Source organism: Galleria mellonella, unplaced genomic scaffold (genome assembly GCF_026898425.1).
Source record: "Galleria mellonella isolate WM207_F2 unplaced genomic scaffold, CSIRO_AGI_GalMel_v1 utg74, whole genome shotgun sequence".
Taxonomy (NCBI): domain Eukaryota; kingdom Metazoa; phylum Arthropoda; class Insecta; order Lepidoptera; family Pyralidae; genus Galleria; species Galleria mellonella.
The window spans coordinates 2,029,033-2,093,530 of record NW_026442147.1 but is presented as its reverse complement, the minus strand read 5'-3'; the positions used below and the strand labels follow the sequence as shown (position 1 = coordinate 2,093,530).

The 64,498-nt window shown below is 30.4% G+C and overlaps 3 protein-coding genes across 6 annotated transcripts; 1 reads left to right on the top strand and 2 right to left on the bottom strand.

Annotated features, from left to right (window-relative positions):
* Positions 1–6,897: 6,897 nt before the first annotated feature.
* On the bottom strand, positions 6,898–20,832 carry LOC113516305 (cytochrome P450 4c3-like). 2 transcript variants are annotated; one of them, XM_052901041.1, is made up of 12 exons: positions 20,635–20,830; positions 18,829–19,115; positions 17,913–18,078; positions 16,350–16,439; positions 15,681–15,791; positions 14,640–14,825; positions 14,182–14,378; positions 13,521–13,587; positions 11,342–11,522; positions 10,024–10,175; positions 8,298–8,486; positions 6,898–7,110 (listed from the first exon to the last, which is right to left on the bottom strand). In XM_052901041.1, the coding sequence occupies exons 3-12, from the start codon at positions 18,067–18,069 to the stop codon at positions 6,962–6,964; spliced, it is 1,479 nt and encodes a 492-aa protein (XP_052757001.1). In that variant the 5' UTR covers positions 18,070–18,078; positions 18,829–19,115; positions 20,635–20,830; the 3' UTR covers positions 6,898–6,961. The 2 variants fall into 2 exon arrangements, with proteins under 2 accessions (XP_052757001.1, XP_026756521.2); XM_026900720.3 differs by lacking the exon at positions 18,829–19,115 and having other exon boundaries at positions 20,635–20,832.
* Positions 20,833–21,823: 991 nt separating this feature from the next.
* LOC113516304 (cytochrome P450 4C1-like) lies at positions 21,824–30,921 on the top strand. Of its 3 annotated transcripts, none has more exons than XM_026900714.2 (10): positions 21,827–22,336; positions 23,822–23,911; positions 25,064–25,174; positions 25,918–26,103; positions 26,851–27,047; positions 27,818–27,866; positions 28,063–28,243; positions 29,227–29,378; positions 29,961–30,085; positions 30,676–30,814. In XM_026900714.2, exons 1-9 carry the CDS (start codon positions 22,180–22,182, stop codon positions 30,083–30,085), a joined length of 1,248 nt encoding a protein of 415 aa, XP_026756515.2. In that variant the 5' UTR covers positions 21,827–22,179; the 3' UTR covers positions 30,676–30,814. The 3 variants fall into 3 exon arrangements, with proteins under 3 accessions (XP_026756517.2, XP_026756515.2, XP_026756518.2); XM_026900717.3 differs by having other exon boundaries at positions 21,832–22,336; positions 29,903–30,085; positions 30,676–30,921; XM_026900716.2 differs by lacking the exon at positions 30,676–30,814 and having other exon boundaries at positions 21,824–22,336; positions 29,961–30,089.
* A 22,023-nt stretch (positions 30,922–52,944) lies between these two features.
* On the bottom strand, positions 52,945–55,293 carry LOC113515969 (clavesin-2-like). Its single transcript, XM_026900279.3, has one exon. The coding sequence runs from the start codon at positions 55,181–55,183 to the stop codon at positions 54,194–54,196; it is 990 nt and encodes a 329-aa protein (XP_026756080.1). The 5' UTR covers positions 55,184–55,293; the 3' UTR covers positions 52,945–54,193.
* Positions 55,294–64,498: the final 9,205 nt, after the last annotated feature.

Here is a 64,498-nt window from a genome sequence, read left to right as displayed (position 1 = left end):
TTATTACGAATTTCTTGAATTAAGTAGTTTGATGATGAAATGAATGTGTTATTTTTTAATGCCATAAGAACACTCATACTATCTGTAATTATAATCCATTTCGAATATAGTACCTGTTTTTCTATGTATTCTAATGCTAAAAATATAGCTTTTGCTTCTGCTGTGTAAATACTAGCCAAAGTTGAAATTTTATAACCGTGACCAAATCTATTTGACAAATCGTAAAAAGCCACTGAAGTGCTAAGTGCATTTTTGGAACCATCTGTATATATCTGCCTGTAGTCAATAAATTCTGATAAAGTCTCATACATATCGTGCTTTTCTTTTATGTCTTTACGTATAACAATTTTGATCTTACAGAACTTACTCTCATAAAGGCCATTATAACAAGGAAGTATCTTACTACTATAGATGTTATATTCATCTCGTAAATTCAAATCATTGACAATAGTTTTATTCAAAAACATAGAAATGGGGCAATTTAATAATTTGAGTATGAGTGGGTTATTGGAAACTGAAAAAACTTTGAAGAGAAATTTGAGTTTTAGGTATTCGAAACGAAGAAGGATAGGAGGCAAATTACATTCTACTTGCATTGAGATAATTGGAGAAGTATACATAGCACCTAAAATAAGTCTTAAATTCATATTTTGAATTTTTTCGAGTTTTTCTACTAATTTATGTTCTGAGGCATAACAAAAGAAAGCGTAATCAAAATTACTTCTAACAAGAGATTTGTAAAGTAAAAGGATAATTTTAGGATCAGCTCCCCAGTTACGACCAATTACAGATCTTATTATATTAGTGGCTCTTAAAGCACGATCTACTAAGCAATCAACGTATAGATCCCATTTTAAATTTTGATGAAAAATTACCCCCAGAAATTTAACGCTACAGTCTGTTGGAAGAGTTTGATTATTATATATAATATTCATTAATGGAACATATTTATGAACTTGATGAAAAACAACTACTTTACTTTTGGTTAAACTAATATCGAGGGAAAGAAGAGAAAAATATTTCTCAAGTCTTTTTAATGACTCATTTAACACTAATTGCATATCAATAATATTCTTTCCTTTTATATAAATTAATAAATCATCGGCAAATTGCAAGTTGTTCACACTGTTTCCTAAAACTAAATTAAGTTTATAGATATATAAAATATATAGTAGCGGGCTTAAAATACCACCTTGACATACTCCTTTAGAGCTTAACCTAGGTCCTATTAATTTACTATTTACTTTAACATACACTTCTCTATTACTAAGAAAATTATAAATCCATTCGATAAGTTTCATTGGAAGAAATGAGGATAGAATCGAAGATAGAACTGTTAAATTTACATTGTTAAAAGCTCCTACGACATCTAAAAAAACAGATAGAACATATTCATCGTTATTCAAAGCAGTACTAAGGTCGACATAGAAGTTCGCTAAACTTTCGCGCGCTGAATATCCACGGCGAAAACCAAATTGATTCGATGGTAATATACTATTACTTTCAATAAAGAACTCTAAACGCTGTTTAATTAATTGTTCGAATAATTTGCCTGCACAGGACGTCAATGTTATAGGTCTATAGGAGTCGAAATTTGTAGGATCTTTACCGGGTTTAATTACTGGAATCAAACAATCCATTTTCCATTCTGGTGGGATAATACAGTCCTTCCATAAATCGTTAAAAATTTGTAAGAGTTTAGTAAGGTTTATTTTATTCAGCAATCGAAACATATTGTATGTTAAGCGATCAAGGCCACTAGCTGTATCTTTTCTAGATTTTACTGCACTGGATATTTCATCAATTGAGAATGGGTCAGTGAGAAATTTTGGGCATGAATTAACAGAATTAAACTGTTTGTCATCAAAAGGTGAGTGTACAAAATCAGGAGTATATTTGCGTAAAAAATCATTGACCCATGATATATCTTTAAAATGATTTTGACGATGTTTTGAATTTAGTTTTCTCATATTTTGCCAAACAGTGGAAATTGGTGTTAATCTATTAAATTTGGAACAAAATTCCTGCCACCCCTGTTGTCTTACTTGCTTAATTACTAACTTTTTAACAGCTTGAACTCTTTTAAAATTTATGTAATTATCGAGAGTTGGATTTTGTTTAAACCTAAGGTAAGCCGCTTTACTATCATTGACAGCTGTCGCACACCTGTTATTCCACCAAGGTACTGCAATATGTTTGTGCCTCTTTGAAGTATTTGCACCGCTATTTGATAAGTTCCTACGTGGAACGGAACGTTCCACAGCTGTCAAAATAATTTTACAGAACCTATTGTAATTGTTTAAGGGTTCATTGACATCATACTCGAAATCCAAAAGTAATTGATTTACAGTTTCAGAATAAAGATCCCAATTAACGAGACGTAGGTTTATACGATTTAACAAAAGTTTATTAACTTCATCTATAGGAGCATGTTGTTCACCTGACGGAGTTGATGAAGAGTTCTTTGTGTTTATTTTAGTAAAAGTCGGCAGGTGATAACTTCCTAACGGATCATCATGAACCGACCACTCGCATTTTAATGATATGGATGGGGATACCATAGTTAAATCAAGGCCATTGGGTCTCCAAATATGAGAGCCAACAGTAGTAACTTGCTTATCATTTAATAGTACCAAATTACATTCATCTAAACAATCAAGAATGTCTTTACCTCTTGTATTAGTGGAGGTACAACCCCACATAGTATGATGTGCATTTAAATCTCCAGATATGATAGTGGGTTTAGGAAGAGACTCCAAAAAGAACTTAAATTTGGCTTTAGTAAAACTAGGTGTACTATTGGTAGGACAGTAAATACTGGCAACTGAATACCAAGAATTATTAACTTCAATACTAATAGCTATAGTTTGCAAAGAATTGTCGAAAAAAGAGTGAAGTTTTTTATATCTAATACTATTATGTATAATAATCGCTACTCCATTGTGGTTATTACCACAATCATTTCGTTCTATACAATAATCTTTAATTTTTAATTTGTAATGTGGTTTTAGCCAAGTTTCTGAGATGAGAGCAATGTGAATATGATGTTCATTTAAAAATTGTGTAAAAATATGTCGATTGCTCAGTAGGCTCTGAGCGTTCCACTGTATGATAGTTAATTGGTCTCGATTGAATTTTGTGAAATAGGTCTATTACCAAAAGTATCATATAACACATTCAAAACACTTTTAGTGTTAATAGATGTGTTCTTTGTGTTATGTAGTGAAATAAGTTTGATTATGCTTTCTATTAAAAGTGATAAACTCTTGTTATCAGAATTTAGAATTGAAATTAGGTCTACATTTTTTTTAGGTTTGTTACCCAGTTTAGGAAATATTTCAGTGCTAAGTATATCTCCAAAAGAAGCAGGTCTGAATTTAGATCTATTTTCAGCAATTTTCTTTTGTTTAACAGGGCATTGCGGTGATACACTTGTGTGATTTCCATTGCAGTGTACACAAATAGCGTTTTCCATTCCAGTTGTACAAGTTTTATAATTATGCTCACCTTTGCAGATGCTGCAACGCTCAGAATTCTTACAGAATTTAGCTAAATGTCCATACCTCAAGCACCGGTAGCATTGTTTAACTGGTGGTATATATGGAGTGACATTGTGGCGCCAACCTCCAATATCCAGATATTCAGGTAATACAGATGCAGCAAAAGTAATTGTCACGGTTAGAGTTGGCTGTAACACATATCCATGAGTCAAGGTATTTTTTCTTAAAATTCTTTTAATAGCAATAATTTTCTTAGAACTCGATATCATAGTATATATTTTTTTTTTAGATATATTTGTAGGTACATTTCTAATAACGCCTGTAACTTCTGTTGAAGAAGCAGGAATACTGGCCTTAAAATGGTAGTCATTTAAAAAAGTTTTATTATTTAAAAAAGCATTGGCTAAGTCTGGCTTTTGAAAGTATACTCCGATTTTGAATTTATTTATAGATCTAAGATAAGTTACCCCTTTATTAAATCGTTTTAAACAGGAGGAGAGTGAGAGCAAGTCTCTGGATCCAATGGTTTTCTGACTATCTGAGGATTCTACAAAGACAACAAATTCTGTCCCAGGGGATTCCTCGGGATATCTTCTAATATAATCTGTGACGTAGTAAGGTTTATACTTATCGGCCTTATCAATTTCAGATTCTGAGTCAGTAGAAGTATCTTCCGAATATATATCCTTGTCATTACAAGGTTCATGGTCTACATCACCTGAATCGTCATCTTTTTTTTTCCTTTTTCTACAACTGCGCTTCCCCATGAATGCTAATTATATTACTGTCGCTGAATTTAGTGAAAATATAATATTTTATTCAATAATAAGAATTGATAGAGATAGTTTTAATAAATTAATAAAAAAAAATTTAAAAAACCCGCTTGTTCTTATTCGAGTTTCCCGCCTTTTCGTCTGTCAATAACAGTTGTCAAGTCTCGAAAATGTCACTTGCTGAGTTTTTTTTTATTAATAATAATTTTACAGATTTGAATACTGAGAATTAAACCAATTTAAATTTGTTTTCACTTGTAAACATAAATGTTTAATTCCTAAAATCTATATTAGCATGCGATACTTTTTAATAATAAGCTGTTGTGATAATATTGTGATAGTGTTTAACTCCCATTCAATGGTCAAACAGACCCTGATCAACATATCAGGTTGTTAAGTAGAAGACGAATAATTTATACATGTGTATTTTAGTCCCACCTTTGTTTCTACCGTAAAATATGGCAGTGGACAAAGTGTGAAGGCTTAATACCAGAGTCCCTCGAGGTGGAAGGGATGGATTATTGCTTTGCCGTATTGCTTGCAACGTACCCTATCAAGTCGACCTCGATCATATGGTCCTCACGCGATCACGATGGGCCAACTGACCTGCTCTCATCTTCACCAATATCATTCCTTATTAATGCGCTATCAGTGTATACCGATAGAGCAGGCGGGATTACCATTATCATCCATTAAAAAGGATTGGCAAAGACTAAGGTATACCATGGGCACCACGGAATATTCTGTGATGTCCACTATAATACATTACCACTTTCCAATCGAATAAGCCATCAGCTTATTTTTATTTGGTAATTTCAAATTCGATCCTTAGAATTAAGGAGGCACATACTTATCAAACATAAACATATAAATCCAAACAGATGATACTGCTTTATTTATAACTAGTTGTTATGCCACAAAGTGTAGCCTATGTCCTTCTCCATCTCATATAGTAGGTGTATACCGAATTTCATGATTTGTTAAGCCGTTAAGGCGCCAAGAGATAATAAATTCATATTAATATTTACGAGTATAATATTAGTGAGGATAAATTTCTTATTTTTGACAGATTCAAGTTGCTTTTTCAAACCAACTCATTGTTATCATAATATTGTATTGATATCTGCCTTAAATAAATATGTCAGCTTCAATATATATTATAAACTAACTGTTTTCGCGGCTTTGCCTGTGTGAATCAGTATATAAAGTATATATCATAAACTAGCCTATACGTTAAGTTAGGATCATAGTAGTATAACGTTTTATGTATCTATTCATTCTTGATTGACGTCAGGTTAAAAAACACAATTTAAACAACACATTTTACTGCCCACCCAAGCAAATAAGTAAACAAATAAAGCAAATGAACACAGTATTGACAGTGGGTCTATAAGTTGTTCAATAAAGTTCCTACATAATTTTAATATTTGCCCAAGTAGGTAACCAGGTATACATTTTTTATCTAATTTTACTTACGCAACAGAATAGGTGATAAAGATAATAAAAAATTCGCCCGCATTCGATTGATAGTACATAGTGTACCTACGTGTATTAAAATAATTAGTTTTTTTTTATAGATAAAAATGGTATGGTAACCCCGCCTGCGCAAACGGGATACACTAGCGGAGCACCAGTGAAGGGTGATAGATGAGAATGAAAACAGGCCAGTTAGCCTATCATGATGAATTCATCAGGAATTAACCATGATAGTTTCCAGGGAAAACCGCGAGGAGGTCGACCTGGTTGGGTATATTGCTAGCAATGGGATTCTCAGTCTCCATTACTAACAATCCCTTTCCCCCCAAAATAATTAGTTACTCTAATTTTTAATTTGAATAAAAATTTATTTCTTAAGAATCGATGAGAATATTCAATAAATGAAAACACCAAATCTAATATTTTTTTCTATGAGTTTATTATAATAGGCGTATCAAAAGGTGTAATTCTATTACTCTATATATTTCAATATTCAATCATTATATCAACTAGTTATCTGCCCGCTCCGTCTTCGCACGAACGTATCAATAAATGAGACTAAATCTTCCCTTTTTTTAATCCTAATTTTTTCACTTTTCTGTAAGATTGTTCAAATATTTTTTCTATTTTTCTGTGTGCGTGTTGCAACCCTAAAGAAAACTCTTTACTCCTTTTCTTGTACTTCCATACTGTAGTCTTTTGAAAAAATCTCGACAGAATGAACTCATCTGTAGCCTGAACGTTTGTGGGAGAAAACATCTCTGAAATCGCACTGTACGCGACCATCTAGGCTCTAAAGTACGGGGCTGAACTCCCTGTCACTGTCGAGCTATACGATGGTAGAAAGTGACATCATATCGAACAATTCCTCTGAGTACAGTCCATTGTACAAGCAGTAGAACACGCAAAGTGAGGCAAAATCTTTCCTACAACTTAAATGTTCGATATCGCTAGTAAGTTATTTTTCTGCTACCAACAGCAGTGCTATTAATGGGGAGGAATACGTGTTGCGTTAGTGTGTCTATGCAATTAATGGAGATAACCTCCTAGAATTCAGGTTCGACAACATAGGAAGAGTTACTCGTACATAAGCTTTCATGATGTCAACATTATACTGGAAGTAGAAATTAAAAATAATAACATAAATTTAATTACATATTTTATTCATAACATGAAATAAGTTTTTATTATAAACAATATTTAAAACAAGATTTATCTTTTTGAAATTTTAATTTGATGACCTTCTGTGGGAAACAATAGCATTTCCATTTTAAGTTTATTGATTGGTTGCGCTTCGATTTGATATGATCTCAGCACAGTCGATAATATGCTCTTTATTATCATCATACCGAAATTACGACCTGGAAAGAATTTCAGAGTAACTTTGTTGTAAACTAAGTATGTTAGGTAAATACATATGTAATAACTCAGTACTTTTATTTATATTATTTTTTTCTGTCAACTTAAGGAGTCGTTTTAACTGAGAAGAACTGGTAATGACCTCGGTTGTACTCTTTTCAAACAAATGAGTATTATAAAAAGTAGTTGAAATTTTTTATGTCTATATACACAAGATCATTATCACAGTGACAAGATCGCACCATAGTAAAATAAGTACCTATTTATAAAGCAAATAAGTCACATAAACATAAGCACATTCCATACCATACAAATAATACAATGTTCCTCTACTATGGAAAAATCTCGGTATTCACACTTACATTATCGTTATTATTTATAGAATCACTAGTTTTTACCCGGATTTCGTTCACATGACTAGGAAATATGAATTGATTAGAATAAATGTACTTCTTCATTCAAAATTTGTTTCAAAATCATTCAAAATGACGATTGTTTGAAACGTCAAGAGGCATAATAAACAAACAAACAAACAAACTCACTTTGACATTTATTATATTAGTAAGTATTATAACCATCATTTCTTCGTTATTCATAGAATAAAAGGGCCCAATGTTATTTAAATCAATATTTTTCTATTGTTTATGGAACTTAAACAAATTCACTTGAGGGAAAGTTGTGAACATCGCCAATAGAGCATCATTATGAACTACGAAATGCACTTTTATTGTTAAAAGTTTAGTAAGTATACATTACATTTTAATGTAATAACTACTGGTTTATCTAACGTGTAATTTGGTCAAACTTACGCTCGCGTCACAGCTGCTCAAGACTAGATTCCTGGATGGTTTCGAAACTAATCGAACTTTCTTAATCAAATTATACGTTCATCAAACCGGTAGTTACATTAAATACAAAATACATTGATACACAAGATAACTGCGGACTACGATGTTCAACAAAATCAAAAAAACACTGTCCTAATGATATTCTTTAAAGCGATATAGGCGCAGCTGATCAGCGACAGGTACACCAACGGTACCAAAGGAACGTAATCGCAGACAACTTTGTGATTACTCGTCTTTTTGACATACAACTTAAACTTTGCCAATTCGTGTTAAATAAAACACTCATACAGGTTAATTAAATGTTATATAAATATTATGAAATATTCGTATGTAACTCTTACCTATACAGTTTCTTGACCCATAACTGAACGGTATGAACGCCGCGGGATGTCGTCCAACTGATCGCTCTGGGAGAAAACGATCAGGGTCGAACTCGTTAGCAGTGGGCCCCCATACTGCCTCTGATCGGTGCATAGCGAACGCACCTATCACTGCTCCAGTTCCAGCTGGTAATGTTGTCTCACACACCGCTACATAAATATTAAAGCAATTATTTTAATTTGTGATATTTATACATAAAAAAAAAGAAATAAATTTGAAATACGAGTATAATAGTTATTACAATGTCACAACTTTCACGTTAAGGTATCTTTTCATTTCCAAAAGTATTCTTGATAACAATCACAGAACAGTGTGGAGCTAAGAGGGAGAATTTGCTCTCTAATTTGTGATTTCCGATTTTAATAATTTTTATTACCTTAATTATATTAAAAATGAAGCCGATTTTTAATGTAAAAAGTGGAAAATGAAGGCCACTGGTAATTTAGATTAATTATGTAAAAAAAGTCGATCTTTAGTGTAAAAAATGGAAAATTCAGCCAACTGATAATATAATTAAGATATTACTTTACGACATAAGAATGACTTCAATTATAAGAAAATCAATATGTGACTAAAAAATATTAGACTTGAAAATATCCTTCTTTTTGAAGTCGTTTAAAAGAAAAATAAAATAAACTTTGATAATACAATTAAATATTTTATATAAAGTCGCCTACGTACATACATGTAGATACATTCAGAAAATATTTGTTGTTGTATTTTGTGAGATGCTTAATATAAAATTGTCGAAGCGCAAATTTTAGGATAAGTTACCATCAAAATTTAGGCAAAATAAAATTCAATTTAAATGACTACTACTATTGTGGTATAATCCAAATATATACGCTGGCTACCTAACCAAGATGCGTCCATATAACAAAGTGCGAGACTCTTAGTGAAAATATTGTCTATTTCATATAAACATCTAATATTTTCATATGAAAAGGTTACTTTTTTTTAAAGATTAATTGGAATCAATAATAGATTCTAATAAAGTTGTTAGAAATTGCCTATCTAAAATTTTCGCATACTAGGCCGAAGGTATACAGGTACTTACAGATACTTGTAAGATTTGACCTTGGATTGACGACATCTAAGCAAATGTTTTGCTAACACACGGTAATCACTTGGTCACACATCAGATAATTATCATGTGGTCATTCTGACAACCTTTGTAAATAAAATTGCGCGATTTCAAAGTGGACTTTAGTATTTAAGAATGAATATGTTTCAGTAAATATCCTTATAATCCGTAACCTGCCGCTTTGTTTCGCCTAAATTAAGTTAAAAAGTATCATCATCCTTATCGTCATGATTGTAACTATTCAGGTCCATTGCTGAATAGGCTTCGCTATAGGCTTTCGTCAATTCATTGATTGAAATTTTTCCTGTATTGCGTATGCCTGTATGAAGTTGTCACTTGAAAATCTTTTTCGAGGTAGTAGCCATCTTATAAGTACTCGAATCAAATTGTTTGTTTATATTTTGATTAACTTCTTTTGAAATAGAATATTTAATTCGTTTTTGCTTTTTATAGGCACTTTTTGCATTACCTGTATGCTCTTAGTAATTAGCATGAATGGTGAGACATAATCAACTGACAGATAATACAACTAGGTGTAAATTTTATACATCTGACACTTACGTAAGTAAATTGTAGCATTAAAGTAAAATACAAAAACTTACGAAGGTAAATATCTTCGTGAATATTACGAGCTATAATCGGGACCACTGCATAGAGTCTCATGCTCTCCTTCACAACTCGCTCCAAGTAGCTCATTCTTTGAAGATCTTCTCTGTTGGCTCCTCGTTTCGATTTGTCGAAGATCGCCTCTTGTCTGAAGACGTTAAGGAAATATTAACATAACATTTTTTTTTTAAATAATTTGTAACCGTTCTTTATAATTAAGTTATATTTCATTACTAGCTACATCCAGTAACTACAATTGCGTGGAAAAGTATTTTGTATTATCCTAGGAGATTGTCTGTATGTTTATTAAACCATCAATTCAGTTTATTTATTAGTTACAAAACAAATATAGCTACCGTAAATGTTGGTTGTTCATTGGTTGTTTCAATGGAATTAATTAGTTTTATTCCGCTACCCTTAGTATATATGTGTGACTGCCAACACTCGAAGATTCACTAATATCATTATTACCAGAAGTTCTACAACTTGGCAAATTAGCCATCAATCTCCGATTGCCATTTCGTCCACACATGGTTTGCGGCACCCAAACTGTAAAATTTTCGCAGTTTATGGTCCCAAACAGTTAACACTAGGTTCCGAGCAGCGATCTACTAATTTCTTGAAGATGCCTCGTCAAGAAATTAAACACGTGTCGCAAAATGTGCTTGGACAAAATGGCAGTCGGAAATTGATGGCTGATATGGAAGGTTGTAGAACTTCTGGAATTAATAATAGTAGTCATTCCTCAAGTGTGTGCGCGATGGCATTCGTATACTGATAGTAGCGGAATTAAACAAATTAATTGTAAGCAAATAACCAATAATATGGACTTCAGCAAAATAGCACCTAGTTCAGTAAAATATTTACAATATCAACGTAGTATTACAATTATGTAAGTCACAATTACACCAATCACGTAATGCTCGAGCTATGATACTCAGTACTATATCATAAAATCAAACAATGAAAGAATATCCACAGATATAATTTTTAAATACTTAAATCTAAGGCATTTTAGAAAACTTAATTAGTCCTATCGGGAATTAAATTTGGAACATCGTAATAAGCACATACCGTAGTAGGTCTACGGTAATACGAATTTTTGTCATCTACAAATTTACTTATATATGAGCAAGTCATCTTTTTATGTTGATTAATTAAAACTTAAATTATAATTAATGTAATAATTAATACATGCAATGACAGCCAGTAATTACGTCAACCTAAAATATTTACATGAGATAAAAGTTGTAATCACAATTAATGTTTTAATGGCCATTCAATTAAATAAATAAAAATAGTTAAGTAACTCACTCCTGCAGTACTCTCTGCTGTGCGTCTTGATGAACACCTAACAATACCAAAGTGTACGCGATGACCAGCGCTGTAGTGTCATTGCCAGCAATGGTGATAGAGTCTATGTGCTCACGCAGTTCTTCGTTGGTAAACTCTATCTCTCGATTGAACAGTAAATCCAGGACCGCTTGAAGTTTACCTTTATTTTAGATCATTTTTGGTTAAACTCCAATATTATTGTTTTAACTTTGTTTTATAGATACTTAAAGTTACAGTTTAATCATCATCATCATCATCATCATCACAATCATCACTACATAGTATAAAACAAAGTCGCTGTCGCTGTCTGTCCGTCCCTATGTATGCTTATATCTTTAAAATTACGCAACGAATTTTCAAGAGGTTTTTTTAATAAATAGAGTGATTCAAGAGAAAGGTTTATATGTATAATACATGCATATTACGCTAGCACTCACTTTATCATGTTTGTATTGTGTAATGACAAAAAAGTTGTAAACGTTGTTTATAAGGACATTCTGTATTAAGTAGATATATTTAGTATCAGCATTGCATCTATGCGAAGCCAAGGCGGGTCGCTAGTAGTAATATAAATCATTTGAAAATATTGGCTCGACAATTTATTTCTATATAGATTAATTTAATTTTGATAGTTCAAAGATTGTAAAACGTAAATGATTATATGTAAGTGCGCAAAATTTATTATATATCTAAGTGATAATTTGCAACAATAGTCTACTTCAATAGAACTAAATAAAAATGTAAATAAACATATAATTTACTACAAGACAATGTCCAATAATATTACAAATTAAAAATCGATTACTTTATTGAATGTTTAGAGTTTTTTACTAATTTCATTTAGAGAATGTTTCTGCGACAAAACTTGATTACGTTTTCATTAAGGTTTATTGAATAAGACTGTACAGATTCAACACAGAATGTCGGGGTAACTTTGACATAATCAAATTGGGATAAAATCGTGATTACATCAAAAAAAAAAGTCCAATGGACCTTACCTTATATTTGACGTCAATTCGATCTAATTTAGATTTTATTTTTATTTGATAACATCAAAATTTGCACCGACGTTTGGATCATCTTGATATTTACCTACTTATCGGCTACTATTAACATAAAACACGCGTATTCAGAAATTGTTTATTATTAGACGTTGATATCTTATTTGTACTAAAATCACAATAGATAGTTATGTAATAAATGATAAGTGCTTCGATATTCTCTGAATGTCGAGCCATAGGATATTTATACTAACCCTGGATATTTTTTATGATCGAGGTCTAATTATAATCTCTATTCTAATAAATAAATATCCTTATTAATAACTAACAGTATCCCGCGGCTTCAACGACGTGAATAAATATATAAAGTACCCTTTGTATTAAGTTAGGATATAACTTATCAGTATACCAAATTTCATTCAAATCCGTTGAGTACTTTTTACGTGAAAGAGTAACAAACATTCATCAATCCGTCCATCCAACGTTACAAATTTTCACATTCAGAATATATTAATTAATAGGATTAATACAAACCGACCCCAAATAATTCGGATAAGGGCAGAAAGATGATAATGATGATGATAAAATACTCGTATCCTTTTTAATATTTCAAGTATAAATATGAGTTTTATTTTACAATTAATCATTTTATTCTCCTTATTGAATTTATATAAAATTTGAAAAAGGTATGTGTAATATTTAGGACAGAGAAGGACATAGGCTACTTATTTCCAGGTAAATCAAAATATCCTTGCATCGCGAACGAAGTTGTAGGGATAAAATGTATTTATCAAAATTTATTTAATTGGAAATTAGACAGTTACATAAAATGATCTAATTGTGTAGCTAATGTCTCTAACTTATTATTCATACAGACCTAAAATCCTTTTTATAGACATATTGTATGGTGTAAATTAATTTCATGAGTTGTATAAAAACTTTACATGGAACTAACGTAATAAGTATTTTTCCGTATGCCACACTATGGTGATATGTTGATTATCTACTATTAGATATATTTTATATATCTTTGTTTTTATAAAGCTACTTCGGTTTTTTTTACAACTTCTGTTTTACAATACAATATTTCATCGGCAGTAACTGACATTATAAAGTAATACAACCATAGTAAGAATGTATTAAAAGCTAATAAATACCTGACGACTGCACATGAGATTCCTTGTTAATTTTCTTTTCATATTCGAAACGTTTTTTCTGGACTACCTGATCAAAAAACAAACAAAAATGATATTATTAATACAGTTACTACCATGAAGCAGTTGTATTTGCATGGCTGTGTTTCGGTTTGAAAGGTTGGATATGGCAGTGAATTTACAAGGTACAGAGGAATAACACCTGAGTCCTCAGGAATGGAAACGCATGGGGGGTGTCTTTCACCTAACTGAAATTCTTAAACACCTACATAGATTACAGTGATTAAAATAAGTTAAATTTCATATTTTTTATAATTCATTAAATCACATATCTCTCTAAAAGCCGTTTAAGAGACTTATTTTGTTAAGATTTTGATTTTGTTCCGTTTCGAAAATCAGCTGAGATTCTGGCAATTTTTTCTTATTTAGTTGTACATGCTTGTACTATTCCAATAATTATAAACAAAAAAAGTACATAAAAAAAACATTTGCGAGGTAAAATAGAAAATACTTTAATTTGAATATAAAAATTGTTACCTTTTAAGTTAGTACAAAGATTGTGTTATAGTACCCAGTTATTTACTTAACCAATTGCGCAATGAGAAGACGGATCCAATGTTAAACAATATTAGATAAATAAACGTGTAAATGCGTAGATGAATACCTCGTCAGTGAACTTATGCGTGAGGTCAATATTGTCTTTCTGTTGCTTGGCATACGAAGTAAGGTTGAAGAGGCAGTCCGGCTGTAGCCACACTTTGAATAACCTCTTATTTATTATTGTAATCACTGTTTCCCGCGCTTGTAGATAGGGTGTATCTGGTTTGTGCTGGACGTCCATGCGCTCACCCATCGCTGTCTCTGTTAAAATCACAAGATAATTTAATTCTTTATACCTAAATATTTTTTTTTTTTATACTACGAAGGTGGCATACAAGCATACGTCCCTTTGATATCACCTTCATCCTTATTTTATATAAATGTAATTATGTTTTCAAAAAGTCAACGTAAATTCCACTTGTCCTCAATTTAGAAAGATAGAAATACATACCTATATATCTTCAAATGGTAAGAATTTTGAAAGTAGCATTTGAATCAAAATTTAATGATAATAAATATTACCAAATACAATGTCTAATGTGCACGCAGTGATATATTTGAGAACGTCGAACTTTCCTTTATCCAACTTTTCTTCAAGTCTTTCAAGTAAAATGTTGGCTTGTTCACTAATCACGTCCAAATATTCTTCTACAATTTTGTTACGGAATATTGGTAGCAAAACTTTTCGATGTGTTTTCCATAAGTCCACTGTAAAATAATAACAAGAATATGCTTAATAGATATCTGCTGTACAAGTTCATACCGAAGTGTAACAACGTATGATTTTATTCTGTTAATTTTCAAGATAATATAGATAATAGGATTTTTAATATATAAATATAATTTTCCATATATTTTTTATTTCGGTGCTACAATAGTTGTTTAATTTATTGTTCTGTCTTTTAATTTTATTCTATTTATATTATTGTAAAATACTTTTTTTATATCTTATATTCATCATATAAGCCTTTTACTGAATATAAGCCTCCCCCCAAGGGAGATTTATATCCAGTAGTTTTGCCAGTAGTTGCCACGCTTGACAGGCGGATCGGCAACCGCAATCAGACTTTAGAAATATTTTAATAGGGACGCTACTGCCCATTCCTCACCCTCCCTTAGTCCGCTCTTACGACACCCACGGGATAGGAAGGGGTGATCTATTCTATGCCGGGACCACACGTAATATATGTGTAATAATTAAATAATTGTAATTCCCAAGAATTACAATTATTTATTAATTAATTAAAATTCTAGAATAAATTACTGTTAATTATTTTAATGTACTTATTTAATTATTATTACCTTTTTCTTTATTTGCATATCAATTTGTTGAACAACAATAAAATCCATCACCCAAAAAGGTTTTCTTGAAAAATATTGTTTCTATAAATAAAGCAACCTTATTGTGATTCGGCATACGTAAGTATTGATTGTGATCTTTTAGTGCCTAGCTTCTATAATGCAAATTACACTTGTTCGTTCGTTATTTATAGGGATGATGTATGTATTTACCACTATGTCTAGTAAAAAATATGTTCATTGCATAGTATAATTAGCACTTACCTGGTGCAATAAAGAGACCGTGTCCTAACCAAGGTCTTAAAAAACGATATACTTTGTCTTTATCCAAGCAATTGTCTAAAACCACCTGTGCATCTTCTGGATTAGCGATAGCTGCAATAAAAAATTTTATTACAGTATTAGTTATCTTAACTGATCTTAAAGACTAATTAGTTACTGAAATATTTTGTAAATAATCAACTTTTCTCAGAATATTTCGGTAAAATAATTAATTGGACTTTGGCGCCTTAATATTTTTAATAAATTTAGCATAGACTGTTGTTATTGTTATTATCAAAATGTATTTAACTTTGTCCAATTTTGTATTCTCACTTATATGTATGTATGTACCACTATATATGTTATATAAATTCTGAATTCCACTAAATGTCAACAATGTCTAGTATAAATATAATTAATTGATATCTTTAAAAAAAACATCTTTTAATAATGGTAGAGAGGCAGACAAAATTTCAAAAAAATATTGTTTTGGCATATTTGGAGAAATAGAAATTTCTCCTATTAAAACCTCTTACATATTTTTTTAAATATCTTCTATTTACAGACATTGTCCAGTTACAATTTTCATATATTAGTAAAATTACTTGTTTTTTTGTGAAATTAGAACAATACGATAATAAATATAAAACATATAAAATAAAATTCACTTACCGACATACAATTTTGGACCAAGCCAAACTTTAACACAACCTTTATGTTGAAATGCTAAATTAACCAATTCTTGGATATTTTGAAACATTTCTACAAAAAATAAAAAATGCAGTTTATTTAAACAGTTTTCATATATACTTTCACAGCACATTGCGCTCTTTTATAATACATTAAAATTGACAATCTTACCTGCACTATCGATGTACAAATGAGTGATAATAAGTAAAGACAAAGCCAGGTCATGAGCCATCATCGTTTGTCATAATGAATTATTGAGGAGGAAAGAATTGTTAGTAATGTACAGCTTTATTGCTAGCAATATTTTTTTATTATATATTATACCCCCTGGAAAACATCGTGGTGAATTCTTGTGGAATTCATCACAAAGAGCATAACTTACTTGACTTCGTCCTCACCTATCATCTCTCAGTAGTGCTCTACCAGTGTATACCGAAAGTTTTTTATAAAAAAATGCCCCATAACCAACAATTTCTTTCTTTTAATAACTAAATTTAGAAAATGTCACTATAGATGAAAACATGTATTCAAAAAATATTATAAACGTTATATGTACCGCCACTATTATTAATAGTTTTTTAGTTTATTAGGTGCAAATAAAGAAAAATTACATAAGCATCTTAATTTATATTTAAACTAAGCATGTCCAAACTAAACTACTAGCCATGATGTTACCAATTACCTATTAAAATTCTCACATTTTACTTATTTATTATTAAGAAATTAATCAATACTATAAAATGTTTTCTCCAGTAAATGTTTTTTCATAGTCACATTAAATTCTATTATTTCGTCAATAATTTTTATTCACTTAGATATTTTGTTATAAAACCTAGGAGCCATACTAAAAATGTTTTTTACTGAACATAGATGTATTGTGCGACATTTGCCTCAGTTTATCGTTATTTCTGAAAGATGTAAAATTTTTAAATAAACCTAAATTGGACTGCACAAAATTTACTACCTTATAAATATACTTTAATGGAAATATCAAAATGTTTAGTTCTTTAAAATACTGCTTGCATGAATCAGTCTTTGAGAGTTTAAACATTTCTCGTATGCATTTTTTTGGGCTCTAAATACCTTAAATTTTATCTGTAGAATTTTCCCAATACATTATGCCAAACTGCAAACAGGAGTCACATATCCATGATATGCAGTTACCAGCTTGATTTTATTTGTAATATTTTAAATAATATATAATATAAAGAAAGATCTTGGGTCTAGTCAAGTCAGCCACCCCTGATCTATATAATGTCTGAACTTTTTTACACAGATTTCATGTAGAAACTCCGAATTTATATTTGGCCGGAGTAATATTGTCTGTGCCGGAGTCGCATAAACGCTATTTTTAACGTATTTTAGGGTCTAAAATTCATTCAGGTGCGATTTAAATTTAAATCTACATCTATATAATATAATATGACTAAAATCCAATGATGACCTAGATAATAATCATCAAATTTGTACGAATATATCCATATTTATGTAAATTTTAACTACGTTAATTCATATATGGATTAGATTAGCTATAACTACACTCACTCTCACTATTTCCCATGAAGTTCATAGCGCTCCCGAGAAGAGGTAATGTCAGAGGCTCCGGTAGTGATGCGGTCAATTTGTTCATGCGACGGAAGTACATCGTCCAGTATATCAAGTAGACACCAAATATTAACATAAATATGGCCAGGATAATCATGATTTGATCCTAAAGACAAACAATGCAACACTTTATAGTATTTTATAAGTGGTTTTTTTTTGTTTTATTTTTTTTTTGTATAGAAGTAGATAAGAACCGTAAGAAAAGTAGTAATAGTATTGTTTATTTTCTATGCAATAATATAGAATACATAATATTTAAGGCGAAAAACGCCAGCCTTAGAGATAGTATAGCTATTTATAACAATATGCAATTACTTTTAATCTAGTCAGGTCTTAAAGAAAATAAGAAAAAAATTAATTTTGGCATTAGAGACATAGCACCCAATAGTCGACACCTTTTTTAATAAAACGCACTAGACTATACATTTAGTCAAAGATTCGGGCATATATTTTTTAATCTTTTTTACAAAATATAATATTTTTTAAATGATATCCTTCATCGATTTTGATGATTTTTACAATTCATAAGATCCCATCACTCTTATCATATCCATTAATTTTTAGTATTCAGTAACTATATTTGTCACAGTCGAAATCAATATTTTTTTTCTAAAAAAAATAATAAGTTTTGTTTTTTAATTACTATTATACGAATGAATTCAATTTCAGGTTGTTAAATGATTAGCGTCAAGATATAAATCTTTATAAAATGAAGGACAATACATTTATATATGTATATCTGTTTGTGCCAGTTAAACCATGAAACCGATTTGATCTATATTTTATTTTGACAAATGACATATGTGACTGTATCATAATTAAATTAATAATATTACATGAAAAGTGCAATACTTACTAAATTATTTCCACTTTTGTTAGAATTGATTAACAATTAAAAGGTATATAATATCAAAGCCTGTATGCCTGAGGAAGTTTGAACCCAAACAGATAAATGGTACAAACATACTCTATTCTATATAGCTTGACAATGACTACTTGTCGACACTTGGCAGGGCAGTTTGCATCTAAGTTCATATATCTTGTACGTTGTTAGCATATTACCAGTTCCACGTAAATATACAAGACTAATCCTGTATGATTTATGCGTTTATGATATTTGAAACTTTGTCACGTACTTTAAATCTGAAATTATTTTTAATGTTTCGCATTAAAAAAATAATAAGTAAGTATCAATTATAACTATTACATTGTCTTCAACTCCAAAAATTTTACTCATTCTTTTAAAGATTACAAAATATCAACTATTACCTGTATAATGTTACAAAGCACAAAATATAAATGATTGTATCATTTTAGGTTTTGACGTATTTGCATTCTTGAAGTATTTAGACTTTGAAGTCCTTAGACTAACACCAAAATACCTGAATACCAAAAAAGGGCATCACAGCACATCACTAGTCTAAATTAGCACGTACTCAGCCTAATAATTATGCAATTGGTTTGCGTTGTATTGCACGGCATAAAAGGCAGTAGTACGATCTAACTTGAATATGAGTGACGCACTTCAACGGCGGGGCATCTCTACAAGTCCCCTAAAGAAATTATTATATAAAACTGAAAGAACTTTGCAAGTATTTTGAGTTAATCCATAATCATCTACTCGAGTAGAATACCTGACAAAAGGTACCTGGCATACCCTTTCCCACATGAATTGAGATAAAAGTACTCTACAATGTTCCACATATGTCACCATCGTCATTATATAAGTTGTTAACTGTCCACTGTTGAACATAGGCCTCCCCTTATTGGGGCTTTTTTGCCAACGGCAATTAGACTTTGGTGATGTTTTAGGAAGGTCGCTTGCTCATTCTTCGACCACTTAATGGTCTTAATCAACAAAAGACTTGAAATGGAAAATGCATCTATAAAATAAAGTAACATGACATCTAGCAGTGATATTGGAATATAATTTTAAGGACAACATACGAAAACTTCAAGATCTAAATATAAATATAATAGTAATAAATGTATAGAATGTTAATATGTATTAAATAATGTATAGAATAATTAAATATAATAGAATAAATATAATATAATAATATTGTAATAATATAAATGGAAAATATAAGAACAAGGAAAACAGATTGAATGCTAGGGACTTATTGTGAATAAGTAACCCTTTAGCATAAGGAATGTAAGCAAATAAAAATTATTATAATATAAGTAATGTAAAATACCAATAAGAGCATAGAGAGAATGTAAAAATATAAATGTAATATAGAACATATGTAATATAATAAATAATATATTAAATAAAGATACAAAACAAAACGACAACAGAATAATAAGAGGTAAAAATAGGGACTTATATACCCATATATAAATAAAACCCAGATAACCGAAAACAGTTGTGTAGACAGTAGGACAGGAGCCATAGACAATATACAGGCCGGGGATTGCGATCCTTCTGCTTATAGCAGATACAAAGCAAAGACAAAATAAAAAACTTGGTCAAAACAGAATAAAAATCAAACGAAAGAAATTAAAAATAGGAAGGCGAATGAAAGAATGGAAGGAAATGGCAGGACAGATCGAGTGGGTAAATTGGATGGAAAATAAAATTGATAAACAACCTGGAACTCAATATCCGGGAAATAGCTGCTCTCCTAGGGGGGAGCAATAAAAAAATGGTCTTAATTACCTCTTATGATATCCATGGAACTCGTCATCTTCAACGCCTTATTTAGTAATCGCAGAAATCGTCCTCTATTCATTGATTAGCTTTTATCCTCGATTTCATCCGCGTGACCCAATTTTATTCAATGACCGGGATAAAAAGTAGCCTACGTGCTTCTCCACCTCATACAATACCAAATAGTGGTTGGTTAAATACTTAAAGTGCTACAAGGTAACAAACAAACACTCACTTTCATATTTATAATATATAGTAAGGATTAGTTACGTCTACCTATTCATTAGCACAATGCTAATGAATAGGTAGACATGACTTATCCTTATAATATTTTATATAAAATGCATCTCACACTTTTTTTATATATTTAATTTATATGTGTACTAGCTGTCTACGACATTGTCTAGATGACCGAGACATTATTTTAAGATATAAAAATGTAATAGTTATCCCTAGTTGTACTCTTGGTATATACCGCCATATACAAGTGAAGAATAATAAATAAGGATGAAATCAGGCCATTGGATTCATCATAACAAATTAACTGGGAATTGATCATGATGGTTTCCAGGGACCATAGCGTGGAAGTCGACCTGACAGGGTATATTGCAAGCAATTAGGTTTCTAGCCCCCATTGCTAACAGTCCTGTTCTCCTAACCTAGGATATATTGGATGACCAGGATAAAAAGTAGCCTATGTTATTCTGCCTTATATACCAAATACTACGTGTACAACGCGTTTCACAATCACTTCTGTGTTCTGGATCGTTCGGATCAGTATTTCATCAATGATCAGTGTATTCTGACGTCTCAGTGTGCATATTACATTGTCCTTAAATAACAAAAAAATAGATACTTAATTATTGCAAATATAAACCTTTCATTTTATATACTTATATAAAAACAAACAAAAACTCTCTTATAGTTAAAAGGCGAAACGATCAGCACATAGCTTCCGAGTTGTAATCTATTAATTGTTTGATGATGCTTAGGAGTACACATTATGCAATATGGATGTAGATTTAATAACTAAGATTGATAAATAATATTGATCACTAATAAAGTCATAAAACCTCATATATTTTTTCAAATGTACCATAATTGTAAAATTTTAAACTTAATTCCTGTGACTCCAATATTACTTAAAACAATGCAATTTGTCCATATAAAACTACCCATACCCCTTTCATGACGATTAGTTGAAAATTAGTTGTTAAAAAATGCAGATTTGAAAACTATAAAAAAATTCGAAACAAAAATTCTTGTGACAACAAACTATTAACAACCTATGCATCGAGTATCACGAAGTTTGATCATCAACTGTATTCAAATACAATTCCATTATTGGAATAAGCGACAGATCAAATATGTTTCATGTAGGATGTTTGTCGTACCACTATAGTATCATTCGTAATAATACTTGCGTATAGGCGCGTAGTGTCTATATATGTACTATTCGTTCTTAAATTTATATCACAGTAAACACTTTTTTTTTTATTAGAATTTAATTGAAAACTTTCAAATAAATACAACCTAATTTAAAAATATTCAGCCATGATTGTATTCATATTAATAACTGTCTGTGTTGTTCTGTATTATATAAAATTCCGATATTTTCGAAAACATTTATATGAACTATCTGATAGTTTACCTGGTGTTGGATATTTGCCGATTCTTGGACACATACACTGGGTTATTGGAGGACCGGAAAGTAAGTAAAGACTTCTTTATATGCTGAGTTTTTTTTTTTTTTGGGTACTGTAGAAATATTATTAAAATATTAAAATCATATTTCAATAAGGATCTAGCGAAGCAGTATCTTGACTGGTAAAAACACTAGCTACAGCATGGCATAGAAAATACGGGTTCAAATCTGGTCCGTTTTAAATTTTTTACAATAATATTTATATGATATGAGTTTCATATTTTAATAATATTTATAAACATTATTTATTTACAATATTTACATCTTAGCTAAACCCCATGTCTATAAAAAATATATATTTATTCATCTAAAAATAAATAAACACGTTTCTTTTAAATTTGATTATAAACTTTATTATTGTTATTGTACACATGCTTTCCTGGGTGAGCGTATTGGAAGACTGTAAGGCTCACCCAGTGGATGTAATAAATAAATAAATAAATTATTTTGTAATCACACTTAAAAAAAATTAAACCAACTCATATTTTACTGGTTTTATTTCTTAAAATATAACTTTGTAATGGCTGTAATGCTCGCCAGGGAATATATTATTAATAATTAAGGGAATTATTGATAATAATATATTCCCTTAATGGTTATAACAAAATTAAATTTTAAAAAATAAAATATAAAGAGTACGAGTTGGGTTTACAAATCGAGGATGCTGTATATAAAATAATTTATGTTGTGTGTTTTCTTTAAATGAAAATTAATTTTAATCTGCAAATGAGATAAAGTTATAATATCTTTTGTACTCGAACAAATATTTTTTATGATCGTATAATTTTTGCAGTTTACAGTTTGTATTTGCACATATTTACGAAATCTACTATTGTTTGAAAGAAGCAATTAATAGTTTTTTTATTTATTTGTTTATACTTTGTTGTACACAAAAACTACATTGTAATAATCTATATTAAATGAAGATGTACAACAGGTAAGCTTAACTGTAAGAGTTCTTTCTCTTCCAGCAAACATTTAACTTTTTTGTTCATTTATCTTAAGTAAAACTACATTCTCAATCGATTAAAATTATAAAAAATGCTGAAATAGTAAAATGAAATAATATTTACTTTCATAAAAAGATTTTTTTTCTAAAATGTTTAATATATTTCTTATTTGAATGAAACATTTAATACTATATCTTAATTATATAATAAAATTGTAACTAGACGAGGAGTCTTGATAAAAGCAACAGAACCCGAAACAATAACTTATCGAAATTTTGTCTGTTTGTATGTTAGTTCCAGCATCACGGAGAAGCTATTCCATCAAATTAGACACGATTTCCACAGTTGTGTTCCTTCAGATCTAACTTGAAATCTGTTGTATGTTTAATCTTGATACGCTACGAAAATATACATATGTACTACAGGAGTTATTTAAATATAGTCACCGTATGATATCGCGGATAAAAACTCATTATTTTTGCATTATACATGTATAATATATACACTGAATAGGTAAATTAACACTTAGTTTTTATTTCAGAAATATACAAGAATATTCAAAGACTGGGAGAGTTAATAGAAGGAACTGGCGGTATAAGTAAAATTTGGATTGGCCCATCCCTTTATGTTGGTTAGTATTTTTATTACCTATAATCAATTATATTGTACATAGTGATTTATTAGCGAAATAAGACTAAGAACAACAATGATAATTATCATAAATATGTTAGAATGACAACTCACGACGCATCTTCACCCTTATTAATATTATAAAAGGCAGTTTGTTTGTTTATTTGTTATTCTTAGCATCTTAACCTCAACCAGCTGTTGTGAAATTTGATTTACAAGTGAAGTTTGAGATAAAGAACGGTCCCAAATATCATAATCTACTTTTTATCTTGGTTAATAAAGATATGACATATGTTATAAGCAATATGCTAATAATTATTCGGGAAATATACTTAATTTATAATAAAATATAAAATTGAAGATAACATGTTTTTTTTATATACTGATCAATAAAGAATAAATTAATTAATGATAAAAAAAATTAAAATTACGGACTTGGCACTATTTATCAACTCACAATTTTCAACAATGTAATGATTCAATGCGCAACTTGGCTATAACGCAAATAATATACGTTTATACTAACTATATCCCGTGGTTTAACCCATAATGAATGAGTATATAAAACGTCCTACATTAGTATTAATAGTGTACCAAATTTTGTTCAAATTCATTACTATTATATACTATATAATATTCTTCCGTAAAAGATTAACGAATATCCATCTATATATTCTCACAAACTTCCGAATTTATAATAGAAGTAAGATATTTTTTTATGATGATAATGGAATAGTAAACCCTGCCCGCACTATCAGTATACACCAAAGGGGCACCAGTGACGGATGATAGGTGAGGATGCAGTCAGATTAGTTGGCCCATCGTGACCAATTAACTCGAAATTAACCACGATGATTTTCAGACTGCATGGAGGTTAACCCGACGAGGTCTATTGAGCAATTAAACCCTATTACTAATTCACAACAATTCCTTCCCTCCAGTAGTTGAATATTATAATTGACGCATATTTAATGCCAAAAATATAATCCACGTTGCACACCATCATCAGAGGCAAATTGTTGACTGTTACCATTGTGAACAACGTAACTAGCCATGTCTACATTCGCCAAGAACATTTTAAATCCAACGGTGGCGAGGAGCGAACTTACCATTCTCATTCATCACGTTAATGTTTTTAAACATTTATTTTCAGTAATATCTAATCCAGAAGACGTGCAGAAGTTATTGGAAACCTCACTCGAGAAAGATTCTTCATATAGGTTTCTTCGGACATGGTTGGGGAATGGCCTTTTTGTAGCTCCTTGTAAGTATATTTACTTAGTAACAATCTTAGGTAACAATATTAATAGCATTACAGAGTATTTATATAGTTGTTAGCTTCCTTGCATTCTTTTTTCATATAACCTGATAAATAGTAGGAACCTTCGCATATAGACATGAATCGTATCATGGACATTACAAAATGCCATGTCATGTAACACCCATGCTGGCCATCACTCCTAGAAACTAATTACCCAATAATGTCACTGACATATAGTTATCAATCAAACAAAATTATTTGAGGAGTTGTCTATATCTTTTATACTTTATACAGAATCTCATACAGATATACGTATATATATATATATATATATATATATATATATATATATATATATATATATATATATATATATATATATATATATATATATATACTTTTCAATCGACTTCAAAAAGTTGTTTGTTACCTTAAAATTCCATCATTTATAAACCAATTTGGAAAGTTCTTTTCTGAAAGGATAATACATATTGATCAAAATCGTCAGTTTTTTTAAAGAATACAATCTTATATTCTTACAACATAATAGGGGAACAAAGCAACTGTAATTATATATATGGAGATATATTAAAAATTCCGGGTACGTCGAAATTAAAAAACGTCTATTTATTATTATTACGTTGTAACAGTATAATGTATCGTAACGCCATGCTTGCAAAATTAAATTTTAATTCAATTGTACTCTGAACGTTACAAATATAATTTTAAAATATTAATGATTCCAGTGAATTTATGGAAAAGACAGAGGCGAGCCCTCGTACCAATATTCGCCAATCGAGTTATAGAGGACTACATAGAAGTATTCCATAACGAAGCAGTGACCCTTGTGAAGCAATTAGATGAGAACTTGGGTAAACCAGAATTCGATGTCTTCAAACACATCACATCTTGCACGTTGGACATTTCATTTGGTGAGTAGTTATGAAAAATCATTAAAAATATATTAACAATAGTAAACAATACACGTAGAAATAATTATAATTAAAGTAAAAAAAACACTTCAAATCTTTATTTTTATATTATGATTTACCTAAAATATCGGCAAATAGAAAGCGGAGGATATGCAATTAAGTATATGGAAAAGTTTCTAATTTTTCACAATGATGCTGTTATAAAATGACTTGCAAGTTCATAACATCGTGATTAAATTATCACGACGGCAAAATCATGTCCATTATATCAGTCAGTAACTGTTCACTGCTGAACATAACCCACAAGGGAGATTGTGCCAGTTGTTGCCACACTTGGCAGACGGGTTGGCGATCGCAGTTAGGCTTTGGTGATGTTTTAAGAGGGACGCTGCTGTTCATCCCTCGACCATTAAATTCCCTTAGTTGCTTCCTACAACGCCTACGGAAATGTACGGCCCATTCTACACCGAAACTACACATATTTCTTATGAGGATGTAACCACGTCAAATCTACTTAATGTGAAAGGACATGGAGATGTTGGGATTTGAATGTTTATTACTCGATCACACTTAAATGACTGAATGGACTTGATTGAAGTTTATTACACGGGTAGAACTTAACATATAGAATACTTTATATTCCAAAAGGCAAAACCATAGGAAACATGTAATACAACTATAAAGGTTAATATAAGCAATATATACACGTATAAGTCATTTTAAAGATGCGATATTTCTCTATTCCAGAGACGGCAATGGGTGAAAAAATGGATTTACAACATACAGCAGATTCAGCTTACCTGCATGCGCGCAACTGCGTTATGTCTATTATAAATATGCGTATATTCAAACCATGGATGCAACCAGATGCAATATTTAAACTGACACCCTATTCAAAAACACAGGAAGAAAATATTTATCTAACACGTAAATTTACTGAGGAGGTACGTTATCTAAAAACAATGAAAATTATAGTGAGATGTTATCATAATAATAGTGTCATTACAAGGTATAGAGTCATGATACTTTAGCTTTCAAGAACGTAACACATGAGGAGTACTATGAACAAGACAGTTTCCATAATGTCCATAGTATTGTTTTTGTCTATAGGTGACGGCTACCACTTTCCGTCAGGTAGACCCTTGTCGCTTGATGAACTTGTTTGCTTTTCTAATCCATAAAAAGGTATAGGTATAGATAAAATTAGTCCATTTTTAAATCCATTTTATAAACAAGATACCCACCGTGATTGTACTCCTTATATTTTGATGCTGTTTCAAGCGCCATGTGTACTTAAAAGCGTCACGGTAAATAACCTTGATGTAACTTTAAACTACCTTTAGACAATTTTTCTGTACAGCTACAGAACTCAGTTACCTAAAATGTTGTTTTGCATGAATATTTTAAAACTGTAATCTTTTAGAAGTGTCAAATGGATAAAAAAAAGTGGGTATATTTATATCGAATGTTCAATTCTTGGCTTACATCTTCACTTTGTCCATAAATTTAAATTCTATCAGGTGGTGGTAAAATCCTCAAATAAACTTAATTAACCAAAGAAATTGTTATAAACTCACCCCCTGCTACAGGTTTGATTATATTAAATGAAATATGTATAAAATAAGTGTATCTTTACCAGTATAATAATAGTAAACAAATGTCTTTAATTACCTCATCTGAGATTGCTGTCGTGAATATATTTATTTTTCTCTAGGTAATAGCAAAAAGAAGGATTATGCATCAAAATGGTATTTATAAAGAAGGTATGTACAATAGCATTTTTCATTTCTTATATCAATTTGTAAAACCAAATTTGTAAACCAAAATGCTTACTTGTTCCTTCTTGTTCTTTTTCAAGCAATTTTTCCATATTTGTTTAGGTTCGGCGTAATGTATTTTCTACTCTCTTTCTACCTATATCGTCTGTGTATGTATATATAAACGTTTATATTTTTTCAGGGCGAAAGGATCTGTTGGAATTGTTATTAAGGGAAGATGAAACAAAATTCAACAATAAGGAACTTCGGGAACATTTGGATGCTATTACAATCGCCGGCAACGACACAACAGCGCTCACTATATCCTACACGCTTTTATTATTGGGGATGCATCAACGTGAACAAGAATTAGTCTATAAAGAGTAAGCCATAAAGATGTTTAAAAAACGTGTATCTACTCCTGGGTGCAGATAATCTATACCAATATAATAATAAATTATTTGTTTGATCTCGCTAGCCTATGAAATTACCAATAGAATTTGCAAAAATCTTTTTAACATTTCTTTTTTATATTCATCGTCATCATTTCAGCCATTATTCGTCCACTGCTGTACATAAGCCTTCCCCATAGTCTGCCATAAAAAACCTGCTTCCACTGACTCCCTGCAATGCATTTCAAGTCATCACTCCATCCAGTGGGGGTCGTCCTACACTACGTTTGCTCGTACGGAGTCGCCACTCAAGAAATTACTCAGATTACATGAAATATTTTTTATATTAGTATAGATTAAATATTTTAACAATGTTTTTATGGTAAACTCTTACTTTACAGTTTACCATTGGGTAAACTGTGTAAATCTATGTAAATAATTGGATTTACATAGTTTTCGTCGGCATTATCATTTTTGTGTTCAAGTCCAGAGCATGAGAAGTAATCGTGAATCTTAGGCACCTTTTTATAAGATATCAATAAAAAAGATTACATAGATAACTGATTATCAGGTAATATTGATATGTTTTATTTGACATATACAACATATAAATATTCTCTACAATTTTTTTCTTAGATAATCCGGATAACAAACAAAATGTTTTGTCCTCGTAGATAACCAGTTCTAATTTGATTGTTTTTCAAGAATATTAACTAATGACTATATGGAAAAATAGTTTTAGTTATATAATTAGACTAAATACACTAACTATATTTAATTTGTTAAATATACTAATTGTAAATTTTATTTCATCTTGTACATATGAGTAGAACCTGGTGAAATAAACTCACACCCACATAAACTAGCCCCAATACTTAACCTAAGATATATACATAACCGTTATAGGGAACGTCACGAAGGAAGGTACGATATCGTAATAAATTATACGTGCTTATTGACTTAAATTGTTCCAGATTACATGAAATATTTGGGGACTCTAAGAGAACTACTACAAAGGAGGATTTATACAAGATGGAATATTTAGAAAGAGTAATAAAGGAGACAATGCGCCTTTATACGGTGACACCCATAATTGCGAGAGAAACGAAAAGTGAAGTAAAATTATGTTAGTAATTTCCTACTTATTTTACAGTGCTATATTTTCAAATAAATATAACTATTAAGAACTAAATAGAAATATTTATATCATTATAAGTTCTTAGGAACTTGTTGCAATACAGTGACAACACTGCAGTACAGTGAAAACACTGGAACAGTATACGAGTAGATTTTACAAACCACGTTATATTTTTTTAAGTGAGAGTGTGCCTATATTTATAGCAAATATCCTGCACACAATCTACATTTATTGTAGAAAAGAAAGTGATAACTTTGTCTATAATCAGTTTACGCTGCCGGAGTATCATTAACAGATGTAAAATGAGGTTGAATTCAGACCAATCATTACGAATTTACTAGGCGTTACTCACAATGGTTTCCAGGAATATTGCGTGAATGTCGACATGACAATATATCCTATATTGTTAGTAATAAGGCTACCGATAGGCTACTAACAATATCCACTACTACTAACAAATAGCTACTAACAATTTATATTTATATCTTGAAATTGAATCATTTTTGTTGTAGCTTCCTGTACGTTGCCACCTGGTGTCGCCTGTATTGTACCACTATTTTTGATACATAGATCTAAGAAACTATGGGGACCCGACTCTGAAAGCTTTAATCCAGATCGATTCCTGCCTGAAAACAGTATTGATAGACATCCTTGTGCTTACATACCCTTTAGCCACGGACTTAGAAATTGCATAGGTAAGTATTAATTCATTGATATTGATGTAGGAGAAAAAGGCACTTTTAAATCATTGATAGAAAAAATAAAAACTAAATGTATGTACACTAAAAAAACTAATTAAAATGAATTTATCATCACAATACAATGCAAGAACTAAATGTATACAATTGTGTGGAGATGATAGTAATTTTCTCCACCTATATTATAGACATATACGGAAATTAAAAATCATCCAACATAGAACAAAAATGAGATATTTTTGTTTATTTAATTCGTAACAGTTTTAAATGTAACAAATGTGAATCTTCTTTTTCTTATATCAGTTTATATATTCATTATATTAATCAATTGTTAGTATTATTGTTGTTATTATTCCATTGTTTCTGCCTACCCTAATGGGAGACAGGCGTGACAGATATGTATGTATGTATGTATCAACCAAAAACCTGTTAAATTTAATAATACACAACATGCTAATTTTAAACATATGAAAGTTAATTATGCGTTATAAGAAAATAAGATTCAAAATATAACTTTATAATAAGAAAACTATACTTATATATAGTTATGTGTAAAGGTTATCTATATATAACATTTCTATTTGCAGGTAAAAAATACGGAATGCTTGTAATGAAATGTGTTCTTGGAAATGTGTTGCGAAATTACAAGGTGACAGCAAAAGCTTGCGACCGTCTGAAAATGGAAATACTTTTGATTCCAGTTTCCGGGCATCTTATAAAATTAGAAAAAAGAACCTAAAGCTATTTTTGGAAACAGATTATAAACTTTTTTTTAATAAAATATAAACTACAATCATTATTTTATCAGATTGTAAACTTTTTTTTTAATAAAATATAAACTACAATAATTTTTCTATTTTTATAGACAGATCTTCGTCGCCCAGTTCGATCGGTCGTAGCCCAGTGGTATTCACTGAGTTATTGACCGCAAAGGTTATGAGTTCGTATCTAAAGACAGCTGTCAATTGTTGCAAAAATTATCAAATAAATAAATCTAACTTACAAATATTATCCTTAATTCAAACCTACAACCTTATGTGATTGGTAAAAAAGATATGTCATTTAGAACGAAACTGTTATTCGCTAAAACAACGAAGCGTTGTCTCATTGTTTAATTGGAAGATTGATAATAAAAAATGTCATACAAAGTTTTGTTGTCGTTGAAATTGAAACCTCCGAGAACTAATATCATCTGTGTCCCCCCTCCAATAGACCTGTGGGTAAAATAATAAATAAGTAAATTACAACACTTTTCTATGATGTTTCTGCTATTAAGCAAGTGTGCTTACATGGTGGTACTTCGGTTCGATGGATGAAATATGACATCAAATTTAATGTAAATTTCTATTGAAGCTTTATGTGATGTTAATATAAAAACAGCGGACAATATTTTGGTATCGTTATTTTTACTTAACACTTCTTTTACATGAATCTTTATCTAAAAAAAGGCACACAGACAAAAGACAGCACATACTAATAAATAAAAATAATATAGGTATTGCCACCTTCCAAAAATAAGACTGGGTGTCTTATTAAAACATGTTACCAGCTAGAAACGATATATTAATGTTTTTGGAACTTTATTGAAATAAACTATATATTCCAACAAAAATAACACGACACAAAAGCGTAATCTCAATAATGATGACCACACCAACTGTAGTGTATTCTCTGACACTCATGGATTTGTCCATGATGCTACATCTACCGTTCATGTCTACATAACGATTATCTACCACTTTTCATCAGATGGGCATCGCGGCGCTAACTTGTTTACCATATCATGTTGCATAATAAACTCTCAACTTATAGAAAAATAATAGGTAAGTATAGACTTTACCTATTCCTATCTGTATTAGTGTTATAATAATACTGTTTAAATTCTGTATTTAACTTCGAATACGCTACAATATAACTGATTATACATACCAATCAATTTCAAAGTATGTAATTAAATTCTGATCTTATCTATTTTTACGACTACGTTTTTATTGGTTTTCACATAAGAATAACGAATTAATACAAAATAAACATTTTTTTAAACTTTGTATTCTTTATATTATTAGCTAAACTAACCTCCAGAGGGAGACTTTGTACAAAAGTCGATTGCTTGGATACCTCTGTCCCATTCGTGTTTCAACCGTGAAGCAGTTGTGTTAGCATGATTGTGTTTCGGTTTGAAGGGTGGGATATGGCGTGAATTTACTGGGTACAGCGGAATAACACCTGAGTCCTCAGAAATGGCAACGCATGGGGGATATCATGGGCGAAACAGTATACTCTGTTACGTCCATGATACTGCTCATGTCTATAGGCGACGGTTACCACTTTCCATCAGGTGGGCCGTCAGCTTGTTTGCCATTCTAAGTTTTATAAAAAAAAAAACCTCCATGGGATTCCAACTAGAAACCATTGTAGTTAATTCGTGTTAAATTCGTCACGATGGGCTGCTTTCATCCTCGCCTATCATCTCTCCCTGGTGTCTCGCCAGCGTATACTGGTAGCGCAGGTGGGGTTAAAATTCCATATTTGTCCATTTAAAAAAATGTTACGAACGTTAATACAAAACTTATTTATTAAACACCTCTGACATTATATCGATAGTAGCTCAGTATTATTACACTCAACAAATCGACAAAGGTTTTTCTAATTTTTACAAAAGCGAAGGACAACAATTTTAATTATGGGTAATTTTGATCTTTTTCTATTTTAATTTATTTTACTATTAATTATCCTTGTCTAATATACAGAAATAATGGTAATATACAATTCTTATTTAAAGAACGCCTGTTGATATTCTATTAAGAACATCTCATTAACTCGTCAGTATTGTTTATTACATTCAATGTCAACATAGGCGCTTATAGTTTTTATATAATTGAAGAAAAAAAGGAAAAGCATAATAAAAGTTTATAGGTACATAAATAATTTTATTAAAGTGGGTATATCTAATATTCAATTACATAATATCTACAAGGCTACAGATTATAAAATGTACGTGAATTACGTAATGCTATAACGAAAATATATCCAAAATCAGTTTTTTCAATGGACGCTTAAACAATATTATTGTATATTAATCAAGCTACCAAACTCCATTTGTATTCACTTCCTCATAGTATCCAATATTTTTTATAAGTAATATGAAAGATTGAGCGTGAAATGATAACCCAATTTGCACTAATAATATACTACTAGTTTGAGATTCTAAACTAGTTCTTACTCTGATACTTAGACGACCCCTCGTAAAGAATTCACCAGGTAGAGTATGATGACATACGGCACAAATTGAGGTTAGTTTTCACCCGGTGACAATATCATAATATTAATGAAACTGTGCAGTTTTTCTCAAGAGGCATGGTCGATATCTGAAAATATTTTTAAACCTTTCATACTAAATCAATCATGTGACCTTATCATCATCATCATATCAGCCTTTAACTGTCCGCTACTAAACATGCCTCCCCCTTGGGTGGTTTTGCCAGTAGTTGCCACGCTTGGCAGGCGGATTGGCAACCACATTAGGGCATTAGAGATGTTTTAAGAGGCACGCTGCTCCCTTAGTCTGTTCTATCGACACCCACATGAAAGGTAGAGGCCCCATGACCCCATAGTTTATATTAAATAAAAAGATTATATAAACACTAAATGCATATAATAAAAGAATTTAAAGTACACTTAATTACATATTACATACTTTAAATTATTTTACAGAATACATTTAATTACATAATATGACATTGTATTAAGTAATAAAGTAGATATAAACTAAGAACTTTATTAGGTTTAATAAGACCATATAAACGATTCTTTCTAATCTAAATCTAAATAAATTATACAATATACACTATTTATATTTGATTTGACGATCTCCGTGGCGCAGTGGTATGCTTTGCGCAAATGAGATCCCGGGATCAATTCCCAGTTGGGTCACTTTAAGGGTTCGGGTGTACTGGATACCTCCAGATGTCCGCTACCTGGATCCTCATTACACAGGTAATCCTAGCTTGAGAAACCGGTGAGTGGTGTGATTTAATTATTCTTTACTAGTTTTAACTGCAAGTTCGCCCGCGTAACGGAAACGTGCTTACTGACTGATACAAAAAGCAGCCTATATCCTTCTCCATTCTATATAGTACATGTTTACCAAATTTCGTAGTGATTGTTCGTCTATTAAGGCGCTATAAGGTAACAAACAGGCAAACTCACTTTCACATCTATAATATTAGTAAATACTAACCACATTCCTAAAAAAATATCTGGTACAAAATGCAGATTAATACTATATTAAGTCGGCATTGTAATTATGCAGCACTTTTATTATTATTATTTTACTAATCTTATTTTAATAATATAATAAAATTGTAATTAGACGATATCTGTACATATATTAAATAATATTAAAGAAAAAAATAAGATGAGGGGTCTAAAAAATACTAATAGATGCCAAAACAGTTATTTTTAGAAATTTTGTTTGTCTGTGTATCTGTTTGTTTTGGCATCACGCAGAAACTATAGCACAGACCCAGAAGTGGTTTTCATAGCTATGTTTTTGAAAGTCTAATTTAAAATCTGGTATGTTAAATATTTCATTTTAATACGCCATCTAGAAATGGTCTAATTCATGTATTTTATTATTAATGAAATCCACACATGCGAAATAATGGGCAAAAGCTAGTTATTATACTATAAAAATGTGCTGCACTTTCAAAATAATTCTATGAATTTATATGATATCTATACATTTATTTATAGCTAATAACTTTCGCTTGTAATTTCTATTCACCATGTGGGAGTCAGAAGATAACTAACGCCTACCTATTTTCAGTATACTTACACGTATTAGAAATCACAGTGACTCATCAAATTCACAATTATATTCATATCAATAAAAAATATCTACAAACTTAAGTGAAGACGAATCAACAAATTTGCATTTTACTGTCTACTAACTATATCACGACTTCGCTAGCGTACTATATGTCAATACATATAGTATCCTATATACTAAGTTAGGATATAACCTATCTGTGTATCAAATTTTATTCAAATCCGTTAATTCATTCATCCATCCTTATAAATGTTCGCATTTACTAATATTGTAAAGATAAGATAAGATTTATCTAGGATTAGTCAAGAGGATCAAGGAAATAAAAATTAGTAATAATTAATTACAGGTTATAGAGACATAATATCTTAGTTCTCTGGAAGAGCAACACTAAACATGATGCTCACACGACGGTGACAGTCCTACTACTTTCCATCGTGGTGGGTCATCAGGTCATATCGAGCCTTTTCAGGAAGAAGATCGTAAGCGCCAAAAATTCCAAAAACTTTTTTTAATATGAACCGCCAGATCTACTGATTTTACACCTTATAGCTTATTTTAGAGTTCAAATTAGAAATGTAATTAACTTTATTAATATTCTTTGTTTTTATCGTAAGTTACAAGCCATTCGGTTTTTTAACGTAACCTCCACCGACTGACAGATCGTAAGTATAATACCTGTCGCTTACAATATAGTACTAGGTTCTTAAGTTTATTGTAAGCTTCCTACTTGGCACTTACGATAATAAATTTATGCAACGTAAGTTAGATACTTGTCACTTGCGGTAGAAACAAAATGCGTTTTGCGTTGAGTTGTTCGTAAACTGTAACATTATTATACTCAAATAAATTAAATATGAATACCATAAACTTTGATAACTATATCAGAAAAGTTGCCAGCAGTTTTGAAAACCTTTGATATTTCGCAAATGACACTGCGTTACATTAAATTGCATAAAATTGCAAGTTTAAGTCAAAATCTGACCAACGCGGCAAAAGCACGCTTTCAAATAAATACAGTCAATCTCAAACTCAAAACGTAAATAAATTTATAAAAAAGTTGCCTGTCGGGTAATCACACTATTGTAGAAACAATAGTAGTAAATTGTACTTACCAACTGAATTTAGGGATGTGACTTATTTATATAGAAACTTTTACTTGAAAGATGATGAAACGAAAGATTTAGGTGCAGTAAGTTATCAAAAGTTTAGAAAAATATTTAAAACTGAATTTAACTTAGGATTTCACTTACCAAAGAAAGATAAATGTGGTCAATGTGAATAAAGAATTTGAATGATGAAGAAAGAAAAAAAACGATAGAATCAGTTGCTTACAAGAATCACATTAAGGACAAAGAAAGATCATTAAAGCTATTTCTAGAGGATCAAAAAATAAGCAAAGACAACAGAAACTTTTTTATGTCTTAACAACACCTCACAGTCAAAGTGTAAATTTCTACTATACTCGAAAGTTTGCTTATTATAATGAAAGCATTTATGAAAGCGGTACCAGATCTGCATTTTGTTATCTTTGGAATGAAACGAAAGCGAAAAGAAGAAATTAAATCTGTACTATTATCTTTAAATACCTCAAAATGGTTGACGAGAGAAGGACTCAAAATGAAATTGCATTATACTGTGATAATTGTGCAGGACAAAATAAAAATAAAAGCATAATTTTAATGCTGTATTATTTCATGCAATATCATGCGAGTTTTGTTGAAAAGCTGACTATAAACTTTCTTATTTCTGGACATACGATATGTCAGATGTATGATGCCAATAGATTCTGTGCATGCGACAATAGAAGAATTTGTACAGAAAAGAACCATTAAGGCACCATCTGAATGGCAAACTTTGATTGGAAATGCTCGGACTAATCCAAAAAATATGAGACAGTTCTTTTAAAAAATAGTGAAATTAAAGACTGGAATTCCTATGCAACAGCCTTCTTACCAAACAAAATTAAAATACAAACAAGCAAGCTGCGTAACGCTAGATTTGATTGAACGATTGAAGGCGACAAATTCTATCTTAAATACGAGTATAATGGACCCGAACAAGCTGTTGATGTTCAATCAACAAGCCATTCCTGAACCGAAGACTGCTATCACTGAAAAAAATCCCATTTCGAAGGCAAAATATGAAGATTTAAAGAAAATGTGCTAAAAAGGTGTCATACCAGAAGTATATGCAAAAGAATATCTGGATTTGCCCTACGATAAAAACACAAGAGAACGAGACTAATGAAAACGACGACTGAGTTATGTCTTCTTTGGTATTTCATTTTGTTAATAAAGCCAATTCACTTAGAAGTGATTAAATATTATTTTTTTTTAACTTTTTTGTACTTCTGACACTTTGTCCGTCTTTGTCTGTCACCGTATCTCGTAAATACAGTTAAAAAAAACTTCACAAAAAATTATTTCTACCATTTCATGATATTTAGGAATTATCGTAATCGACATACTCATATCAGCTCTACCTAATAACAGTCAACAGTTTTAACGTAAGCGACAAATGTATGTGATTTTAGAGTACTGAGACAAATCTTAACATTTGAATTAATAGGGAGGTGCCCACATAACACTTAGTAGAAATTTGAAATTGATGCTATAAATATTTTGAGAAATATTTAAAAAAAACCTTCTCCTGTAAAATATGCAAAATGGCGGTTACGATGTTCTTCCTGAAAAGGCTCGATATATTTACCTATCATTGCTAATTGTATAAAAAAGTCCACATTTACTTAAAATTGGGGAATTATTAGTAGAGACAAGTGCAGCTGCTGAACAAAACGATTCGAAACCCTGTTTTTTTCAAGAAGGAGCATGACTTGTACTTGACCAAAAGAATGTTCTTCATATAAGGTTGCGATCACGTGATCTATTTTTAATACATATATCAATTTATTATTTCAAACATCATTACAATGTACAAATACTTGCATAATATTAATGACTTTTTTAATTAAAACAGGTATTGTTATATTATATGTTAATAGCGAATATGATTTAGAATTAAATATAACATTTTTAATGACTGTAACAATTATAATTATTTGATATTCGCAACACAGTTTCATACTTCTGCGGATATCATCGTTTTTTAATAATATTATAACCAATGTTTTTGTTCCAAATAAAGAATTATAATGAATGTTATGGCTCTGATTACCATTTTAACTGACTTCAAACACGAATGACGTGCATCGAATTCTCCGAGATATCTGGATCGGCATGCGTTATTCTTTTTTTATTCTAAAAGTTTCCCTTGAAGATGATCTCAAATCAAACTAGTTGTTTTGTATAAAATATGTATGATAGATAAGTATCTCCATTTGGTCTCCAGTAATTTTACTGGAAAATATAATATTAGAATATATTTAGTCTAGGAAATGTGATATATGAGATAATATCCTTATTAATATTATAAATTTAAAATTGAGTTTGTTCGTCTATTTGTTTGATATTTTATAATACCTTAAAAACCAATCAATGTGAAATTTGGTAACACGTACATAGCGGAATAAGAAATGTTTTTTTTAATGGATGAAGATGGAATGGTTACCCCGCCTGCATTATCAGTTGTCAGTTGACCCACAGTCACCAATTGAACAAGATATGATTTTCAGGGGGAACCGCGTAGAGGTGAACCTGATAGGGAGTATTACTGACAATGGAGAAATTTCATTACTTACAATCCATTTCCCCCAATGGAAAAGGTTACACGCTACTTTTTATTTCGGTCAGTAAACATATCTCATTCACGTAGACATATTCGCAGGTAAAATCTAGTACAATAATAATACTAAATAAAATATATATTTAGTGACTACGACATCCACCTTCAAGATAATCAGGCACGTCGTATATTAGTCACACCTGACTAAGTGAGTGTCATTATGGGTTGAAGCCACTTTGTGCATCTAAATTTGGTTTGGTTGGGGCGATAACCAATTATAGGCAGTTACCTATACAATTCTAAATTCAAATTAACAATAAAAAATAGTAAATTTTACAAATGATTCGCCATAGATAAACAAAATAGGTTAGTTATAGTCAACTAGAACTTATCAATCTCTATATATACAAGTACCGCGCATTCACCAGTATTGTGGATGAACTAGTCATCATTGTCATCAAACCATATTTTAAGTAGCCTAATAACCTTGTCTACTGCCCTTCCAATAGATATTTTAGTCAATTATGATTATTTACTTATATTATTACTTCCATTTTCTGTTTACCCTACCAGTAATCAGTACCAGCATAAAAATAGAATTATTTAAGTCGACTGACTAGGTCACATATACCGCAACTATGAGGAACTTAATGATGTCTATTGACGACGATTACTAGTTTTTATCAAGTAAATCGTCAGTTTGTTTACCATGTTTACCATTCTGGCCTTAGTCTTAGAAGAGATTTTACCTCACTCTGCGTTCTGCGTTATACCACTTGTACAACGAAGTGTGTTCAGAGAAATTGTTCAATATGATGCCCACAGCCACTTTCTACCATCGTACTGCTCGCCATCGACAGGGAGTTCACCCTCATACCCTACAGCCTAAATGGTCGCGTACAACGTGGTTTCAGAGATATTCTCTCCCACGAACACTCAGGTTATGGAATGAACTCCCTGCCGAGGTTTTCTTAAGAGACTACAGCATTGAGTTCTTCAAAAGTGGGGTAAAGAGGTTTCTTCGGGGTGTGCAACGCGCGCGTAGATCCCCTAGTAATGCAGGTATTCGTAGGCTACGGTAACCGCTTACCATCATGTGGGTCGTATGCTTGTTAGCCACTCAGTTAGCTCAATGGTTTAATGAAAACTTTATTAATTCGTATAAAAATACAGTAATTTAATATTAATTGTATACTCACCTAACAATGGGCAATAAAACATTTAAAGAAATTATCTAACCGTTACTCACAGATGTGCTCGCACTAATTAGAACAAGTAGTATCCTAAAGTTATTCTAGGTCCATCTGCATACATCTACTTTTTAAAGTATTAAGAGTAATCAGAAATAAACATCCTAGCCTCGTTCGAAAATTTCATAATTAGGTAATATGAATACAATATCAATAAGATTAGTAAGAAGTAGGATAATATTACGCATCTAAAAGTGGGCAACTCGACCGTTACAGTGGGACACACAATTTCATGACTGCAATTTAATTAAATAAATATTATACTATTATATAGCGCAAATTATACTATTGTTAAAACAAATATTTTCTTTATTAAGTAAATTAGATATTATTAAAGTTCATACACATAATGTCGCGTATAGTGCTACTCATAATTGATCTTTAAAAATTACAAGTGAACACAAAATCAAAATTATAGAAAAACACAATTATGCATACTTGAAATGCCATCATCATTTCGACTTTGGTGAATGTACATAAGGTCAATGACATATTTATGCTTATCTTATTGTCTTTACATTTAAATTTTGTATCATAGTATACATAAATAATTTAAACCTACATAAACTTGTCTAAAATCTTATCTGCAAAAGTAACAAGAATTTATAAATGACAACGATGTTTTGATAGTAGGTGCCACTAACAATCACAATATTTGATAAAGCATTAATAATAAATTTATTATTATTTAAATAAAATGAGCTAATATGATTAACAATCCTTATTTTTGTTACTTATATAATTAGATGTTTAAGTTTAAATATTCACAAGTACCAAACGTTGCTATTTTTCAGTCTCTTAAATTGAACTCTAAATTAGGCAAGCAAAATTATATAACCATTCTAAGATAAAAGGACTATTCATCCTTAATCTTAGGTAAGTGATATAAAATAAGGCTACTGCGTATGCGCAGGAAACTTGGTGACGCAACTTAATGACGCTACAATCCTTTATAGGAACTGTTCATTATTTAAACCAAAGTGGTAAACAAGCAATCTACTGACTATTGTTAAACTATTATAACTTTTATATATGTATATGTAAGTCGTTACAGAAATATAGGTATAACAATCTAAATATAAAAACTTTCTAAGGGTTAAAAATAGAGCCTTTTATAAAAAAATTAACACGTAATTAAGTGATTTGTTTGAAGGATGTTTTTTTCTATTCTGACATTTGTAAGTATATTCATTTCCATACAAATATTACTTTTGAATAAAAACTGGATTTTAGATTGAAACCGTTATATACGGTTAATATTCTCTTTTCACATTAGAATAGAGTAGTCAGAATACAATAGGTACTAAAAATAAAAAAAATCAATGTCAGAAAAAAAATAAGTTAAACTATATATTATTCAATTCTCAGTATTTCAAAAGATTTTATGAAAACGAATTAAATAATATGTCGTTTATATATTATTTAATAAGTTTTGATAAATATGGAGTATTACATACCATACTTTTAATCTAAGGTTATGTTTATAGCTATTAATAAATGAAGTATAACAGGAACAACTTCGTATAGTGTTTCTATTTGCTGCTGTACAACTCGCCTAAAATGACAACTTTGAATATGTTTGACCACAGACTCGCCTTATGTAAAGTAATGACATTGTCTAAGATAAAGCACGCATAACTTAAACCTATTTCTGTCATCTACAACTATCATCTAATACTTACCATTTCTGTCATGAAACAATACATACATAATTAAAATATATTATATACGTAACTGTTTCAGTTTAAAATGTATGAAAAATCACTAACAAGAGGCATGACGCTTTAATACTCAAGAGTAGCAACGCGTGAATGATGTTATTGACATACGTTACCTGTAATGTGACGTCCTTGGATTTTTAAAATATACTATGTATATACTAAATTGAAAAATATTTAAATATATCTTTGTAATTGTTTAAGTCCATAGGCGTTTTCATTAATTAAAAATTTTAATTAATGAAAAATAATCTTAATTTAGTAAGTCTAACTTCGACCAAGAGGTCAACCGACAATTCCAACTAGGCAGGGCAGCGTTCGGGAAACTATGCTATATCTTTTCATCCAAAATATCTCAGAAATTGAAGACAAAGGTGAAACTGAAAGACCAGTGCGTGTTGCCAGCGATGACTTACGGAACCGAAACGTGGTCCTACACGATTGCCCGTATCCAAAAGCTACAAGTTACTCAGCGGGCTATAGAGAGAGCTATGCTCGCAGTCTCTTTGCATGATAGAATCCAAAACGAGGATAACCGCAAAAGAACCAAAATAACCGACATAGCCCGAAGGATAAGCAAGCTGAAGTGACAATGGACTGGTCACAAAGCTCGAAGCTGGCAACCGATGGGGAAGAAAGGTTCTTGAGTGATGACCGCGTACGGGTAAATGCAGTGTAGAACAACTCCTCCACTAGATGGAATGACGACCTGAAATGCATTGCAGGGAGTCAATGGATGCAAGTGGCTCAGGACCGTTCTTTATGGCAGTCTATGGGACTTATGGTTAGCAATGGACGGATAATGACAGAAAAGATGGTGATGATGAATCTTAACTGATATCCATATTTAAGTACATATTATATATTCCTGATTTTATTTTTCCTGTTCAAATTAAGGAATATAAAAGAAACGCAGACGGTATCACCAGATATTATGTCTTATTATGAGGCTACAACATTCGATCTACAATAACGAAATCTCACGAACTAAATAATACTTAAATGAGGCATCGCTAAATAATGCGTCACGAACTAAAACGGAATTTGAAATTACTGCATCATCTAACATGAAAGGGTCTAAAAGCTTAATGATTTTAATGTATATATTTTATGTAAAATGCCCATTTGCTCACTTCCGTATAAAAAAAAAACTTATTTTTAATTTTTAGTTTTATTTTCTTATTTCAAAATTAAAAAGAGTGAGGCTGATTCTGAAGCGCGATTTCTCTAAACATAATTTCTTAATTTGATTGTTTCACGACATTACTGTTTTATAGACCATCACAAACAATATTTATAATAATTTTGACTCAAATATATTAGAAATTTAATTTATATTGGTCTTTACAAGGAAGACGTCGCTGTGACATCAAATTGAAATTTTAATATTACAGATGGGTTTAGAAAAATATTATTTCAGAATCGACCCTATTTTTATATAGAATTATGTATTACTTTACTTGCATCAAAATATATAATATGATAATCATAAATTAATTCAACAATATTTATGTCTTTTGTGTAAAGCTACTAAACTAAATCATACTAATTACATATATTTCCGTAAACAAAGGTGCTAATAGCAACAATGCAATATTTCTACACAATTTTTCGAAAGATAACAGACTATCATCAAAGCATTTTGTATTTTTAGTGTTGTTATCATTAAAAATATATCATTACGTCGTGAGAGACAGACAAGCAGCCAAGAACTAAAATAAATTCTGATAACCTTAACAGTTGAGTTATATTATACCACAAAACAAAACAAACCCTCAGATAAGTAATGTACCTACCTTAAAATACGGTAAATATAATGGTAAAGTAGCAATATTCGACCGAAAGCAAGTTGCAAACATTCGCCAAGAACGGTACTATCAGGTATGAACCGTTAGCTAATTACAAGTGTTCATAACACTTAATAGTTACTCAAGTCTTCACGTTGCAACATTCACCTATCAATCCTCTTAGTTCTCAACAATTATGATCAACTCTGAGTCTGACACCCCAGTGACTTCTTTTCAGCGTTGAATAGAATACCAGACGTGATGTTACAGAAGAAGGGAATGGACATCACTTTTTAACATAGAAAGAGATGTGAAGTTACTTAATTTACTTTTGTATTCTTTATTAAACTTTTTGGCAACATGGAAAAATGGAAAAATTCACGTAAGTTATACAATTGCAATAAATATTATTGTTTTGTATTTTTTGTTCCCCTAATAATTCTTTCTATACTAAATACCATGTTGCAAGTTTATACACTTGTAGGACTTTCAGAAAAAATATTTATTACCAAATAGGTAAAACGAACTAAGAATTAGTGACTTTATTTACTAGATTTCCTAACCGCCTAGCCAAACTCCCTCATAGTTTTGCTAAAAATAGTTACAATATGTTTGTAAAATTGTATCATTTGTTGCTTAATTGTATTAAAAAATTTCCAATAATGAAATTTAAAAGGATATTAACCAAAATATTGTATAGATATTGTATATTCAACATTGACGAATATAAAAAAATTAAATTTAATAATTTAATTGAACTGACTTTTCTGTTTTACAATCGAATTAATGTTTAAAAATTGACATAAGCAATTACCTACTGCATTAACTTTTGTTTATTGTTACAATTTGTATTGTCATTGTTTAATTTATTAATAATAATAATGTAGTCAATCAACATATTGAAAATAATATTTAGGAATACATATATATGGCTATAGGATTAATTTTATTATAAAGAATTATTTTATCATAACTTTCGTAATGACTGTTGCATGATGTCAGTAATGACAAAATGTGTGACACCATCTATTGTAATATTGTATATATGTCACCTTATTGCAATTTTAGCAATAAATTTCATTCATTCATTCATTTATTCATTCATTCTTCCATTTTATATATAATGTTATTAAATATATTTATGTAACATTAAATAAATTATTAAATATGAATTGTAAGGCTCTCTGCCTGATTGCCATGCTCTTACGGGGCGTCACAAAATAACTATAATATCTTGCTTTAAACAACTCCTTCGATCATCATTTAATTTTAGTATACAAGTACGAAAAGTAAGTAAGAAAAGGAGAAGGATATAGGTTACTTTTTATCCCGGTTAATCAACACATCACAGTCATGTGGACAAAATCATGGGCTCCAATTTTTATTGGCAGTCAATAATGTTAACGTATATTTCACTATTACAATCTCTATGGTTGCTTACCTATATAGATTCTGACTAAAGAGTAACAAATATGCAAAGATAAATATGGCAACAAAGTCTTTATCTATGTCTAAGAATGAGATATGTGATAAGATAAGATTAGTACTATACTGTAAGCAGTTAGATACCTATACTTAAAACAAAAGGATCATCGCTGCATTAGAATTATCTAGGATAGTGTTAGACGCTTACATTTTATATAGGTACAATTACATAAAATTTATAAACAAACCGACGCTCCAAGTGACGCAAATTACTTCATGACGTCCATGGCACGGTATTATGGTATAAAGATACCATAATTTTACATATGTAACTATTCTTCAATTTTACAACTCTAAAGATTTACCTTTGAGGCATATGCCTCAAATGCTTATTTAAATAAATCACTCCACGAAATGACATAATGCAAACTTTTTATTCGGTAGTAAAGAGCCTTTCGTTTCGTATTAATACGTTGTTTTGGTTTTTTTTCAACTAGAAGAATAATAATACCTTTTTTTTATCTACTACAACTAAATCTCTATTATTTAAATGGTCTAAAAAATTAAGTGTTAATTTTTTTAACCAAATTAAGAATAATACAATTCTCGAAACTCTCAACATGTCACAAACTGCTCTGTAGAGTTCGTTTATTCGCTATCATCATATGATCGATGAAAAGGTTGGCCTTAATTATTTTTTATATTCCTTGGGAATTGATTTGACGTACAATAAAATTAAATTATATACAAGCATAAAATTTAATTTAAATTATAACAAATCAACTCGTCTTCGTATATCTGTCGAATTCGAGATACTTTTATAATATCACGAATAAATATTTATGATTCTTGTTAGTTAAATTCGGTGTGCACTTTGTTCACTAGAATTCTTATAAATAAGAATTTGAAGGTGACCTTTATTTACAATTTTAAAGTAAATTTACATAGGTATCAGCAGTAGTTAAATATCGGAAAATTATTGTATATGTTTCTTAATTTTTCCTTTATTTACATATTTTCTATCGATTATTTTAAGATTGAGATATAAGTTTTGTTAATAATAATTTCTTATCTATCCATTTCAGTTTATATTTTTTTATTTAATAAATATTTAATATTTTTATCCTATTTATTAAACTCTTTTTTAAGTAAATAATACTTATTAACAACTTATTATAACTTAGAGTGAAAGAAATTCCAAATGTAAGTTCATCAACTTGGAATAAAACTACATATTATTATAGTACAGTGAAATAGTTTTAAAGAAAAGGCATACAAGTTAAAATTAAACTAAAAGTACAGAAATCGTGCATAAAATTACTGGTAAAATGCCTATCATGAAACAAAATATTTTAATTGATATTTTGAACTTAAAAAAAATTTAATCACATAGAACTCAAAATAAGAGGTATTTACCATTATGATGTTAACGATAAGATAATTGACAATGTAAATTAACGCAGATCAAGGCGCTAACAAAGATAAGTGATTAAATTTTCTCATACTCATTATTTTATCATAAGCATTAATCCAGTCGTGAAAATGAAATACGTTTATTATGTTTGCTTCGATAATAAATAATAGCATAGACATAGTATAATACATTATTCATCTATCATAATACATAATGAATCTATCAAGGCGCTAATAGTAAAACCTATATCATTAAGTTAGGATTAAAACACTATCAAATATTATGAACTCTTAAATGTACATTAGTGATAGTGGCATATAAAAACTACGCCTACAATACCTTGGTCGAGATAACCTCGAACTAAATCAAGGCCCTTGTAGATTAAATAAAGGCGACTTTGGAAAAAAAATATGTTGATCGAATATACCATTTGTAGAAAACAAGAAATGCCAGTGAAATATCAAACGGGCTTCCGCGTTGCGTACTGTGGTCACTTGGTGAGGTTGTTTTGTAACACGATATCGACACCTGACGAGGAGCTAAGAACTAAGGGAGAATTAACAGGCTACAGAATGGACAGTCTTATATTGTTTTCGTGTAGTGACGGAAAAAGAATACATTGTGTTAGTACTGCTTTTCATCTACAGAACGTCGTAAGAGATAACTAAAGGAACAAAGCTCCATAAGAGAGAAGAAAAACTGGAAATAAAATTCTATACCAATCCACTTAAAAAGTTTAGTAGGTAATAGCAGACTATGTGAAGAGAGACCCATGCCAAACTGTGAAAGCATTAATGGGTTTTGGTAGTTACAGAATAATTTAGATATAATCAATTTGTTCAAGTAAACAAAATTTTAAATTCAAAAACTTTCTTACACATCTCTAACAGACAGTTTCTAATCTTGATAAATTATAATACGGTTATCTATTATGAAATTCATATTTGAATAAGTATGTATGTTTTAAAATTAACGATTCCTCTCAAAATGTTGAAAACACTATATAAACGACAATGACAAATCAAGATGAAAATGTTTTATCACTCACTCTTACTTTTTTTCAAGATATCACAACAGTTTATAGCATAATAATTATAAAGTTTTCTTAACCGAATTTACTCGTGGATTATATTAACAATCTCAAAGATAAGCTAAACAAAAGATAACACATACACAATTTGACAAATAAATTACATATGTTCCAAAAAAATCGTATAAATCTGACAAGTTCATACGATTTTTTCTATTGGAAAGTGAATTTTATGTACTTAGTCTTTTTAGGACTCCGCAACTTGGTTATAGATAAAATTATAAAAATCCTTATTATTAACTGAAATAGATAGATACATAAATTTCATCATTCGAAACAATTATCTAGTAATCATACAAAATCTGTCAGACAGGATTTCTCTTACGACAAGATACTAAATAAATACAAACAAAAACGTTATAAACAGTGAGTCATACACGTGTACAAATGTCTCTTTTCATTCTTTTGTCTCCAAGATCACGCTTTGTTTCGGCTGATGGAACGTTAAACAATAGCTTATTTATTTGTTTACGGACCGAAGCACAGGGGCTACACAATATGTGTGGGAGCGGTCTATAATATTAATAACCTACTTAAACTACATAGTATCACATGTCACATAACATTATAGATGCATATCAAATCTGATACATATTGGGCAAGTACTTTCAAAATATAAAAATTAAGTACATAATTGCTTTGTACTTACGCAATGTATTAAAAATATAAAGAAGCCGTTGTAAAAACATCTTCGCAGGCTTACTACGAATTTAGGGTCAAATCCTCACTGTACTAATGAAGTTAATGTAACTAATTAACTTACTTGCTCTACTTACAAAGAACAAAGAGGACGTTATCGATGGAAATACCAATAATGGATTTACTAGTGACTCCTAAAAGGGCAACCTTGACATTTATATTTTTTATTTTATTTATTTATTCATTAGTACATGTGTACATGGCGGACTTAATGATAAAAGCATTCTCGCCTAGTCAACCACAGGGAAGTGTCAGAATACTCGAATGCAGTACTAGTAATTATTAATATACATACATACTAAATTTACATATATAAACGAATAAATATACACAAATAACAAATATACTTACACATATATAAAATATACTATATTATACACGAAATTGAGAATAATATAAAGTACTTATTTTTTAATTAAATTTTCCGTGAAATCACGATTACTGATAAGATTTTTATATTATTTTATGTATCTGGAAATAGCAAAGAAACTGTTATCATACCTGATACGTAGTAGCCACCGTCACCAGTATATATAAACGTCTCTATAAACTTCATTTTCTGCAATATAATGTAGATACCCCTCATACGTTGTTATTCCTGAGGACAATACTTCCATATCCCACCCTTCAAATTGAAACAGTCAAGTAAATATAACTGCTTGAGAACAGATACACGAATAAGATGCAGTGGTTAATTTATACATTATATTATATGAATAGATACAACATACAGATATAGGTATTTGTAGTATACTCTAATATCTATTACATTAAGTTATTATTAATAAAATGCTAAGATACCTGCGGTTTACTCCTGTAGAGTTTTATATTTCTCATTCAACCACACAAAATCATGTTATCTTGACCACACAATATATAATACATAATAGTGTAAACGAATAGGAATATGTAGTTCATATTTCCTTCAAAATATAAGTAACATAAATAATCTTATTCAATGCAGATTATTACAAGTCGATACCATAGGAAAATAGGAGAATATTATATTTAAAATCAATTCCATTTTTTTAATACTAACAATTAATAATAAATAGTCTCGCAACGCACCACATCGAGGCAGCGTACCCAAAATACTGGCAGCATTACCTGACTTTATTTTAAAATTAAAATATATATTTGAAAGTTTATTTGAACTACACAAGATATAAGATAATATAAGCATCTACTTTTCTAATTTCAATACGCGTCATCATATTGTCCTAATATTATATTCCTTGTAAATGTCATAATAAATGACTCTTTCAATACTGTTATTGTTATTTTTTGAAGGATTTTCTTAAAATACTTAGCTGAATACAAAGTACATACTAAAAATAGTGACCAATTTTGATAATTTTCAATGTAAGTTGCAAACTGTAATCGCGAACTTATCATTCACATAACGTTAAAATAGATAATCATATCGTTGATTACATATCAAGAGGTATAAATTTATAAGTTGTATTAAAGATAACACCATAGTAAATCAATAGTTATTGCCACTTCCTCAACAATATATATATGTAGGTCATATCATCTTTGTTATAATAAATATATTGTTTTACTTTCTTATTTAGAATATAATATTTATAATATTTTATGAAAGTAACTGTTTGTTATCTGTTAGCTGGTTAGTTAATGGCTTACCTAATCACTACTAAATAAATCCTAATATGGTAGCAATAAGACTATACTATTTGGGATTTGTTTAGGAATATTTATGAATATTAGTGCCTATACATTTGTCGATTATTATATTATCATTGTGATGGACGTTAACGTATTAGATATTATCTGTGATATTATCTTCGAACGTGGCAGGTGATGAACACACCACCACCACTCGGTTAATTCGATTTCCCTCGCAAGAAAGTGACACACTATCAAGAAATTTAATTTTATTCACAGTTTTTATCTGCCTGACTTGATCTAACAATTTTTACAATACTTTTCTACAAGACCGTGACGCTCAATTATCTAAATACAATCTTTTTATTTTTCTTCTTATTATCTTTCCTGTCTTTTTAAAAAAATAATATTTATTTATTTCTATAGATATTACAATCAGTATATAAGTTTACGAATATTAGGTTCAAATATTTCTACTAAGAAAACAGCATCCCAATGAACATACCCAAATAAATGTATTGATTTTTTTTTCCAATACATTATACTTTGCAGAAGTTCATATTGACAAATACTAATGTTATTTTATTAGCAATTTAACTTTCTACCTACATTTACTAAGAAGGACCTTTAATAGAAAGTCTAACATTTCAACTCATAATATTTAAACATTCTATTACTAAAAAGTTTGCATTCCTTTTGCAATTAGTTATATAGATAAATATGTAAATAACTTATAAATTGTAATTAATGTTAATGGTCAATTACTGTAATCTTGAGACGTAAGTTCCAAATATAGACATTTCAATGATATCTAATCACATTAAACATTGACATTAACATTAACATTAAAATGACAATGGACTGATTTCTATAACGAAAACATTAAGAACTATTCGTTAAAAGTATTTTCATATTCTGATACTTAAACGACACAATCCAAATGTCATAGCAAATCGGATTGTATTTAGTTTCAATCCTAATGAGTTGCAATTCTAGGGAAACGCGTAGAGCAAATGAATATTTTGAACGATTCAAAATTATTTGTTCTATGGGAATTATATTACAAGTATTATATGGATCACCTTTTACGGGTGGACTACACGTCGTAGATATTAGATATTTAGCAAAAAAACGGGCTGTAGGTACTTTCCTTCCGTTGCGGCCATCAACGGAAACGCAGGCCACGTGACTCACATGAGCGCCGCGGCGGCGCGTACGCACTGCGCACCCGATTCACAGCCCATTGTCTGCGCCTGCCATAACCTCCGGATATTATGCTACTCGTACCATGTTTACCATACGTGGGTCGCTGAGCTCAACTAATAGCACAATAGGTATGAGTCCAAAGTACTCTCCTATGTTTTTTAAATATTAATTGTCTATTAAATTATTTTTCATTTAGTCAATTTCTTCTATAATATTTGTTTTAATTCATTAAATTAAATGAAGTCTAAATCATTAACATGCCTAAATAGGTGAATATTCTACCACTAAAAGTAATAATTTACTTTAAAAAACATAAATCAAAAAATTAAATAAAATTCTCAATTCAATTTTGAAATGTTTGAATTTAAAACTGTGAAATTTAGTTATAGAGTTTTATCCAATATTAAATATTTGGAGTAGGTTAATTGTTATTGACTTATCGTCAAACTCGTGTAGGTATCGTATCGAGTCCATTAGGAATACAAACAAAAAATAAATAAAGGATAACTAGAATTATAATATTACTGTAGAACTTATCATTATACTTTCGCCGTGTGGTCCTGGTATAGAATGGGTCACTCCTTGCCTTACTTTGAGTGTCATAAGTGGCGAATAAGGAATCTTAATGGTCGAGATATGGAGAGCAGCGTCCGACTTAAAACGTCACCAAAGCCTGACTGCAGTTGCTAACCGCGGTCAAGCGCGGTAACTACTGGCAAAGCTGCCTTATTGGGGAGGCTTACGTTTAACGATGGACAATTAACGATATGATGATGATGATGATGATTACTGGTCTTGTCCATATCGTTCATAGTATAAAATATTATACTATATATACAGCATCTAATCATCATATGTACAGCATGTAATACAATACGTTTTCTGTGATATAAAATTTGCTCTAAGAATTCTAATATATAGGTACATCGTGAAGCACAATATGAAATGGCATCAGGTATCGGGAAAGTATGTAACATGTGATCGAATGTACCTTAACCTCGAGAATAAAATATATAAATCTATTATATATTTTATCTTTGAGTTTGAGATACTGACTATATCTGTTTTTCTGAATGTTGGATAGTAAAAGCGATGAACAAAAAAACCTGCAAATGTTAAAAGGAATGTGTAGAACGACAAAGAACAGGATATTTAAAGCAGACAGAAGTTAATATCTACGAGAAAACATCTATAATATAAAAGTAACATTTTATCTTGGTGGTCATGCAGAGAATTTAAAGCCACATTTTAAAAAATATACTGAATATAACAAATGAGTAAACAGAGAGGATAACTAACAAAAAGATGGATGAAATGTTGGACAGACATCTTAAAACGTCGTACAAAGAATATATATCAAAGAAAAGTGCATCTAGGTATGATGGTTAATAAATGCTCATATGCCATTAACATTAAAAAAATATACATTGCTGTATTATTAAACTTACATATTATTAAATTTATTTATAGTAATTATACTAAAATAAAAAGGAAACTGAGATTACAATTTTCTTCATAAATTTTATCACTGAATCTAATCAATTTTACTATTATGCAGCATTATAAATTATAATTCATTGCATAAAAATGAACTAAAAACAACAGCATTTCTTCTATAACCATAGTGACAGGTACGTTTTTAATACATTATGGTAATTGTAATAAGTTTTCCTCGAGTACGTTTTCCAGTCATTCATTATATAATACGCAAGGTTGAGTAATAAGTAGGTAGGTAAGTATAATAACAATTATAGTTAATATAATAATATGAGTCCGTGACACCTGTATATTGTAGACTTGTACTTACAACGAAGAGAAACCTTTTATTAGCAGCCTCTGGTCAAGATCATTTTGGCTGAAAATTTTACTGAGAGCAGTCTCAATTCAGCTTTCATATTATTATATTTTCTTTTCTTTTTGGAAATAAACCATTAGGTACTTTTATTACTTAATGCCACGAATTTTGATTATAAATTCAATTCTTACGTAAGCACTTCTAAATCTTAGAGCGCATTACCTAATTTTTAAAATATACATTTTCAAATTTCGGATCGTCAAAAGGAGAGATAACGGTCATGCACAGGTGAATCCGCAATTAATAGCTCGTATAAAATATAGACAACTACTCAAATTCAAATCATTTATTATATAGTACTAATATCAATATTAAGAGTAATTGTTTCAGTCATATTCTGTATATTAAAAAAAATCCAAATATTTTTTGACTGTATTAATAATAGCCCCATTTAAAGGAATAATAAAAATACAAAATAAGTACAATAATATTGTCTAATGTCACAGCATTTATTTACAAATTACATTGTCAAATAAAATAAATATATCTGAAAGAGAGCTCGCTGGATAATTATTATAAGAAAGAAAGCCATCAATTAATTCAACACATGTCAGTGATTTAATCGTAGAATCGATTTAATACTGTTACCGCTATGCAGTCTATACATATTATCCTCATATGTGACCTACTAAATGAATAATGATAATCAATGTATGACGTAGAAAATAAAACTAAATCAATACAAAAAAAAAATAATGTAAGTATCTATTGAGTCTATTTTATATAAAAAATAACTATTTCAATTCTTATAAATTTACTCCCAATTCAGGATAGTCAAAATTGCACCACGTATTGTAAACATGTATAATTAGAGATAGTGACACAACGAGGATAATATCGAACAATAACTTGGTAAGTCGATCTCTTATTTTAACAAAATATTTATTATTAAAATACTTTGCATCGGAATCCAATATTTTTCAAACATAGACTTAAACATAATAGTAAATGCGCTTCAAGCCTCACATAAAGCATTTGTATATGTATAATGTCTTAACTAAATGTGATATTATAATGAGATATTGATTTATTTAAAAAAATCAAGTTAGTTCAATAAATAAGATAAATATACAAGAGTGCAAGAAGAATGCTTTGTGCAGAATGCAGAAATCCAACGCTTGCACGCATCGACGAGACGTGCCGGGCGGATGCGCCGAAACGAGAGCTCGAGACCGTTACATTACGACCACGTCTCAACCGGACATGGGGGATGCGCCTCTTCACTGCCCCCACCCACGATAAAACCTTGCCGACACACTAATTAATAACAAAGAGAAACTCAAAATTCATCCAGATCACTGCTACCTAACTTCACACACGTGCATTCAGCATTTTCCAGTCACTTTCCAACAACATTTATCATGCATTCTTACAAACAATAAATTAACAATACACTGAATATCACAAATCCCGCCGACAGCACTTACAAAAATGCAATGATCCACTGTGTTGGTGGCGGCGTGCCCAAGCACAGAACTGTCCGTTATTCACATTATGATCAATAAACGCGGTATCTAAGGTCAATCTTTATCGCGCAATAGCTCTGATTTAGCACTTTTTTCACTGCCGTTGAACGAGAAATTATCCTTTTGTTTGTACGCTTTATCTAATTTTGCTGATGGGGGATCATTCTCCACAATTGCCTCTGTCGTCATTACGGTCGCAACAGGTGCGCTGTTTATGTTTTCACCTCGACAAAATTCCTGCAACCAACGTTCTGAATTGTACGAAGGCCCCTCCCCTCCGAGTTCGGCTGGGAGTATATCTAGAGGCAATGAATCATGCAATGTTGATAAATTATTTCCATGAAGTATTATTCTTTCCCGCGTCTTCGCCTTAAGGTACGGTTTTATTACTGCAAGAGCAGTTTCCACATACCAAGGTTGCCCAATAAAATGTATACTTTTAAACCTTACAGGCATGCAGTCTTGTAAGCAATCGATCATTAGCTTCAATACTTTCGGTTGTAAACTGCATGATTGTTTAAAAGTAAACTCAGTCCAGTCTACGATAATCACATATCCGTTGGCCTGATTTTGAATGTCGTTAAGTGTCCGTTCAAGGGTCAGTAACAGAGCTCTGTAGACGGAAAGTAACGAACAGGCATGAGGTGTCCAGTTGGAGGCAAACATGATTAACACGCAGCGGCCACGGCGATCTCTCTCTGCCAGTACACCGGGTATTCCATCTCTTATCGCTCTTAAAACACCTCCATCTGGCGGCGCCCATAACTCTGGATGTTCCCGCCGATATTGGTGATAACGCACGAGTAACTCAAAGCTTTGCTGGACGTCATGTTTGCACGCGTACAAAAATCGTCGCAAGAAATTGTCATCCTGACACCGGCTTTTGTCACGAAGAGCTAGATTCAGACTGGAATCCACCGCTTCCTTTAGACCAATAAAGGCACGTTGCCTATCACCATCAGTGAGACGTTTTCTTGTCACTTCACATAATCGCTCATTCTGCATCTGATGCAGCTTCCAGTCGTACTCTGCATACTCGTTCATGACTAGTTTTTAGTATGAGTCATGCAGCCTTTCACTACTAGTCTGCGGTAAGGTTGCGCGCGCGCCGCCTGGAGCTCGGGGCCGACTGCGCACTGAGTTCGCGCCGCGCGCCGCCGCCATCGCTATCCGTTCATTAAACCGTATAATGCTACGTTCACACTTGTTGTGTTACTCGCTCAAGTTGACTTAACTAAACTAATATCAAAGGGTCTCAGTTTTGGCATTTTAAAAAATATTCCCCTGGATAGATTTAATATGATAAAATGCCGCTATAAATAAAATATTAAAAACACTTTACTTTTCGATATGTGACTTAACTTTTGTTAGATAATCTAGTGATGATACTTAAGGAAACTATTGACACCTACCAACAGTAACATCACTACACTTTAGTTTGCTCGTATCTATGGCTGGTGTAACCTTGTCGGAGACATTGATTTCATCAGTCAATGTTTAAAATAGTTTATGTTATGACCTGATACGATATTATAAAACATATATAAACAATTAAACCACGAAGCTCTAAAAATGTTTTAGTTAATGTTTATACTTGACTTCGATGTCCAACTTATAGAAATAATACCGATAGTGTGAACGCGGCTAAACTTACCCAGCCCGAACGAGTTATAAATAAAAGAAAAACTGAAGGTTGGCGGTATACCGGTCAATTGGCTGGCTGGTTTCTGCGATGACGTAGCCACTACGTGCAAGCAGGATGCATAAAAAGCAACTGAGTGAGATAGATAATATACTTTGTAACCATTATCTCTATGAAGCCTTATATGTAACGCATAAACGAACGGCCGAAAATCATGTAACGTTCGTGCTTTGTTCCCTTTATCGAATAGTTTGTAGCCGTAGCAGGTATTCCTCGTGACGATTATATTCTCTTTAGTATCCCTTAACAAATAATGAATAAATAAATTGCTGCTACTTATTAGACACTTTACATAGTCAAAAATTAGCTCTACAAGCAAAGTTTAACTATGACCGCAATTAGAGAAAATTATTAAAATCTATAGAACTAAAATCAAGGTTATCACTGCGTGTGACCTAAAGGGTGCAGGAGTCCATATTTTTCATTTTAATTGACATGTAAATACGTTCCAAGTTAAAGACATCAACGACATTACATGATTTAATTGTAAATTAGAAATTTAAATTTTATTAGATTTATCAATCTGTTAGTATACAGTTATATTATATTACAATCAAACTGTATCACTAAAACACTCATAATGAGTCTTACTCATAATTTGTATGAACCTCAAAAAATACAATTACTCATCTCGCCTTTGTTGTGGGTGTTTTAACTTCGAGCATCTAACATTCCTAGGAATGTTTGCCGATAATTGTTGTCGGTACAATTACATGAAGGTCGATGACTTTTAAAAAAAAAAAGTTAACAGAGTTGGTGCATCGCATGGTCGTTGGCCCCATGCAGTAACTAGCCTGAATGCTGACGCGCACTAATGTAAAAATAGACTTGTCTGTCCTCACAGATAGGAACTCATTCCTCTGGTTTATTATGTTCACTAAAGTGAACTATATAAGTTTATTTAAAAACCAACTACAACATTAACATGTAGACCATCGCTTTTTAATTACGTTATTTGTAATTGCTTTAGTAAACAAAAAATATAGAGTAAAAGAAAGCAGAGTTAAACTACTCTACGAATATTTGTTTTCTATTATTATGTACCTGTATGTATTAATAGCCTGAGCAATAAATTATATAAATAAATGAATAGTAAATACTGATTACATTGCTAAAATTCTAAACTATCACTAAACTCTAAAGATAGTGAACTTTTATTAACATAACACTCAATATTATTGATGTTTCGAAGTATTTATTCAAGTAAATAAGTTGTTGAATAGCAATTCTAGAAATTCTGAAACTAGTAAAACAAATACGAAATTGCGTAAATAAGACTGATATTAATAATTATAATACTTCATTGTAACTCTAACACAATATCTAAAATTTGAAAATTTTAGAACCTGCTTGAAAATTTTGCACGGACGTTTAGACCATAATTTTTCATATAGAATTGATTTTAATATTTTCACTTAACTTTATTCTTAATATATAATACTCTTGATATTTCTAATAAATATCGAAATTAATAAGGCACAATTATCGGATATATTGGTAGAAAAAATTATTAAATTAATAAGACATAAAAACTCCTAATAATTTTAATAATGTTGATTTTCTGCCATTAAGTATTTATTCAATTACAAAACGTAGTATATTAAGTAATTAGGTAGCAAATGATGTCAAATGATAATTTAATATAAAAATAATGATCTATTTTTTATTAAATACCGACTGAATTAAAATTGTTAAATGTGAATTTATTTAAAAAGAGATTGTATACTTGGCTGAATATAAATAGTTTTTATGATATAAAAGACTTCTTAAATAAAAAACAAAATGTTAATTGTTAACCTTAAATGTATTTTTGCATGCTATCACCTTGTTAGCTAAGCACGAATGTTCTTTGACTAATGTAACATCTTTAACTTTACCGTGTTTAAGCAAATAAAGATTATTATTATTATTATTAATTTTCTACAAAAATTAATAAAAATAAAGATTGTAAATTTAAACACGTGATTAATAAATTTAAATATCAAATGAGGATATTTGAAAATTTAACAGATACATAAAGTAATATATATAAAGATTTTATTATGGATAAACCAAAACTGTTAATGTAAATCAAAAGATTCTATTAATTTAAGCCAATAGCAGTTCTTTGTTTTTTTACAACAAATAATATTTTTAACAAACTTTAAATAGATTCTCATAAGAAACCCTTTAACTTCAACAAAGTAACTAATAACATATACAGAATTCAAATTTATTAAGGATAACAAATTCTTTATTTATACCTTTCTGTTACGTTTAAGTTAAGCTTTTTAAGCTAATTCATTTAAATAAGGAACTCCTGTCAAAAATTTCTTATTCAGTATGGAGAGTAGAGGTAAGGACACCCATCCTACAATGTGTATGAAAAAACATTTATTATGATTATTTTTTTAATGAGTGAAAATGGAACGGTAGCCCTACCTGCTTTATCAGCATACGCTGGCAGGGCATCAGTGAAACATGATAGTTGAGTATGGATGCAGGTCAGTTGGCCCATCATGACAAATTCAATAAAAATTAATAACGATGGTTTTTAGGGGGAACCATGTGAATGTCGACCGTATGAAATATATTGCTAGTAATGCAGCTATTAGAACCCATTACTAACAATCTCTTTTTTCCTTAAGAGTAGAGCTACAGCAACAAATGAGTAAATTTTAATGGAAGTAAACTAGGAAAACAACTCTTCCACTTTTTAATGGCGCTTTTTTTAAAAGGAAATCTTAAAATAGGAAAACAATTCTATAATCTATAATTAATTATGTTAAATTTCATTGCAAAATTTTTATTATGCAACTACTAAATTAATTTTATTCCCTCTTGCTTCTCTAGCGCCATTCTAGAAGTATTTGGAACTGTTGTTTGCAGCTTACAACTGGAGAATTTTATTATTGTACCCCCATATCAGATAGTTCTTCTTACCTTTGTTCTCCATAATATTTAGGCTATGTCACCAGTTTAGTATGTCAGTGATAGTTTTATTAATTTGATTCCTTCCTTAATTTGATCTATGATCCACAATAAAGACATTTGTATTTATTTATATATTTGTTTAATAAATATCCAAGAAGAGTAATACTATAATTACTTGTGCCGTAAAATTTATCATGAATCGGTATTTTAATAACCAAACCTAGGGCATATCATTCGAGTAGCTCTCTGAAAAATTCAAATTTATTCATACTTCCGCGTTTTGATAGGGTGTACGAACTAAATTCACACACACGTTATCCAGGTAGGTACGAGTATATAAATGATAACGCGTCTGACGAACAATCGATCGACATGATTAGATAAGTTTACGATAACGTGACGAGTGACGACATTGTCTTCTTTATAAGATTTGATGGACATTGTATACGTGATACTGTATCTATTAAGTTAATTAAGTCAAAAACATAATTCTTCATACATTTATAATTTACTTGTACTGTTTATGTTGTGACTTCATGACAAGTATAAATAGAAATAATACCATACAATCGATTTATATACTTAATTACTTTTATGTTTTTTCTTGTTACCATTACTTAATTTATGATATAACAATAGTTAATACAAACTGTATCATTTTTAGGTTTTGCTCAAAAATATTTATAAATAACTTTTAATTTTTTTCGTTCTGCGACCTACTTTTCATTAGAAAAAAATCTTTTTGACTAGTAGAATGAAACAAAGACAATCCCTGCTTCATCTTCTTTAATAATTCAATTCGAGCATACACGCTGTTTCCATAGACTCTTACTCCTCCCTCAAGTAGTTCAACATCCATTATAATAGATTTAATGTCTTTTACCTGAATTAAGTTAAAAACCTGCCTTCATAAAAAAAAATTAAAACTTATAAGCTTGTATTTAGAAATCTTAAATAATAGACAGAATTTTCCTTCTGGAACTGATATAGCCCAGACAGCAGAGAGATGAGGTTCAAATTCCACTAGATCGAGATGTCGGAAAAAAAAATTTTGTTACAATGAATAACTATTGCCAAAGAATATTAGCTATTGGCTATGACTGTTCCAAGGTTAGTGCCTTTGTAATGTTGAATTGAAAAGACAGTGTAGAGTTAAAATCTCAAGGTCTACACGTAGTCTGAACGTTAAGTTACTAAATCATTACCAGTAAACCGCCACATATTCACTGCGGTAAACTTTAATTTATATTTACCGAAAAGTGCATTGTTTTATCAAGAACAATAAAGACGTTAGAGGTTAAATATACAATGACAGGAGAGGGCACTAAAGATAATAATGGAAACTAAATATTTACAATTTTATGCGTTTGTAGTAATTACTTCATTTTAATTTGTATTTGTACACACAATTATAATTATTTACTTACATTCTAATTTTCATATGTTTAATATGAGTATCTAATAGAATCAATTAATATTTAAAGATCTAAATACTTGGAAATTGCTTTTTTACTCGCAGGCATTCTCCTTAATCTATATCTTTTCTTCTGTCCCTATTATACAGATAGTCCTCATCCGTAGTGATTACTTGCTCTGTAGTCCTCATCAGAGACATTAATTAATGCATCTAAGGTCCTCATTGAAACCACATTCCATTTTTAACTTCATTTATTTTTATTCTTTACTTTTTTTTTTAATTGACAATAGCGAGTGGAAAAGTTCAAAAGGACAGATAGACAGATTCTCTTCCAACCCTTATTACAATATAAATACACATCTGTTTTGCTCTAAATTTATCACTATTATTTAACATTACATGTCTACATGTAAATACTTCCAAATAGGTAGACACCTAACATATAGCCAAAAAAAACGGATTGAATATTTATGAATAAGCAATAGGCTAAGTTCTTTCTAAAATTATTCATCCAAATAGCTTTATTTATAATTCTCTGTATATCTTCTACTATTCGACTTTAACTATTACAAGATGATTTTATTAGTAATATAAAAAAATATACCTGTCTATGAACATGATAAGTATATTGACTAACTGAAACTCAGTAGCCTATATCCCCTATCCCAAATACTACGAGTAAACCAAATTTCATCATAATTGGTTAAGTCGTTAAGCCCTCAAAAGATAACAAACATACTCGCTTTCTCAATTAGGAATAATATTACAAGTTTTTACCCGGGACTTCGACCGTGTGACCGGATAAAAGTCAGCTTATGTCCATCAAAATACTAACTAGGTGTATACCAGATTTCATGACGAACTAATTTTAGCCGTTAAGCTACAAAGAGATAAACAAATAAACTCACTTTTACATTTATAATATTAGTAAAGATTGTTGTGATACTATAAAATTATGTCCATAAATTAAATTAACAATTATCAAATCATTGCTTCTTGTATTTCGCTTCATCTCAATGTTTAAATATGCAAGATAATTCAACATTTCAAATTATTTAGTTTCGCAGAAGAAGTATTAGAGCTAAACAATCATGCAATATTAAATTAGTATGTATGTAGAATTTTAATTACGTTGTAATTATTTACATACACTCTCTGATCTAGATATTTAAATCCCAGTCCATCAGTAAAGTACATTCACTTAGAGCAATATTACACTGTCAAATAACAAGATATATTTCTTTACAACTTTCATGATGTTGCGATGGTGTACGTCTCACTTTCATGCAGTTGCAGGTTCGATCTTCATACAATACAAACATTTGTATGCATAAATATTGGTCTGAGTGTTTACTATAAATATGCTTATCCTTTTTTTTTCGGAAAACAATTAGTATTGTTAAATCTAAAACAACTAATGAATATGTATTCGTCTAGAAACCATTTATATGTTATTGCATGTACAATATATGAGTAGGTATCTTTAACATTAAAACCACTAATGAAATATTCAAAATCATTTATTGACTGTAAAAGTCAAGTAAGGAACTTAACACTCGTCATGCCCACATTTGACTGAGCATATTTGAACTAAAGTAGCAAATTGTAAACCTACCGCCATCACTCGAATTGATTTGGCTTATTATCAATGAGTGATTCGGAAATTTAAATTGTTGCACAGTGTTTTTGATATCAGCTACATTTGAACCCACGACCTTTTCAATTCTTTGTAAGCCCAAATAACGAATACCATCGAATACATCTTGTAAGTAGGCGACACCATCATCATATCAGTCATTAACTGCACACTGCTAAACATGGCCTCCCCCTATTGAGGAGTTTTGCTAGTAGTTGCCATGCTTGATAAGCGAGTAGAAAACAGCAGTTAGGGTTTGGTGATATTTTAAGAGGGATACTGATGCCTATCATTCGACCATTAACTTCCCTTAGTTGGCTTTGCTTGGCTTGGCATCGTCCACAAGAAAGGAAGTAAAAAATACTATGCCGAGAAAACATAGCAAATAGGTACGTATTTGTAAAATAATAATGATATAAATTACATTATTATATATTATAAAAATATAAGTTTATATATCACTTGTCTAATATATAATGTAAAACAAGCTCTGTTTAGTTTGTGACTAGGCGACACTATTTAATTTATTTAATGATATATTAAATACTCGTATGTTAAAAATTTACATAAACCCTAATTAACATCACAATGTTATTATTTCATAATCATATATTTAAGATTTTGGAATTATGTTAAAAATTAGTTTGACAAAATTTATTTAGTTCATATATTTAACAATGTAATGTGCCCCTAATTTTAAATACTGATATATATGATAGTAGATAATCTTTATTCCTTCAGCAATATCTAAATTATGTGGTTAGAATTAAATATGTTATCTGATTCAATTATGAGTGTTTCTTGATTCCATATGCAGTTGCATGCAAATGTGCCCATACCTCCCGTGAAATCTGGAGAGAGTAGGCCCACTGGAGCGTGAAAAGTGGATAAGTTGACGTTGCCGTGTCGTCAATAACTATTATTCGATCGACTGCCATGAACTGAAGGTGCAATTTAAAAATAATAATATATACATATATAATATAATATTATACTAATATAGTTTTGTAAAAAAATTATTCAAAAATAAGAAATAAATTGAGGCATAACAAATTTAAGAAAACAAATACGAGTAGATAGATAGATACTCTTTATTGTTTCCCCTAAAAGATTTCAAAGTAGACTTATTACAGATACAAACAATTACAAGGAATGATCGCAGTGAGAAAACAATGGGCGGCCTTATCGCTAAAAGCAATCTTTTCCAGACAACCTTTGGATGAAGAGGAGTAATTAAAGTTCCTTATCATATTATCCTCATTAATTGTAGGCAAGTGTATAACAATAGTTCAAATTCCCTTACCAAGGATATACATCATAAATTTTTCTACGTAACTGTTGTCTGAATCTTTGGCGAGTCGTGTAGTCTCTTTACAAAATATTGTTATAATAAATTTACAATTAGTAAACATATTTAATATGTTTTTATAATAATTTGAATAATAATAACAAATACAATAATTTATAATTCATAAAAGCAAACACATTTTCACTCGTTATTTACCTGTTCGTTTTTTTACGGATTTACATATACATTTCGATAAAAATACGGGAAAGATTGTTTATTAATTGCGCCAAGTATAGGTAGAATATAAAGGCTACTAAGGGATTTTAATAGGATTATTAAAATCCCTTAGTAGCCTTTATATGCCCATTCCTGGATAGGAATGGGCAGCAATGTCAACCCGCCTGCCAAGCGTGACAACTACTGGCAAAGCCTCCCAAGTGGGGAAACCTATGTTCAACAGTGGACAGTTAACGGCTGATATGACTATGATGATATACTATAAAATCTTAGACGACTTTAGATAAAATAAATGCTATCATCCTACCTGTTTCACTTAAAAAGATATTCTATTATGACATCTAAAGGGTACCATAAAAATAAATATTAGATAAAACTAATTGCAACTTGTAATACCTCTGAGAAAAGTCTTTTGTTTTAAACGTTTTACTGGCTCAGCCCTTCTGAATCACATGGACTATTTCAAATACAGGTTAATTTGCGATGCTCATATCTGGGCGTCAATGTCAAAATTGCCTTTTCCAGTAGTATTAAAAATTTCTAAATACATTGTTAAATGTTAGACACATTACGTTACATTAAATCTTGACCAAAATTATCCATCTATAAATCAATAGCCAGTCACGACTGCCATAAATACAGATCTATTATACTTAAACATAGATCCATCCATGATGATTGCGTTAGTACATTATACAGTATCTATGGCAGTGTTTCCCAACCTTTTTTGTGCCACGTCCTACTTGAACATTTCTAAAATTTTTATGCCCCCATACATAATTTTTCCCGAGTTTACTTGAAGAAAGCTTACTTGACGACTCTAATCGCCCAGTTGATATTTTGGTAACGTCAAACGAATATTTACCTAATAAATATTTACAACATTTTTTTAATTTACTTTTTTTTGTTAAATCTAGCACCAATATCTACTTGTAGCTTTGCATTTGAATGGCCCGGAGCAAAAGGGTTAAAATCGCTAAGAGTCCATTTTTTAATTGCCCCCCCCCCCTTAACTATCAAATTGCCCCCTTGTGGGGCATGAACCCCACGATGGGAAACACTGGTCTATGGCATTAATCGTCAATAGTATAAAAACTGGCTCTTAATCCAACACAGAACATAGCCAAACTATATGATTTAATTTGATATAAATTTGAGTTTAAAAT

Coding starts and splice junctions, on each gene's coding strand:
- LOC113515969 (XM_026900279.3), bottom strand. CDS start 55,183: ATGAACGAGTATGCAGAGTACGACTGGAAGCTGCATCAGATGCAGAAT.
- LOC113516304 (XM_026900717.3), top strand. CDS start 22,180: ATGATTGTATTCATATTAATAACTGTCTGTGTTGTTCTGTATTATATA. Junction 22,337..23,821: donor GGTTATTGGAGGACCGGAAA/GTAAGTAAAGAC, acceptor TTTTTATTTCAG/AAATATACAAGAATATTCAA. Junction 27,048..27,817: donor CACGTAAATTTACTGAGGAG/GTACGTTATCTA, acceptor ATTTTTCTCTAG/GTAATAGCAAAAAGAAGGAT.
- LOC113516305 (XM_026900720.3), bottom strand. CDS start 18,069: ATGATTATCCTGGCCATATTTATGTTAATATTTGGTGTCTACTTGATA. Junction 16,440..17,912: donor CTTCATGGGAAATAGTGAGA/GTGAGTGTAGTT, acceptor TATTTTTTGTAG/AAATGTTTCAAAATATCCAA. Junction 13,588..14,181: donor CGCATAAGTTCACTGACGAG/GTATTCATCTAC, acceptor TTTTTTGATCAG/GTAGTCCAGAAAAAACGTTT.